At 38.3% G+C, this 72,089-nt stretch overlaps 2 protein-coding genes across 2 annotated transcripts; one reads left to right on the top strand and one right to left on the bottom strand.

Annotated features, from left to right (window-relative positions):
• Positions 1-41,593: 41,593 nt before the first annotated feature.
• On the top strand, positions 41,594-42,047 carry LOC149147281 (uncharacterized). Its single transcript, XM_089446118.1, has one exon. It carries the CDS (start codon positions 41,594-41,596, stop codon positions 41,990-41,992), a length of 399 nt encoding a protein of 132 aa, XP_089302244.1. The 3' UTR covers positions 41,993-42,047.
• An 11,874-nt stretch (positions 42,048-53,921) lies between these two features.
• On the bottom strand, positions 53,922-54,440 carry LOC149147280 (receptor-like protein 43). Its single transcript, XM_089441779.1, has one exon. It carries the CDS (start codon positions 54,438-54,440, stop codon positions 53,922-53,924), a length of 519 nt encoding a protein of 172 aa, XP_089297905.1.
• Positions 54,441-72,089: the final 17,649 nt, after the last annotated feature.

The following is a 72,089-nucleotide window of genomic DNA, read 5'->3' as shown; positions in this document are numbered from 1 at the left end:
TTGATATTGGTATTCTCGCTATTGATTTTCCCCTTCCCCTTCTCTACTCGATTGGATTATCATGTAGAACACCAAATAAATTTAATACCAAGTGAAGGAATCAAGATGCTAGAATAGATAAAAATATCATGCCTCCACTCAAGTTTTCCTCTTGAATGTATCGTATTTTCGGTCTGGACATTACTTGAGTTAAGTCATTTTCCCAAACAAGGAGGAAGAACTAATAGATATCCAAGCATTGTGGTTGTCACAATCCCTGTCATTTCACTACTTAGTCTTTTCAAGTCATGAATACACTCTCACAAAAGGTCTTATTTATGTACATTGAACCAAAAAAAGGGAAAAAAAACAAGACTTGATAGGAACAAGCAACACAAAATCAAGAAAGAAAATTGTACACATGAAAGAACGTAGCCCAGGGTTGCTACTGTAAGTAGTGTTTAGGATCTCAATTATTAATGGGAAGAGGGTTAGTCCTTTCATCTAAATATTTGAACTTGTAAGAATTATGGCCAATATTTTCAATGATGGTTTACGATCCAATCCATAGACCTTGAAATTTGGTGTTCTTTCCTTTCTCTTCATGGGATTTGTCTCACTTCAATACTAGGTCACCCACACTGAATGTTTTGTTCCCTGCAGACTTCTTATCAAACCAATGCTTGATTCAGTTTTGACGTATGGAAAATGTTTCTTTTTCTTTGATCCTTTCTTCCTCAAGCGTAATAAGAGTATTTATCCAACTCTGAACAAGGAGACATGGTTTGCCTTGAGATCCCTAAGAAGGCTACAAGGCCAGAAGGTCTAGTTTCAATGGAAGGACAACCTATTTTATGTATACAAATAAATAAGGGGAGGTTTCCAGAGAGGGTTTGGGAGTGACAAGGTCAACCCATAATGCACTCCCCAAAGAATTATGCTAGTTCTTTTGTTTAGAGAAGAAGTTTTTCTTGATAATACAAATTAAGTTCTTGTTGGTGGACCCAGCCAAATCATTTCCCCATGGCTAGTAGTTCGATGCATGCATTAAAACAATACCATTTTCTAATTCAAACCCATAAAGCTTTAACAAGGAAAAATAATTTGCATTATCAAAGACAAGTGATGTAGGAATGCTAAACCTGGTTATGATGTTATGTTTAAGAAATTGGATGACTTCCTGATCATTAAGTTGTCTTAGTGAAATTACTTCAGTCCAACAAGTGAAATAATATGTTGTAATTAACATGCATCAGTGTTGCTTCGATGAATGAGGAAATTAATTTGTGCATAGTGAGAGATGAACGGTTTGATAATCTGTGTGTAGTTAGAGATGAACTTGAGTAGGAAATTAATCCTTCCCAAGAAAGATTTCATTGCTTTCATTAGAGGAATTTTGATGTCTAAAATAGGCCAAAGAAAAGTGTACAACCAAAATAAAAAATTATAAGAAACAATAGGATTGAATATGATGAATTCAACCATGGGGATGATTCACCACTTTTGGAGTAAAAAAAGTAAAAATATTAAAAGATAAAAATAAAGAAACAACTTTTTCAACTCGTATTTTCAACTTATCTCCGTACAATTTTACTCAAATTTCAATTAGGAGCACTCATTGGATGCAAAATTTAATTCCTCATCCAAGGGTACCCATGTTACATACTTTCGATGGAACCTACTACACAAAAAAGTGGGAAATACATGAAAAAGATGTGATTGCAATCACTTTTTTTCATGTATTTCCCACTTTTTGTGTATTAGGGTCCATCGAAAGTATGCAACATGGGTACTCCTTGGATGAGTAATTAAATTATGCATCTAAAGAGTGCTCCCGCTTGAAATGTGAGTAAAAACATAGGGAGATAACTTGAAAATACGAGTTGAAAAAGTAGTTTTTTATTTCTTCACTCTAAAATTTGATGATGTAATGTAATCTTATTTTATGATTTCCACTATTGATTTATAATATTCCTAACTAGGACTATTTTATATCTCAAAAATTCTTGTTCACAGGAAAATAAATTTGAGCAATAGTTTAGACCCTTTTTGGATGGACCTTGATTCCACTCATAGCAATGATATGTCCTAAGAGATTACCTTCAGACACACTAAAGATGATCATTTTTAGATTCAATGATTTTCCATACTTGCAACATCGCTAAAAAATCTGCTTTAGATGATGAATATGATTATATATTTTCTTACAAAATATTGTTACATCATCAAAGTAGACAACTACACTCTATCCAATCAATCCACAAAATGTGATGTCCATGACCCATTTAAATGTAGCACCAACATCGATAAGTCCAAATTCCATGCGCTTAAAAGAAAAATTTCCATACTTTGTCTTGAAGGTGGTCTTTAGTCTATATGGTTCTGCTACTAGCATTTTATTATATCCAAAAAACCCATCTAGTAGCAAGAACATCTCCAACCCAGATACTATCTAGAGTATGTACTTTATTCATGGCGTGGGGGAATTGTCTTTCTCTGAAGCCCGGTTGAGGTTGTAAAAGTAAACCCATAGGCATATCTCACCAAATATTTTATAATAGGAAATAGGTTGGAAACCCATGTAGAATGTCAAACTTTGAAGATGATTCGAGCATCCAACAACTTCATTAATTCCTTCTGAATCAAAGGTTCACGCGTCGAATGCAATTTCCTTAATCTTTGTTGAAATAGTTTCACCCCTTGTTTAATAGGAATGCCATGTTGGATGATATGTGTATCATATGTCTTCAAATCATCATACATACATGCAAATGCATCTCGATACTATTTGAAATGGAGAATAAAATCCTGTCATTCTCGCGCAGAAAAACATGTATCGAGGCTCACATAATTTGGATCTTCTTTGGTCCCTAGATTGACTTGTTCATGTGATAATGTTGAGCTATGAGTGTTTGTGTTCACTGGTCTTCTATAATGGTTTTATAGGTCATATAATTTCTCAATAGACCCCACACCTTTTGGCATTGGATTCCATTTAGATGCTTGAGCTACTTCCTTCAAAGCCTTCTCATGTTCATCTTCTTAAATATTTGCATCTATGAACACATCTGCATTGGACATGAAGTGCAGTATATATGTTAGAAATTTATATATTACGGAGAAATGGAACACATAAAATATTGTAGAAATATAAACACAGAAAAAGCATAAAACAAGAGAGACACAGATATACGTGGTTCACCCAGTTTGGGCTACGTCCACCTCGAACAGCTAGTCCTTCCTTTCTATTATCCAGCAAAATGAAGAGACACAACCTACAGCAGATCCACTATAATATCCTTTGTTTTCTCTCACAGTCTCACCTCTCTGCTTCTCACTCAGAGAATACACATCTATTACACAGCCTCAAATAAAATGCCCTCATACAAAGAGAGGAGTTGCCTTCTAGGGAAAAAAACCCTAAACTAAACATAAGTTCTACTGTCAGATCATCCGCCTAATGAATGGCCCAGATTGACTAGAAATTACTATACTTTTACAAGGCAATTTTACATCTGTTTTTAGCTTCGGGGGCGCTGCCCCCGAAACCCCCCGCCAGGGAGGGGCTCCCCAAAGGTCGCAACCGTCCCCCTTGGACCCCCCCTGCACCGAATATTTTACGGGTGGCGTTGGCGCCCCCATTTCGAACTAGGGTCCAATGTGGCAATACCTTTGAATACAAAAGATAATCAGGCTCCACACCCAACAATCTCCCACTTGGAGACTGATTATAGAAACTCCACCACTGCTTCTTTTGCTGGACAATGACTCCTCTTTGGACCTGGCTTTTTCTCATCTTCATCGTCATCCTTGAAGACCAATTGAAACTGAGCATATTCTCATTTTCTCCCTAGTTACAACTTTTGTTAGCAGATCTGCAGGATTCTGGCTAGTGTGTATCTTTTCCAGCTTCAACTCTCCATCTTCCAACACTGATCGTATGAAATGGTACTTGAGCTATATGTGTTTATTCTTGGAATGAAATGCTAAGTTCTTTGCAAGATGAATGGCACTTTGGCTATCACTGTATAACGTGCCCATATCATGCTCCTTACCCAATGCACCCATAAACCTTTGTAACCAAATCATTTCTTTACTAGCCTCTGTAGCAGCAACATACTCTGCTTCTGTTGTTGAAAGTGCAACAACACTTTGGATTTTTGAAACCCAATTGACAGCTGTTCCACCAACAGTAAATACATATCATGTAGTTATCTTCCTATTATCTCTTTCACCTGCCATAACTGTATCAACATATCCCTGTAGAGAAATGTTTGAACCACCAAAGCATAATGCTTGATTTGTGGTACCTTTCAAATATCTGAGAATCCATTTCACTACCATCCAATGTTCCTTTCCTGGATTGTTCATGTACCTGCTTACAACTCCCACTGCATGTGCAATATCAGGCCTTGTGTAGACCATTGCATACATTAAGCTTCCAACTGTTGATGCATATGGAACTTTAGACATATAATCCATGTCTTCTTGGGTCTTTTGGCACATTTCCTTACTAAGTTTGAAATGGCTAGCAAAAGGTGTACTAACTGGTTTTGCATTGTGCATATTAAATCTTTTCAACACCTTTTGTATGTACTCATTCTGAGACAATGTTAATTTGCGATTTTTCCTGTCTCTAATGATTCTCATACCAAGGATTTGTTTTGCAGCTCCCAAATCCTTCATTGCAAATGAATTTGCCAGTTTTCTTTTGAGCACATTTATTTCCTGCATGTTAGACCCTGCAACAAGCATGTCATCTACATACAATAACAATATAATATAGCTGCTATCATTTTGCTTTTTCAGATAAACACAATGATCAGAGTGACATCTAGTATAACCTTGTTCAGACATAAACTTGTCAAATTTTAGATACCACTGCCTTGGAGCCTGTTTTAAGCCATACAAGCTCTTCTTCAACCTGCACACTAGTTTCTCCTTCCCTTTCACTTCATATCCTTGTGGTTGCTGCATATATATCTCTTCCTCCAAATCCCCATGGAGAAAGGCTGTCCTTACATCTAACTGCTCAAGATGCAAATCTTCAACTGCTAGTAGACTTAAAATAGTTCTGATTGAAGTCATTTTAACAATAGGAGAGAATATTTTATCAAAATCAATACCTTTCATATGTGCAAACCCCTTCACCACAAGTCTAGCTTTGTACCTCTGTTTTCATCCATCTTCTTCCTTCAGCCTGTAAACCCATTTATTCTTCAATGTAGTTTTTCTTGCAGGCAACCTGACTAAGTCCCAAGTTTGGTTATGCATTAAGGAGTCCATCTCTTCTTCCATGGCTACCTCCCACTTCTTCCTGCTTTAAACCTGCATTGCTTCTTCATAACATTCAGGTTCACCAGAATCAGTCAACAATAAATAATATAATGAAGGAGAGTATCGTTCAGGGGGTCTACTTATCCTAGTAGATCTTCTATCACCACTTTCAGGTGTTTGGGGTGCCTGTTGCTGTTGTGGTGGTTGTTGTTGTTGAGGTTGTTGATTATTATTATTTTCAGACACCTTTACTTTTTCAGTGATTTCATCAAGAACTGCATATTCCTTGTTTTCTTTTTTTCTGTTCCTTTTCCTACAACTGATTCTTATACAAGACCTTTTCATTAAATATTACATCTCTGCTCCTAATGATTTTGTGATTTTCATAATCATATAAGCGATAACCAAAATCATTAACACCATATCCAATAAAGGTACATTTCTTTGACTTTGCCTCAAGCTTTGTTCTATTTTCTTTATCAATACGGACAAAGGCCTCACAACCAAAAGCTTTAAAAAGGAGTAGCTTGCCTTTTTACCTGTCCATGCTTCCTCTAAAACACCACCATCCAAGGAACTTGAAGGCCCTCTGTTTATTAGATAAATAGCAGTATCTACAACATCTGCCCAAAACTGTAAAGGCAATCCCGCATGCAATCTCATGCACCTTGCACACTCCATGATTTTTCTGTTCATCCTTTTTGACACACCATTTTCTTGTGGTGTTCTTGGAACTGTCTTCTCTCTGTGAATTCCATGCTCTGAAAAGTACCTATCAAACTCTTTGCTGCAATATTCACCTCCATTGTCTGATCTAAGACACTTCAATTTCTTTCCTACCTCAATCTCAACCAAAGCTTTCCATTTCTTGAAAGTATCAAATACATCAGATTTATTCTTAATACAATAAATCCAAGTTTTCCTAGTTGCATCATCAATAAAAGTAACATAATAACGAGAGCCACCGAGAGATGATACCTGAGCAGGTCCCCATACATCTGTATGCACAAGCTCTAATTTTTCTCTCTTCTTTTCTTTCCCAACTCCGAGAAATCTGACTCTCTTCTGTTTTCCATAAATGCAATTCTCAAAGAAGTCCAAATCAACATTCTTCAAACCCGGCAACAAATTCCTTGAGTGAAGAATCTTCATCCCCTTTTCACTCATGTGTCCGAGCCTATGATGCCATAATGCTGCATCTGCTCCTTTGGAAGTTAAAGCATTAACAGAGTTAGAAGTACCATTGCATAAATACAATGTACCAACCTTTTCGACTTTTGCTATTACTAGGGCTCCTTTGGTGACCTTCCAAGCTTTATCTGTGAAAGTTGTCACACAACCTTCACCGCCTAACTGCCCTATTGAAATCAAATTTTTCTTTAGATCTGGAACATGCCTTACCTCCTTTAGTAGCCATTGGTTTCCATTCTGCTATTTTACAAGACCCTTACGGATTCCAACAATTTTATAGGGTTTATCATCACCCAAATGAACTTGTCCAAAATCTCCTTGAAAATAGTCATGAAAGTATTTCTTATCAGGTGTGGCATGGAATGAGGCCCCTAAATCTACCACCCAGGAATCAGTAATATTTTCGAAAGAAAGAATCAAAGCATCTTGTAACACCTCACCACTCACATTTGCTTCATGATTGTTTTCTTGCTGTGCATCTCCTTCTTTTCCCTTCCGAGATCTACAGTCTTTCTTTAGGTGTCCTTTCTTTCCACATTTCCAGCACACTATCCCCGATCTGGACTTGGATCTGCCTTTCCCTGATTTACTGCGATATCCTGAGCTCTTTCCTCTTTCCATTTTCCTTCCCCTAGACTCTACAATCAAAGCATTACCTGATGTCTCACCAGAGCTTTTCCGTCACATTTCCTCACTAAGGATAACACCGACAACATCATCAAACTTTAAAGTACTAGATCCAGAAACAGAGTTACTAATGGCCATTACTAAACCATTCCAACTTTCTGGTAATGAGCACAAGAATAACAGAGCTCTAACTTCATCATCAAAGTTTACCCCTACAGAACATAACTAACTTGTAACAATATTAAAATCATTTAAATGGTCTGCAACAGATCCATCTTCTGACATCTTCATATTAAATAACCGTTTCATAAGAAATACCTTGTTTGAGGCCGAGGGTTTTTCATATAGTTTGTCCAACGCCTTAATCAAACCCTTTGTCGTTGTTTCCTTCGAAATGTTGAAGGAGACCGATGTTGTGAGGCATAACTGTACTGTTCCGAGTGCCTTTCTATCGAGAAGATTCCATTCTTCATCTGTCATACCCATCGGCATCTTTGATTTTCCAACCAATGGTAGGTATAGATCTTTCTGATACAAATAATCTTCCATCTGCATCTTCCATAGTGAGAAGTTTTGGCCGTTAAATTTCTCGACCCTAAACTTACCATCTTCCACCATTGCTCCCACTCGAATGAGGAACCCTTCTTTCCTGCGAGTTTATCAGCCAAATAGACCTTCGGCTCTGATACCAGTTATTAGAAATTTATATATTACGGAGCAATGGAACACATAAAATATTGCAGAAATATAAACACAGAAAATGCAAAAAACAAGAGAGACACAGATATACGTGGTTCACCCAGTTCCACCCTGAACAGCCAGTCCTTCCTTTCTATTATCCAGCAAAATGAAGAGACACAACCTACAGCAGATCCACTGTAATATCCTTTGTTTTCTCTCACAGTCTCACCTCTCTGCTTCTCGCTCAGAGAATACACATCTATTACACAACCTCAAATACAATGCCCTCATACAAAGAGAGGGGTTTCCTTCTAGGGAAAAAAACCTAAACTAAACATAAGTTCTACCATCAGATCATCCGCCTAATGAACGGCCCAGATTGACTAGAAATTACTATACTTTTAGAAGGCAATTTTACATCTGTTTTTAGCTTCGGGGGCGCTGCACCCAAAACCTCCCGCCAGGGGGGGGCTCCCCAAAGGTCGCAACCGCCCCCCTTGGACCCCCCCTGCACCGAATATTTTACGGGTGGCGTTGGCACCCCCATTTCGAACTAGGGTCCAATGTGGCGATACCTTTGAATACAAAAGATAACCAGGCTCCACACCCAACAATCTCCCACTTGGAGACTGATTATAGAAACTCCACCACTGCTTCTTTTGCTGGACAATGACTCCTCTTTGGACCTGGCTGTTTCTCATCTTCATCTTCATCCTTGAAGACCAATTGAAACTGAGCATATTCTCATTTTCTCCCTAGTTACAACTTTTGTTAGCATATCTGCAGGATTCTAGCTAGTGTGTATCTTTTCCAGCTTCAACTCTCCATCTTCCAACACTGATCGTATGAAATGGTACTTGAGCTATATGTGTTTATTCTTGGAATGAAATGCTAAGTTCTTTGCAAGATGAATGGCACTTTGGCTATCACTGTGTAACGTGCCCATATCATGCTCCTTACCCAATGCACCCATAAACCTTTGTAACCAAATCATTTCTTTACTAGCCTCTGTAGCAGCAACATACTCCGCTTCTGTTGTTGAAAGTGCAACAACACTTTGGATTTTTGAAACCAAACTGACAGTTGTTCCACCAACAGTAAATACATATCATGTAGTTCTCTTCCTATTATCTCTTTCACCTGCCATAATTGCATCAACATATCCCTGTAGAGAAATGTTTGAACCACCAAAGCATAATGCTTGATTTGTGGTACCTTTCAAATATCTGAGAATCCATTTCACTACCATCCAATGTTCCTTTCCTGGATTGTTCATGTACCTGCTTACAACTCCCACTGCATGTGCAATATCAGGCCTTGTGTAGACCATTGCATACATTAAGCTTCCAACTGTTGATGCATATGGAACTTTAGACATATAATCCATGTCTTCTTGGGTCTTTGGGCACATTTCCTTACTAAGTTTGAAATGGCTAGCAAAAGGTGTACTAACTGGTTTTGCATTGTGCATATTAAATCTTTTCAACACCTTTTGTATGTACTCATTCTGAGACAATGTTAATTTGAGATTTTTCCTGTCTCTAATGATTCTCATACCAAGGATTTGTTTTGCAGCTCCCAAATCCTTCATTGCAAATGAATTTGCCAGTTTCCTTTTGAGCACATTTATTTCCTGCATGTTAGACCCTGCAACAAGAATGTCATCTACATACAATAATAATATAATATAGCTGCCATCATTTTTCTTTTTCAGATAAACACAATGATCAGAGTGACATCTAGTATAACCTTGTTCAGACATAAACTTGTCAAATTTTAGATACCACTGCCTTGGAGCCTGTTTTAAGCCATACAAGCTCTTCTTCAACCTGCACACTAGTTTCTCCTTGCCTTTCACTTCATATACTTGTGGCTGCTGCATATATATCTCTTCCTCCAAATCCCCATGGAGAAAGGCTATCTTTACATCTTATTACTCAAGATGAAAATCTTCAACTACTACTAGACTTAAAATAGTTCTGATTGAAGTCATTTTAACAACAGGAGAGAATATTTCATCAAAATTAATACCTTTCTTCTATGCAAACCCCTTCACCACAAGTCTAGCTTTGTACCTCTGTTTTCCTCCATCTTCTTCCTTCAGCCTGTAAACCCATTTATTCTTCAATGTAGTTTTTCCTGTAGGCATCCTGACTAAGTCCCAAGTCTGGTTATGCATTAAGGAGTCCATCTCTTCTTCCATGGCTACCTCCCACTTCTTCCTGCTTTCAAACTGCATTGCTTCTTCATAACATTCGGGTTAACCAGAATCAGTCAACAATAAATAATATAATGAAGGAGAGTATCATTCAGGGGGTCTACTTGTCCTGGTAGATCTTCTAACACCACTTTCAGGTGTTTGGAGTGCCTGTTGCTGTTGTGGTGGTTGCTGTTGTTGTGGTTGTTGATTATTATTATTTTCAGGCACCTTTACTTTTTCAGTGATTTCATCAAGAACTGCGTATTCCTTGTTTTCTTTTTTTTGTTCCTTTTCCTGCAACTAATTCTTATATAAGACCTTTTCATTGAATATTATATCTCTGCTCCTAATGATTTTGTGATTTTCATAATCATATAAGCGATGACCAAAATCATTAACACCATATCCAATAAAGGTACATTTCTTTGACTTTGCCTCAAGCTTTGTTCTATTTTCTTTATCAATATGGACAAAGGCCTCACAACCAAAAGGCTTTAAAAATGAGTAGTTTACCTTTTTACCTGTCCATGCTTCCTCTGGAACACCACCATCCAAGGAACTTGAAGGCCCTCTGTTTATTAGATAAATAGCAGTGTCTACAGCATCTGCCCAAAACTGTAAAGGCAATCCTGCATGCAATCTCATGCACCTAGCGCGCTCCATGATTGTTCTACTCATCCTTTCTGACACACAATTTTCTTGTGGTGTTCTTGGAACTGTCTTCTCTCTACCAATTCCATGCTCTAAATAGTACCTATCAAACTCTTTGCTGCAATATTCACCTCCATTGTCTGATCTAAGACACTTCAATTTATTTCATGTCTCAATCTCAACCAAAGCTTTCCATTTCTTGAAAGTATCAAATACATTAGATTTATTCTTAATACAATAAATCCAAGTTTTTCTAGTTGCATCATCAATAAAAGTAACATAATAACGAGAGCCACCGAGAGATGATACCTGAGCAAGCCCCCATACATTTGTATGCACAAGCTCTATTTTTTCGCTCTCCTTTTCTTTCCCAACTTTGAGAAATCTGACTCTCTTCTGTTTTCCATAAATGCAATTCTCACAGAAGTCCAAACCAACTTTCTTCAAACCCGGCAACAAATTCCTTGAGTGCAGAATCTTCATCCCCTTTTCATTCATGTGTCCAAGCCTATGATGCCATAATGCTGCATCTGCTCCTTTGGAAGTTAAAGCATTAAAAGAGTTAGAAATACCATTGCATAAATACAATGTACCAACCTTTTCGCCTTTTGCTATTACCATGGCTCCTTTGTTGACCTTCCAAGCTTTATCTGTGAAAGTTGTCACACAACCTTCACCACCTAACTGCCCTATTGAAATCAGATTTTTCTTTAGATATGGAACATGCCTTACCTCCTTTAGTAGCCATTGGTTTCCATTCTGCTATTTTACAAGACCCTTACCCAGTCCAACAATTTTACAGGGTTTATCATCACCCAAACGAACTTGTCCGAAATCTCCTTGAACATAGTCATGAAAGTATTTCTTATCAAGTGTGGCATGGAATGAGGCCCCTGAATCTACCACCTAGGAATCAGTAATATTTTCGAAAGAAAGAATCAAAGCATCTTGTAACACCTCACCTGTCACATTTGCTTCATGATTGTTTTCTTGCTATGCATCTCCTTCTTTTCCCTTCCGAGATCTACAGTCTTTCTTTAGGTGTCCTTTCTTTCCACATTTCCAGCACACTATCCCCGATCTGGACTTGGATCTGCCTTTCCTTGATTTACTGCGATATCCTGAGCTCTTTCCTCTTTCCATTTTCCTTCCCCTAGACTCTGCACCCAAAGCATTAACCGATGTCTCACCGGAGCGTTTCCGTCGCATTTCCTCGCTAAGGATAGCATTGACAACATCATCAAACTTTAAAGTACTAGATCCAGAAACAGAGTTACTAATGGCCATTACTAAACCATTCCAACTTTTTGGTAATGAGCACAAGAATAACAAAGCTCTAACTTCATCATCAAAGTTTACCCCTACAGAACATAACTAACTTGTAATAGTATTAAAATCATTTAAATGGTCTGCAACAGATCCACCTTCCGACATCTTCATATTAAATAACCGTTTCATAAGAAATACCTTGTTTGAGGCCAAGGGTTTTTCATATAGTTTCTCCAACACCTTAATCAAACCCTCTGTCGTTGTTTCCTTCGAAATGTTGAAGGCGACCGACGCTGCGAGGCACAACCGTACTGTTCTGAGTGCCTTTCTATCGAGAAGGTTCCATTCTTCATCTGTCATACCCATCGGCATCTTTGATTTTCTGCCTAATGGTAGGTATAGATCTTTCTGATACAGATAATCTTCCATCTGCATATTCCACAACGAGAAGTTTTGGCCGTTAAATTTCTCGATCCTAAACTTACCATCTTTCGCCATTGCTCCCACTTGAACGAGGAACCCTTCTTTCCTGCGAGTTTATCAGCCAAATAGACCTTCGACTTTGATACCAGTTGTTAGAAATTTATATATTACGGAGAAATGGAACACATAAAATATTGCAGAAATATAAACACAGAAAATGCATAGAACAAGAGAGACACAGATATATGTGGTTCACCCAGTTTGGGCTACATCCACCCCGAACAACTAGTCCTTCCTTTCTATTATCCAGCAAAATGAAGAGACACAACCTACAGCTGATCCGTTGTAATATCCTCTATTTTCTCTCACAGTCTCACCTCTTTGCTTCTTGCTCAAAGAATACACATCTATTACACACCCTCAAATACAATGCCCTCATACAAAGAGAGGGGTTGCCTTCTAGGGAAAAAAACCCTGACTAAACATAAGTTCTACCGTCAGATCATCCGCCTAATGAATGACCTAGATTGACTATAAATTACTATACTTTTACAAGGCAATTTTACATCTATTTTTAGCTTCGGGGGCGCTGCCCCCGAAACCCCCGCCACGGGGGGGACTCCCCAAAGGTCGCAGTCGCCCCCCTTAGACCCCCCCTGCAGCGAATATTTTACGGGTGGCGTTGCCGCCTCCATTTCGAACTGGGTCCAATGTGGCGATACCTTTGAATACAGAAGATAATTAGGCTCCACACCCAACAATATGTTGGTCATGATTAAATACACAAAATTTAGTGACATTGTTGGGCACATATGGCTTATAAATAATTTCAATAGAAAAATCATCATTTAATGGTGACATTCGAGTAGCTACATTGGCTAATGTGTCTGTGGCAACAATACGAAATATAGGAACAAAACTAATATTAAATGCTTTAAAATATGAAATAAGTCGTCATACCTCTTGTTGGTAGTTTTTCAATTTAGGTTAAACATAGTGACTGGTATTCCATATTTGAGAGTTAACACTATTTGAATCACCAATTACCTTAAGTTCTTCTACCTTGAGTTCTATGGCCTTCCTTAACCCCAAAATTAGTGCTTCATACTCAACAATGTTATATATGCACTCAAACTCCAAGTGGTGTTAAAAGATATACCTTTTATTCCAAGGGTTAATAAGAATAAAACCAGCTCTAGACTCGTCCTTGGTCCTAGAACCATCAAAGTATATAAGGTCCAAATATCAGTAGCTATTGATATAGTTCCTATACTAGTAGTATGTACATCTATATTACAAAGTTCATTTGCACCAGTTGGACTTTAAGGAAGGAACTCCAACTGTGTATTAGATGGTGTTATCACTCAGGTTGTCCTTCTGGTTAGCTCAAAAGGATACGGCCGAGGTAACCACAGACCAATCTTTGGACTGCAGGTTCTAGCCCACCTGCAATTAGAGAGGGATCTCTCTTTCTGATTTAGCTTTGTTGATAAGTTTTTTAGGCTAGTTATTGAGTTCGAGGGGTTTTGTTTTGATTTTTGGTGGGAAGGAAGATGCTTTCAAGTAAAGAGGCAGGGATAGCATGAAAGTTTTAGAACCATTGGGCGTGGAGTCAAGGAGCAGGACTGCTGGTGCGTTTTCTTGGTCACAAGAGGGAATTATGGAGCAAGACAGCTGCATATGAAACAATCATTCAAGGTAAAAGAAATGGATTAAAGGCTAAGGAATGAGGGGCAATTAAGAATCTCTCATTCAGGTTAGCAGAAGGAAGATAAATGAGCCCTATCTAGGAGCAGCTAAGAATTCCTAGATAACAGTCATTCATATGTGAAATAGATCAAACATGAGCCATAACAGAATTCATATTTATGCCTAAATCAAGAGGAAAACATTAAGAAGCCACAAAAACTGAGCATAGAGTGAAGCTAAGCAAATTCTAAACCAATCCTTTGTTCTATGACTTGAGCCTATGTGAAATTGAAATAACAGAGGTAAGGAACACTTATTGATTCATATTGTAGCACAAGAATTCCACATTCAATTCTTCAAACCATTAGACACAGAGCAAACAGTCATTCCTCCAAAGCTTTTCAGCAATCTTTGATTAAGTAAAACATCTCAGATATCCAGTGCGAGTCTCTAATGAAGATTATCAACCAACCAACCCTTTTTACAATGCAGAGGGTCGTATAAATAGGGAAAATTATCCAAAATTAATCTATTACAGCCGACCTAAACAGGTCTGAAAGAAAATGATTACTTTAACCTAATCTTATCCAGAAATAAATGCATGAAAATATCTTTGAGCTGCGCTGAGGGCAGCTGTATCAAACTGAGTTAATGTCTGTCCTGGGTGGCTCGGTGCAGTCCTTCTGTAATAACTGTGATTTGTCTTTTATCTCCACCTCTAACTTGGTTCTGCTGCTGTTCGGTGCCATTAATGTGCACTAATCCCGACCAGATAAGCTTTTAAATGGCCTTAACTGCTTTGCTGACTTTGATGGAGGTCTTTAATTTTCACCTGCTTTGATGTTGCTGAACTGATACTCTTTGCCGCTTCCTGATACTCTTTGACATGAAACTGGGCTTTATCTCTCCTCTGATATTTTTTGAACTGTCCCATCGACCTTTCATGGCAGCCGTTCGACCCTCTGTTTCTTCAAAAATTGTGTTTTCCCCTTTCTAAATGATGCGCGAAGAAATTCATGTCATTTTGCTCCTTTCAGGCCTGCTGGAAGCTGAGCGGTGAGGGGCTTTCCATTTCAGCCTATTTCCCATAGCCATGCGCGATTAGGCGCTAATCGCGCATGAAAAACTGCCTCAGATTCTGATTCCGGGCTTCCTAGGCTGCGATTTGCGCCTTTCGCGCTTTTTTTGACGATGACGTCAACATGACATCAGCGGGGGGTCCCCGTACGGCGGTGACGTGGCAGGATGACGTCAGCAGTACGGCGGGTGACGTGGTAGTGACACGGTGGCAGAGACGTGGCAGGATGATTTGGCAGTACAGTGGCACGAGGCCGATGCAGTTTCATGACGTGGCAGGATGACGTCACTCGGCGGAGGCGGTATCCGGTTTCATGGCGCACCGCCTTTCTGCATAGGTGGTATTGGAGGAGGGGGCTCCACCACAGCCGAGAGGGTGATGCATGGTGGGAGTACGGCGGGAAAACCACCGATCTCCCGGGCGCTAACCTTTGACAGCTTTGAAGGGGAAAGGACCCGCCCACCGTTGATCTGCGGCGCGGGTGATCGGACGGTCAGCGGCACAGATGAGGCGACGGAGGGATAATGGACGGGGCCTGTGACGCATTTGAATAATTTATTAAATGGCGTGGGGGTTTAAACATTAGAAAAGTGGGTTTATGGGGTTATAAGCGAGCGGGGTAGAAATTTACATGTAAAACTTTAGGATAAGGGCGGAATATGGGTGCCTTAGGGTTAGGGTTAAGGGGGAATGGTTGTTAGCATGACCAGGTGTTAGACTAACTCCAGTTAGGACACGGATGGGTTAGCAGGAGCCCCCAGATGGACTACTGCCTCCTGGACTTAGAAGAATATGGCTATAGTGCCAAGGGGATGATTATTTAATATTTTTTGGATTTTATATATTTTTGCATAGTAGGGGATAGGGAAATGATTTTTTAGGGAGCTAAATAATAGAGTTAGTAGTTAATACAGAAATGACAAGAAAGCACTAAGTATGTGGATCTTAGGCTATCAAGGGGGGGAAAAGTGACTCATAGAGGAAGAATGGAAATCCTTGAGTGAAGCAGATCTTCACCAAGGCAAATGATATGGAAAATAATGAAACTAAAAGGAATCAAGCAGATATTGACCTCTTTAGGGAAATTAGTGAGTGATTTGGGAAATAGAAGAAGGGGGAGTTAGACATGCCTCGCTTGACTTGCTCCAAATGAAAACTGCCTTGTACCGGTGATCTGAAGTACAATATCACTTTGAAACACAAAATTGAACACAAATCGACATTCTGCAACCTCAAAACTACCTACCCAGCCTACTTACCTAGCATTTTTTCTTCTTTTTGGTTTGGGTGCACTCAGACTTGCAGACCCTGCTTTACAATTTTTCTTTTGACTGCCCTCCTATCTAAAACTATCTTTATTTCTGCCAAGGGCTCAGATTAAGCAGTTGGGCTCCTTTGATTCTCTACCTATCTACAAATCTGCCAAGATTAAGCTGTTTGGATAGATATCAATTCTCTACATTCTAAAACAAGAAATTGAAACCTAGGGAAGCCAAGATTTAGCTCTTTGGACTTCCCTTAATAGAACATTCTTCAAAATGGTTAAGTCATCAAAATTGGAATACAGCAGTGGCATTTAGATTGACACACTTTCATGGTCTCTTCTTTGACCTCTTTCTCGAAATATGGAGCATTGCAGCATGCAAAGTATGACATATTTGGCATGTAAAATTGTCAATCATGAAAGATGAACACCTATTGCAACAGGAGGCTAACAGTGGCTCCACTTGGGGATGGCTTGTCCTTGTGAAAAGCCAAGAACAGCAGGTCAGACTGCCTTGATCTTCTATTGTTGTTGTAGATTAAAAAACTTCTTTATGTTGGCTGCTAAGAGTGTGAAACTTTGAAATATGAACAGCCCTCTACTCAACTGAATTGTTATGAAAAATGAAGCACTGCCTGCTTTCTTCTGCGTGCTTGATATTATATATAATGTTGCTTGAGCATTGCCATGAATTGCTATGATATGACAGTGTTACTCTTGCTGTTTCGCTGAGATTAATGCAGAGATAGAGCCTTAAAAATGGAATACTTGCATTAGCTGTGTCTTAGCAAGCTTTACTGCTGCTCCTCTAATACTCAGACTGCTTATACAAAAAATAAAAACAAAGTGCTGATATATACAAATATCAATGTACAAAGAGATATGTACAGAGCTGCATTGTATCCCTTTAAAAGGGATCATGGTAATGTTTTAACATTCGGCCATTAACAGGGCCTTCTTCAGCAGTGCTGCCCTCTACAGATTTGAGAAAATATGTGTTATTTCCCTGAACAGCAGAAATAACAAATGGCCCTTTCCATAAAAAATCAAATTTTGCATGTTTTCCCTTGTCTTCTCTTCGTGAGTCCCACCTTAGAACTTTGTTGCCAACACAGAAATCTTCCGCCTTAGCTCTCTTATCAAACATCTTTTTGAGCTTTTCTTGCAAAATTTGAGCTCTGTCATAGACCTGCTCTCTGGTTTGCTGAAGATGAATGGTCTGATTGATTCTTCGTTGAATGTCATTTGGTTCAGCCTGGATCTCCTGTAACAGTTTCATAGTAGGGATGCCCAAAGATGAAAGAAACCTGGCCTCCACGCCATATACTAGCTCATAAGGGCTCATCCCAATGGATTTCTTTGTTGAAAGTCTGTCTGCCCATAAGGCGTTTGTGAGCTTTTTATGCCAGTTCTTCTTGTTTTCTTCTAAGATCTTCTTGATAATATTAATGAGACTTTTATTTGAGGATTCGGCCAAGCCATTACCTTGAGGGTAATAGGCTGTAGAGTGGCCCAAGGTAATGTGAAATTTATGGCAAAAGTTGATCATCCTTTTGGATTTGAAAGCAGCGGCGTTGTCGGTAATGATCTTCTCAGGGCAGCCAAATCTAGAAAGGATATTGCACTCAAGGAATTGAATAATGATGGTGTCATTGGCTTGTCTGCATGGGATGGCCTCAATCCACTTAGTGAAATAGTCGGTGGCTGTTAGAATCCACTTGTGCTGGCCTGAGGAGGAGGGATGGATTTCTCCAATGAAGTCAAGACCCCATTGTTGAAAAGGCTTTTCAGTTGAGATGGGTTTAAGTGGCATGGGAAACAGCTTTCTTTTGCCCTCAAAGATTTGGCATTTGTGACATGAAATGGAAAATTTCTTTACATCTGCAAAAAGAGAGGGCCAATAGAAACCAGCCCTTAGAATTTTATCAGCAGTGGACTTCCAATATAGATGTCCTCCACAGTCACCTGCATGGAATTCTTTCATGACACTATTAGTTTCACTCATAGTTAAACAATTAAGCAATATACCTTCATGATTTTTCCAAAATAAAGCACCATCTATGACACAAAACTTTGAAGCCTTCATTCTTAAAAATCTTTTCTTAGTTCTGGACAATCCTAGGGGAGCAAATAGGTTTAATAACACAAAGCATATATCAGCATACCATGGGGATTGCAAAAAGGTTTCACTGATCTGTGGAGTTGCCAGCTCCTGTTCATTGTCGAATTGGTTAATGTCTAAGGCTTGAAAGTTTGTTTCGGACATCAGTTTGGCTAAACCTTGTCCCTTTATGAGCTTGGTTGGTTTTATTTCTATGTCATACTCAAGGATGTTTGGAATCCATTTGCCTCTTTTTCCCTCTAATCCCTCTTGGGTTAATATGTCTTTTACAACAGCATTTGGGACATAGGCAATCACATGTGAATATAAAATGTACACTATGAAATCTTTGATTGCTTTAACAAGGGCATAGGCCTGCTTTTCCATGATTTGGTAGTTCAAAGGGGCATCTCTTAAGGCTCGGCTGAAAAATGCAATTGGCTTTTCATTTCCCTGATCATCCTTTTGCAAAAGGACAACAACTATGGTGTGATCAGATGCAAAAGAAAATATGATAAAGTCCCTATCAAATTGTGGACTTGTGAGGACAGGAGCTTGGGTTAAGGCAGATTTTATATTCTCAAAGGCTTGTTTGGTTTCAAGAGACCATCTTACCTTGGCATCCTTTTTTGACATGTTGCTTAACAGTCTTATCAGCTCAGCTAGATTTGGAATAAATCTCCTTAGGAAGTTGATCTTCCCAAGGAATGCTTGCAACTCTTTTATGTTTCTTGGATATGGAATTTGGAGGATGGCTTGGATTCTTTCAGGATCAATTCTAATCCCATCTTTTGATATGATATGGCCAAGAAGTTTGCCTTCTTCAAGGCCGAAGAGGGATTTCTTGGGGTTCAAGGAAATGCCATATTTCCTACATGTCATGAATATTTGCCTCAAATGTTTTCGGTGCTCTTGATCAGATTTGGAGAAAGGGGTTAAGTCATCGAGGTAGACAACTAGGAAATCATGTATTTCTTTGGAAAATGCAATGTCCATCGCTCTTTGAAAGGTAGCACCAGCGTTTTTAAGTCCGAAAGGCATCTTCACATGCTTAAATGTTCCCCACGGTGTGGTAAAGGCTGTCTTGTCTTGGTCATCTGGGTGAACCAGTATTTGATTGAAACCTGAAAATCCATCTAGCAAAGAAATTCTAGATTACCCCACTACTCTCTGTAGAATATGATCCATTTTGGGCAAGGGGTAGTGGTCTTTTAGGGAGACTTGATTTAAATTTCTTAGGTCTACACACAGCCTAATCTCACCTGTCTTTTTTCTTGTGGGAACAAAGTTGGATACCCATTCAGAGAATCTGATGGGTGCTATGATACCTGCTTCAAACATTCTTTTCACTTCCTTTCCAATCAAAGGGAGAAGCATAGGATTGATTCTCCTCAGTTTCTGTTTGAAGGGCTTTTAGTTTGGTTTTAAAGGAATGGTGTGTTGGATCACTGAGGTGTCATAGGACTTCAAGTCCTCATAACTCCAAGAAAATACATCTTCGAATTCTTTGAACAAATCAACATATTTGGGCTTCTGATCGGGTGGTAAATTTTTGGATAAATTGATCATTTTGGGCTTCTTTGTTGTCCCGATGTTATGTTCTTCTATAGCAGTGTTTAGGGGTTGCATTTTTGGTTTCTTGGGAACATCATTAGCATCAAACATGTCTTCCAATGGAGTGAGGCCAGCAGGGAGAAAGTTATCTTTCAGATCAACGATCTCGGCCTCTGTTTCTGCTATTTCCTCCAAATACATCTGTTTCAACTCTTTTATGTTTGTATTGTAAAAAACAGTTGGGTTCAACATTCGTTTGGCTGTTATAGGTGTTACAGCCTGTTGATTTTTATTTGTTTGCTGTTGTTCATCTGTCATAGCATCTATGCCAATGTTAATATTTGAAAACTCATGCTCAAGAGTGAGGAAGTTGTTAATCTGAGCATCATTTTCGAACACTTTCCAATCTTTAACGTTATTTGGGATGGCAGGCCTATGTTTTATCTCAGAAGTAAAATGATGATTTGGCTCAAAGGGAAGCTTGCATGTACTAGAAAAAGTAGCTAGGCTGTGTGCATGAATGTTATGATTTCTTGAAATCTTGGCCAGCTTGGATTCAGTGAATGTATTGAGTATACTAGTGGCAGCAGTCCTATAGGCCCTCATTCTATTGTCATTGGTAACAAAGTTACCTTTCATCTGTTGTATGATTAAGTCAGAGTCACTTAAAATGGATACTTTTGCAGCTCCTAGAGCTTTGAGCAGTTTAAGGCCTAACAGGAGAGCCTCATACTCTGCCATGTTATTGGTGCATTTGAAATTTAGTCTGTAGGCATGGCCTTCTGCATGATTGTTATGTGTATTGTGAATCCAGACACCTGCCCCTGCTCCTAGCTTGTTAACGGAGCCATCAAACTCTAAATACCATGTGATTTCTTGCTTGTGGTTAATATCAAGAGTTTCAGTCATTCTTGCAGTGGACAGATTTGAATTTTCTGTTTGGGGAGGTTCTTCTTGTAAGCTGGTTGCCTTGATTGTTTTGACAGTTTTATCAGTATGGGCAACCGATTCTTCATTGATGTGCATGTTTAGTTCTAAAGCCAATGGCTTGTCATCAATGGGAGGACTTGTTTCATCATTAAATAAAATAAAAGAATCCATATCAGAATGGATTGAGTGAATAGGAAAATTTTGGGGCTTGTCCTCACTAGTTACCACATACTTCATCAGTGTTTCTCTATATAGTCTCTTTGGTTGCCCAAAGACAGATATAGTGGCATAAGAGAGGTCTAATTGGAGGGACCCTTGGAGTTTTGCTCCCCAAGATCTTGACAATAGCATGTCGTACTTTGGTGGAATGTCAGCAACCACCACATCCATGAGGATTGTCTTGTTAAGATATTGGACTAAGGAGACACACAAGTCTTTGATGAGGCCTAAACACTTGACTTGACTTGAGTCAAAGGAGAATAGATCTTTGTAGGGTCTTGTAACATCAAGGTTCAACTTTTCCATTACAGCTTTGGGCATAAGGTTGTGTGAGGCACTTGAGTCAAACATGGCATTGTGCAAGACTTTGTCAAGTATGTGCAAACTGACATAAAAAGGTAGAACAGATCCATATGTTGATTTTCCATTAACTTCTTGACCGAACAGTAGTTCAGGTTGATCATCAAGAACATTGACATCATCCTTAACCTCTGGCGTTTGAAGTGATCTTTGAATTTGTTTCCTATACACATCATGTTTAGCAATTTCAGATAAGGGGATGGATATCTTCAATTTACCTATTTTTGCCTCTAAGTCAAATGATTTTTCAGATTGGGTTTTAGTATTGTGAAAGGCAGGTTTCCCTTTTTCCATTGGAGTATCAGCAATTTGGTCTTGTTTATCAGCGTTATGGGAAGGGATTGATTGCGGTTTTTCTATTTTAGGAGGGCTTTTTGGAATGTTATTCAAATTCTTTTCCGAGGAAGGAGGTGGCAGAGGCTGATCAATAGAAGGCTGTATTTCTGTTATGTCCTCTACAGTCACTTGATGCGGGTTTGGGACAGATATATCAGTTGGTTATGTTATGACAGCCTTGCCTTTAGTCTTGTTGGGCTGTTTGCCATCCTTTGGTTTGCTAGGTTCAGGAATGTCAATGGTCCTAGTTCTCAGCTTATATTGTTTGTGGACCTCATTCATAGCAATATCATAGCCTTGTTTAAAATCAAAAGACTCACCAGACTTAGTCTGAAATTGATTAAAGTCCTGCTCATCTTGGTCTTGTTGAGTTAGGAAAATTTGTTGCTCAGCCCTTGAATCCACCAAGTTCATGTGAGTGTCCTCTGGGGGTTCACTAGATGTAGAGGCTTCCGCATAATTTTCATGAAAAGGGGGCCTTACGTCATGGTCTGGGCTAGACCTGCCAGCATTTGTGTTCTGCGTTTTCCTAAAATTTGGGTTCCTCATGGTATTGGATTGTTGTCCTTCCCACGATGATTTCCTCTCAACACTTTCTACTCTGTCTCCCAGCCTTTGCATGCCACTGATAATAGCATCAAGTTTCTAATCTAAGGCTGAGGGTTCTTCTTTGAAGGTGGTTCTTCTCTCCATTCTAGCTCTGTTTCTTTTGGCAATTAGATTGGCCTCTACGCTAACAGCAACATTTTGCATGTCTGCAAGGGTTTGAGGAGCTCTTTCTTTTAACTGGTAGGTCATATCTGGGTCGAATCCATCAGGGAATTTGTACAAGGCAAGGTCAGGTGGAGGTCTTAGTTTCTGTGGTATTGCATTATAGACATTGTTGAATCTTGCACAGTAATCTAGGATAGACTCTTGAGGGCCTCTTTTTATTGTATCGTATTCAGCTAGTATGTGCAAGGGGTCTTTCTTTTTCTCCCATCTGTTGGTAAAGGATTGGTAAAGATCATCCGGATTGGTTATGGAATTTGCAGCAAGTTCTCTGAACCAAGTTCTTACATCACCTGTTAAATTTTGGACAAAAATTTTCATTCTCACACTATCATCATCTATTTCGTAGTTCTCAAAATAGTCTTGCATTTTCTTTGTATGTTGAAGGGTTGTGCAAGGACTAGTTCCATCAAAATATGTGATTTTAGTTTGATAATCCTAAGGCATAGCCCCAGGGTTTGCAGGTAATTGCAGGGGTGCATATCTATTAGCCATATTCACAGGGATAAGTGGAACAACAGGAACAACAGGGACAACTGGAACAGCTGTAACAACAGTAGTGGTAATGGGAGTATGTGCAGTGAATGGAGGTGTGGAAGGAGTGCTTTGGGAAGTAGATGATGAACAAGGGGAAGCAGGGGTTGAATGAAATAAAACTTTGACAGGGGTTGGAACACTGCTTGGGTGAACTGCTTCAGGACTATTATCAGCAAAATCTTCTCTTTGTTCTTGCTTCCTAAGGATCTTTGGGATTAAGTTCGGATTTTCAAAAGCAGCTGGGGGATTTGGGTCTGGATTTGACCTAGTATAACGAGAATTCTTTTTGGGAGCCAGATTCTGAATTTGTTTTGGTATTTTCTGTGAATGTTTTTAGAATTAGCAAGGAACTGATCAAATTTTTGGAACAGCTATCTGCAGTTTAAAACTAGCATGAAGATTGATTGAAGCAGCATTTATTTACTCCTGTAAATGCAAAGCAAGAACAGTTTCAAAGGCTTCCTGGCTGACATTCAGACTTCATCTATAGTTTTAAGGAATAGACAGCACTTGAATAACTGATTTTTGTTCCCATGGAGTTTTCCAACTTGATTTGTGAAATTAACTGAGGATGTTCCCCAGTGGAGTCGCCATTATGTTATCACTTAGGTTGTCCTTCTAGTAACCACAGACCAATCTTTGGACTGCAGGTTCTAGCCCACCTGCAATCAGAGAGGACTCTCTCTTTCTGATTTAGCTTTGTTGATAAGGTTTTTAGGCTAGTTATTGAGTTCGAGGGGTTTTGTTTTGATTTTTGGTGGGAAGGAAGATGCTTTCAAGTAAAGAGGCAGGGATAGCATGAAAGTTTTAGAACCATTGGGCGTGGAGTCAAGGAGTAGGACTGCTGGTGCATTTTCTTGGTCAAAAGAGGGAATTATGGAGCAAGACAGCTGCAAATGAAACAATCATTCAAGGTAAAAGAGATGGATTAAAGGCTAAGGAATGAGGGGCAATTAAGAATCTCTCATTCATGTTAGCAAAAGGAAGATAAATGAGCCCTATCTAGGAGCAGCTAAGAATTCCTAGATAACAGTCATTCATATGTGAAATAGATCAAACATGAGCCATAACAGAATTCATATTTATGCCTAAATCAAGAGGAAAACATTAAGAAGCCACAGAAACTGAGCATAGAGTGTAGCTAAGCAAATTCTAAACCAATCCTTTGTTCTATGACTTGAGCCTATGTGAAATTGAAATAACAGAGGTAAGGAACACTTATTGATTCATATTGCAGCACAAGAATTCCACATTCAATTCTTCAAACCATTAGACATAGAGCAGACAGTCATTCCTCCAAAGCTTTTCAGCAATCTTTGATTAAGTAAAACATCTCAGATATCCAGTGCGAGTCTCTAATGAAGATTATCAACCAACCAACCCTTTTTACAATGCAGAGGGTCATATAAATAGGGAAAATTATCCAAAATTAATCTATTACAGCCGACCTAAACAGGTCTGAAAGAAAATGATTACTTTAACCTAATCTTATCCAGAAATAAATGCATGAAAATATCTTTGAGCTGCGCTGAGGGCAGCTGTATCAAACTGAGTTAATGTCTGTCCTAGGTGGCTCGGTGCAGTCCTTCTGTAATAACTGTGATTTGTCTTTTATCTCCACCTCTAACTTGGTTCTGCTGCTGTTCGGTGCCATTAATGTGCACTAATCCCGACCAAATAAGCTTTTAAATGGCCTTAACTACTTTGCTGACTTTGATGGAGGTCTTTAATTTTTACCTGCTTTGATGTTGCTGAACTGATACTCTTTACCACTTCCTGATACTCTTTGACATGAAACTGGGCTTTATCTCTCCTCTGATATTTTTTGAACTGTCCCATCGACCTTTCATGGCAGCTATTTGACCCTCTGTTTCTTCAAAAATTGTGTTTGCCCCTTTCTAAATGATGCGCGAAGAAATTCATGTCATTTTGCTCCTTCCAGGCCTACTGGAAGCTGAGCGGTGAGGGGCTTTCCATTTCGGCCTATTTCCCGTAGCCATGCGCGATTAGGCGCTAATCACACATGAAAAACTGCCTCAGATTCTGATTCTGGGCTTCCTAGGCTGCAATTTGCGCCTTTCGCGCTTTTTTTGACGGTGACGTCAGCATGACGTTAGCGGGGGGTCCCAGTACGGCGGTGATGTGGCAGGATGACGCCAGCAGTACGGTGGGTGACATGGTAGTGACACGGTGGTAGAGACATGTCAGTATGATTTGGCAGTACGGTGGCAGGAGGCCAACACAGTTTGATGACGTGGCAGGATGACGTCACTCGGTGGAGGCAGTATCCGGTTTCATGGAGCACCGCCTTTCCGCATAGGTGGTATTGGAGGAGGGGGCTTCGCCACAGCCGAGAGGGTGACACGTGGCGGGAGTACGGTGGAAAACCGCCAATCTCCTAGGCGCTAACCTTCGACAGCTTCGGAGGGGAAAGGACCCACCCACCGTTGATCTACGGCGCGGGTGATCGGACGATCGGCGACACAGATGAGGCGGCGGAGGGATAATGGACGGGGCCCGCGGCGCATTTGAATAATTTATTAAATGGCGGGGGGGTTTAAACATTAGAAAAGTGGGTTTACGGGATTATAAGCGAGCGGGGTAGATATTTACATTTAAAACTTTAGGATAAGGGCGGAATATGGGTGTTGTAGGGTTAGGGTTAAGGGGAAATGGTTGTTAGCATGACCAGGTGTCAGACTAACACCAGTTAGGACACGGATGGGTTAGCAGGAGCCCCAGATGGACTACTGCCTCCTGGACTTAGAAGAATATGGCTATAGTGCCAAGGGGAGGATTATTTAATATTTTTGGGATTTTATATATTTTTGCATAGTAGGGGATAGGGAAATGATTTTTTAGGGAGCTAAATAATAGAGTTAGTAGTTAATACGGAAATGACAAGAAAGCACTAAGTATGTGGATCTTAGGCCATCAAGGGGGGGAAAAGTGACTCATAGAGGAAGAATGGAAATCCTTGAGTGAAGCAGATCTTCACCAAGGCAAATGATATGGAAAATAATGAAACTAAGAGGAATCAAGCAGATCTTGACCTCTTTAGGGAAATTAGTGAGTGATTTGGGAAATAGAAGAAGGGGGAGTTAGACATGCCTCGCTTGACTTGCTCCAAATGAAAACTGCCTTGTACCGGTGATTTGAAGTACAATATCACTTTGAAACACAAAATTGATCACAAATCAACATTCTGCAACCTCAAAGTTACCTACCCAGCCTACTTATCTAGCATTTTTTCTTCTTTTTGGTTTGGGTGCACTTAGACTTGCAGACCCTGCTTTACAATTTTTCTTTTGACTGCCCTCCTATCTAAAACTATCCTTATTTCTGCCAAGGGCCAGATTAAGCAGTTGGGTTCCTTTGATTCTCTACCTATCTACAAATCTACCAAGATTAAGTTGTTTGGACAAATATCAATTCTCTACATTCTAAAACAAGAAATTGAAACCTAGGGAAGCCAAGATTTAGCTGTTTGGACTTCCCTTAACAGAACATTCTTCAAAATGGTTAAGTCATCAAAACTGGAATACAGCAGTGGCATTTAGACTGGCACACTTTCATGGTCTCTTCTTTGACCTCTTTCTGGAAATATGGAGCATTGCAGCATGCAAAGTATGACATATTTGGCATGTAAAATTGTCAATCATGAAAGATGAACACCTGTTGCAACAGGAGGCTAACAGATGGTACAGGTGAAGGTTGCGCTTGATAGAACCTATGATCAACTTCTAGAAAACAATTTTCAAAGATAATACATGCAAAGATGATTGGCTCCTTATGTCCCTCAAGTGTCGTCATGGTGTATTTCATGTAAGGCTCATTTTCCACTTGAATATGATTGTTTCTACCCTTATAAGAAAGCCATAAATATGTCAAGTCTATTGATAAATACCCTTGTAATTTTTTGGGCCAATCCCTACTCAGTGTTGGGTGTGTTATATTATTTGCACTACTAGTTGGATGTGCGGGAGGGGGGGTGACAACCCCCACTGTTCGTTGCATCGGGCACAACAAGGGGGTCACATGGGGGGTGCAGCCCCCCTTGTCAAGGGGTTTCAGGGGGGCAGTAACCCCCCTATACGGGGTCCTAGGCAACGCCCCGGGAAATTTTTTTTGGACCCTATATTAGGTGGGTGGACCTACCTATGGTTTTGTGCATGGGTTTCGCACATGGTTTTGGCATGATGGCTTTCTTCCCATGGTATTTTGTAGATCCGTTCAAGGGAACTACAATTATGTTCTAATCCAAGGTTAACGGATTGGGGTTTATGAATGCTTCAGAATGTATATATATGTATTGTAAAATTGAAAGGAATATAATGAAAAACCAATCTGGTAATCCTGATTTCGGGATCCGGGGGAAATATCTATGTATTTGTTTTATATTCTCTCCATTGCTTATTTTCTGCTTTTAGAAATCGTATGGAAGTAATTTCTATACAGGGTTAAAACCTACATTTGGTATCAGAGCTATTTTGGCTTCAAGGGGATACCTTTGCTGCTGAGGGGTTTTTCTCAGGCCTGTGGTAGACCGTATTTAGTGGGATATTTGCGAGATCGATTCTTGTGGTGAAAGAAGATGGTGAGCTGTGGAAAGATAGAGATAAAAAAATTTAATGGTCAAAGGTTTGAGTTATGGAAGCTCAAGATGGAGGATCCGCTAGTGGCTAAAGATCAGTGGATCGTAGTAGATCCCGGTACTTAACTAATGACAATGTCAATTGAAAATTGGGTGAAGCTAGATCGTAAGGCAAAGAGCACAATATTGTTGTGTATCTCAGGTTCAGTATTGTTGAATGTATTAAGGGAAACTATGGTGAAGTATTTGTGGGTCAAGTTAGGGATTTTGTACCAATCTAAGTCTCTAGTGAACAAATTGTTCCTGCAAAAAACGTTGTATAACATAAGGATGAAGGATGGAGACTTGGTGACAGAGCATATGAATTCCTTTAATACTATGGTAAGACATTTGTTATCTGTTGATATAAAAATTTCAGATGAAGATAAGTGCATCAGTTTGTTGTGTTCTCTACTAGACTCACGGGATAGTCTAGTTGTTTCTATATATAGCAATACAACTACCTTGAAGTTTGATGAAATAGTCTCTTCCTTGTTGTCGAAGGAGATGAAATGGAAAAATATGGAGAACTAGAATGGAGATGCTTTGTTTGTACAAGGATAGTCCAAGAACAAAAACAAAAATAAATCCTCGAGTAGGAGATATAAAGCTAGAGGGAGATCTAAATCTCCTGGAAAACCTGTAAAGGTATGTTGGAAATGCAAAAAGGAAGGGAACTACAAAAAGCACTTGAGATATAAAGATATTGAGAAAGGAAAGGGATCTGATGATGCTCCTTCTCCAGAGGAAAAAACCACCTTAGATGAAAGTGGGGATGTGTACTTGGTTTCTTATTCATGTACACATGTAGATCACGAGGCATGGTTGCTTGACGCAAGTGCATACTTTCACTTCAATCTCATAGGGAGTGGTTATGTGAGTATGAGAAATATGATGCTTGTGTTGTATTATTAGGGGATGACAGGAAGTTTTGAATCGTCAGACGTGGAAAATTCAAGTTGAAGTTTCAAGGTGGAAGGATTAGAACATTTCCGGGTGTTCTTCATATTCCCGCATTGGCCAGAAACCTAATTTTTGTAAGCAAGATGAATGATGCAAGTGTAAAACTAGTTTTTGAGAAAGATACCTGCAAGATGGTTTAGGGAGCACTAGTATTAATGCTGGGAGTTCAGATTGGAAATCTGTACAAGCTTCTAGGTAGTACTTTTATTGATGGATGCAACAATTTTGTGGTTCCTGAAAGTGGACCTGAAACTAGTGGTCCCGTGAGAAAAGAGCATGCTATGGAATCAAAGGCTTGGACATATTGGAGAGAAGGGATTTGAATATTTATGGCATAAGGTATGTCTAATTTCTCTCTGGATTTTGATTTCTGTGAACATCGTGTATATGGGAAGCATAATTGGGTGCGTTTCCCCTCTAGTTCTAAGAGAGTCAAAGGGATATTAGAGCTTGTGCACAGTGATGTGTTTGGACCTGTGTCAGTTCCATCACTGGGTAAGTCTATGTACTATGTATCATTTATAGATGAATTCTCAAGGAATACATAGAGATATTTCCTCAAGACATAGATAGACATAGATGTATTATTTATTGATGTGCAGTATCACTTTGTGAGGAACATGGTTGAGGATAAAAAGGTTTTGCTGGTAAAGGTAGACACCTTCAAGAATGTTGTAGATGCATTGACAAAGTCTGTGATCACAAGAATTTTTCTTGGTGTAGAGAAAAAATGGGCATTGTAGGTCTGGACTAATGACTAAGGTCTCCTGTGACCCCCTGTGTGGAAAAGATAACAACAAGTGGGAGAATGTTGGGTGCATGTTATATTCTTTCCATGACTCGTTGCATGCACGGGGGGTCATAGGAGGGGTGAAATCCCCCCCTCTTTTGTTGCTATGGGCGCAACAAGGGGGTCACAGGGGGGGCGCAGCCCTCCCTGTCGGGGGGTTTCACACATGGTTTTGGGCATGATGGTTTCTACCCATGGTATTTTGTAGATCCAGTCAAGGGAACTATGGTTATGCTCTAATCTAGGGTTAATGTATTGCGATTTATGAATGCTTCAACATGTATATGTATGTATTGTAACATTGAAAGGAACATAATGAAAAATCAATTTGGTAGTCCCAGTTTTGCGATCCAGGGAAAATCTTTGTGCATTTCTTTTATATTCTCGCCATTGTTTGTTTCTATTTTTAGAATTCGTATGTAGGTAATTTATGTACAGGGTTAAAACCTACACTCAAAAGAAAACCATAGGCTTTAGGAATGTCCAAAATAACAATATTAACGAATTGGTGAACTCTATGGTCTCATGACAAATATATGATGACATTATTAAATTCACTGATTTCCTGGGCTAATGATCTGTGCATCGATATTTTCCAATTTAGCATTAATTTTCTTAGCAATAGATAGTGGCATGAAGTTTGTAAATGCACCAAAATCAATGAGACAATTATGAACATTATAGTTAAATATTTCGAACGCTAAGAGAAAATGGGGGAGAAGAGTGTTAGTATTCAAATTAACAACATTAACTACAGACTCGAGAATGCCACGAGACTTGTTGAACATAACTTGATAAGCAGAAACTACGTTACCTAATGGAGGTTGTAATGCAAGTGCTTGGATGATCAGTTCATGCTGCCTTGTTATCTTTGCGAGCTCAAAGATTGAAATATTGGCACGATCTCTTTTCATATCCTCAACAATATTATAATCAATCCTTTCATTTCTAACAGGTTGTGTTGAAGTATATGGTGGTGAAGTTGAATCTTTTGTTGTTTTTGGAAGTGTTCTTAGGAGGAGGAGCACTTCCATACTTATTTCGCAAACTTTGAGTAGATTTAGTAGGCAGCCGAATCCTTCACAATAATTTTTTTTTAAACTATTTCTTAGAAATTGTTCCTAATTTACTCAAATTATATTTCTTAATTATTTGCTGAGGAGGAGCTTCACTCACTGGTCATTCATCAACACTTTGTTTATTAGTGTTATATATGATACCAAATGTATTGACTAAATGCACAACACGTGAACTTTCATTGGTCATGGTAGATTCATTTTTTTCTTATGTCTGCTCAGACTGCTCGTCTACTAATAAAGTCTCTATAATTTTTGTCATCATAGCAGTCATGTTGTGGTTCCATTGGGACATGTTTTCTCCGAAATGCCTCTCCTAATAGAAAGTACAACTGTTTTCCATGCCCAATCTTTCAACATTAAAGACAAAATTGGAACATTGAGCATATTTATCTAGTTGAAAATTGTTATTATTCTTAAAGAAAGGAAGCTTTAAAGACTTACTATTGGTAGTGGCCTCACTCGACTTCATCTTTAGTTTAGATACTTCATTAGTGAGCAAATTCAAAGATTCATCCAAGCTTTCCATGTAAAAAGGAATTTCTCTTTGGCTTTAGTGGAAGGGGTTTGATATTTCTTACTGGTGTCTTTGGAGTCTTTAGAATATTCGTGATCATTAATAGCCAATAGAACGCAAGTCTTCTTCAATAACAATCGCTTATGCAAAGTTGAAAGCCAATGTATCCTTTGCAGCTCTTTTAACAAACACAAAAATATTAGTAGGCAAGGTAGTTGTGTAGTAATATTTCGTGATAGTATTATGTGGTTGAACATATGTGGGGAATTTATTCAACAAGTGTGTAAATCTTTGATTAAAATTCTTCACTTTTTCCCTTTCCCCCATCTTAACATTCCTGAGTTATTTGAGCAACATAGCAGTGGTTTTATCATCAACAAATTTATCCAAGAACAAATTCTTGAACTCCCTCCAATTATAGATTGAATTAAGCGGAAGATTTTGGAACCATAATGATACTCTACCTTCTATAGTATACATAAAAAATCTACAATAAACTTCATCAAAATGTACCTCAAGCATTCACAAATGCATGTAAAAGTCATTAATATGTTACTCAACTTTCGTCCTCTTATGAGGATCAAAATATGAAAGTAGTTTTTCTAGATGTTTAGGCATGCGATGAAACTTTCCTAGAAGAGAAAGAGGTCATTGAGCTATCCAATCCAAATGTTCATAAGCCATGTCTTCTTCTTCCTCCTCTTCTTCCTCTGAATCCAAAGATTCTTCTCCTTCACCATTCAAATCCTCATTACAATCGGGCTCTTCTTCTTGTCTCGATTGTTCTTCGTTAGAAAATTAAAAATCCTCCCCATCTCCTTCCAAATCCTCCTCAATAGGTGTAAGGTCCCCTTTTTGATGTGTTCTTTTAGTAGGATCAACTAATTCTTTAAGGGTTGCAATAACCAAATGTTCGATTGAAGAAACCAATACACAGTGACGAGTCATTTCTTTCTTTATAGGCTTATGTGGAAGAATAGAAGTGACAGGAAGTAAGTCGAGAGATCTTACAAACTAATGTGTAATAGGTTGGATTGTTTGGAGTTGATTGTAGGTGACTTCAAAATCCTATTTTGGACTTCGATGAGAGTAATCCCCTATCTTAGGAATGTGAATTTGAGTTAAACTCATATCGTTGTTATCTTGCATGTAAGTTTCATTGTTAGGATGTGGTGAATTGTCAGCCATATAAAGTATGCCCTCCTTCTAGCACGATAGTGTTGACAGTGTTGGATCTCTCCAACATATAGGGGGTCTCCATGATATAATTCCCAATGAGACCTCACACCATTTGATATAGGAGTGCCATATGGAAATGTGGCCTGGTTGCCATATGCTTAAATATTTTCCTTGGCTGCAGCTGTTAGCTTGAGAAAGAAACACACATGTACTTTTAAATGAGCAAGTATGCCTTGTGAAATGTTTAATTGTAATATGTATCCAGGTTCTTTCACCAAAAGAGAAGAGAAAGTGAGCCTTTAGAAGAAAAGTATTAGTACTATTCCAATAAAGACACACACATACATATGAAAGAATCATTAATTTTCTAATGAAGTAGTTCACATGGACATAATGATCATTAAAACAATTACAACACACATTCAACAAGATGAGCACAAAATTCAATGAAATAGTTCAATTTCCTTAGTGCTATTCCAATATACATGCATGCTCATACATATGAAAGAATTGTTAATTGTATAGCGAAGTAGTTCACATGGACATAATGATAGTTAAAACAATTACAACACACGTTCAACAAGATGAGCACCAAAGTCAATGAAATATTTCAATTTTCTTAGTACATATGAACAACACACATACCACAAACATAAAAATAATATTCTTATTACATTCATGATATATGCATGAAACTCTGTTGGCTCAATTATTGGGAATCACAATTTCCATTAGAGAAAAACCCGCAGGTGTTAGTTAACGATCACATCGCCAGAGATAAGGATCCACAAGAGCTGGTTAATCCATGTCATGAAACACATGGGGAGCATTGGTTTATCCATTTTTTAACAATCTCTCCCCCAATGCGAGCTGGGTGTGTATCGAACTCATGACATATGCTATGATACAACTTATTGGGAATCATGATTGTCGTTAGACCAAAACCCACAGGTGTTAGACAATGATCACATTGCCATAATTAAGGATCCATGAGAGGCGATTAGTCCATGTCATGAAACATGTGGGGATCGTTGGTTTATCCAATGTCCAACATCAATGAGCTTTGAATATTAAGGAGAAGTTCAAGGATAAATTGATGCAATGAGACACCACTAACTCCAATAGTGGAGCATCAGGCCAATACATTCTCTCTAAAAGAACAATCTTTCTCTCTAATGCCTAGGTGGATAAGCCAAGATGAAAAGTCCTTTTCTTGAGTAATGAGACTTATTTTATAACAAGAGGAATGACCTTTCATATTCCTCATTACTCTTGGACTTCCCTCACGACTCTTCGACTTCTAATGTGACGTTTTTTCTTTCATGAGACTTTTGGACTTTTCCTACAGACTCCTTTTTTCATATATGACTCTTGGACTTCCACATATTTACATTTACAATATTTTTCAAAATTACTTGATCGTGTGACTACAACATGACAAGTCATAGACATTGATGACCTAGACTCATAGCAACTTGTAACATGGAGTTCTTTGAGAAGTGATGACACTGCCACTATTTCTTCATTACTTGTAAAAAATATTGCATTGTAATTTCCTCCTACCATCCAAAGGGTATTTACAAAACATGGAGTCTTCATGATTCAATTTGATTATCCAAATCCATCATTCCTTCAGCTTTCGCAACAAGGTTCCTTTGTGCCTTTTGTCTTCGAGATGATTATATGGGCAACCTTTCTTGACAAATCTCCTCATAGATATTTTCCATGCCTCATTGAACAGCTACAGGTATAGATCACTCATGGAAAGTAAACATTAGCTCAAAAATCTCTTACTCTTTCATGATTCATGTAAATTCTCTAACTATGCCTTAGTAACACGCAAAGGAGAGAGAGAGAGAGATATTTCCTTTGGGCATAGAGCACACTTATAGGAGACAAAGGAGGGCTTCACTACTCAGTGAGATTGTGCTACACACAACTATGGAAGAGGAGGAGGCTTGATGGGTATAGGTCACAGTGGCAAGAGGCAAGGGAGTGAGATTTTCCACTAAAATTGTGCCATGCCCTCGGGAGGAGAGCCAAGACCATAATGAGGGAACAAGGCACACTTGTAAGGCATAAAGGAGGGCATCACTTCCCACTGGAATTGCATAGTGCACTCAATTGGGAGACAGTGGCTTGACTAGCGCTGGAAGAAGAGACAAATAGTAGAAAAGGAGGGTCTATTGACTAGAAGTGTGTTGTGTGCAAGAGGGAGAGAGAGGACTTAGGTTGGTGCAGGTCACAGTTCTAGTTGAAAAGGAGTGTCTCCATTATGCCATAGAAGTGTGCAGTACACTCTTCCTAGCCTAAGGGCACGCTTGCAAAGCCACAAAATTAGCTAAGTACATAATGGTGAAACATGGAAAAACAGAATGAGTTAGTGGAGAAATCAAGAATAACACATATCAACTCATAAGAAAAACTTATACAAGACCCACAACTAAGAAATATACATCAAAATTCCAATTTACAAACCATCTCCAAGTGCAACAAATAAAGTATGCGCAATTGCGACCAATAAGTGTTGTTTGTGACTAGGAAGTGTATTATGACTCCAAAGTGCACTATTGCTATTCTTGATGATCCAGTGACACCGAGGAAGAAACACAAATACTTGAAACATGTGTAAAAAAATAAAATGACACTTGATGACCAAAAGAGACACTTCACGTGACAATAGGTAGGCTCCAAAATTCGTATATAAAAAAATTTTGGAGGGTGTTGTAGCAACGACAACAAAGACTAAGAAATAACCCAAAAGGGATCAACCCAATTTGAGTGTCATGAACCATTCATAGTCCCTATTCAAGATGGTAGCAAAGGTTGACATCAATCCATATCAAGGTGAGATTGATTCTTTTAATTTAAATCATTTAATGCAATAGTTAGAGGTTCATTTTAGTTTTCACCACATAAAGGAAGAATAAAAAATTTCATTTGCATGTCTAAAATTAGAGGGCCAATCCCTAACTTGGTGGAAAAGCCACACAAAAATCTTGAGACTAGAGTGATATCCTTTGATAACTAAGTGGAAGGATTTAAAACCTATCATAAATTCATAGTTATACCCTATCAGGTATGTAGAGGAAAAGTTGATCCAATTTCATTACTTTAGGAAGAGACAAGGGTAGAGTGTGCAAGAGTACACCACCAAATTTAGGAATGTGGAAATAAGTTGGATATCTCCTCAAACCACCATATGTACTCCTCTAGGATTTAGGGGGTCTACATAACCATATGCAAAAGAAAATGGCGTTTTTCTGATCCAGGTGGATGTTGGTGGCCACCCACCTATCCCACTTGGACCTCCATGATTGTCTCTTTCATATTTTCAATTTCCGTAATTGTAGCACAATTTACTATTTTTAGCAGTTTTTCGGGTCCTCAACTTCCGGAGCCGTTTTGCGGCCCTAAATGACGTCTTTTGGGAAAACTAAGAGCAACATGGGTCTGTCGACTGATGTTGCTCTTCCCAAAGTTGTAGTTCTCGGATAGATCTTTCTAACAAGATACTGTGTGCGTCAAACGAAGATCGTATGCCAAAGTTATGACCCCAGGAAGTTGATGTACTAATTTACCCAAATGGGGCCCACAGTTTGGTGTTTCATATTATAAGGTTCAGTTTTTGGATGTTTAGGAATTTCCATTGTTTCTCAACAATAAATAGGCCTTCAAGCGTCATTGTGATACAGTTCAGATGCATGTAGCCACCACATCTCTTCTCAGAGATAAGCTACCATCGCCCTAGCTAGTTTATTTCCATTTATGTTTGTAAGCATATTGCAGTATTTTACATTAATGAAATGAAGTATTATTTCCGTTGCATCTATGTGTTCATGGTTATCTCTGTAATTTTTGGCGTTCCTGTTTAAATCTGGATAATTTTCAAACCTAAAATGATGGATGAGGCTTATGGATAGGCAAGATACTTGGAGAACATAAGCTAGAAGAAACGGACATTAAGTGGGTCAAAGAACAAGGAGCACGAGGAAGCTTCCAAGTATGGGGAGAAGAAGTAGAAAGTAGGAAAAGAAAAATAGATAGTAGCCATAACATGCCCTTGCAAAGATCTCAACAACCATTGCAATCACTATAATATTTATGGTCATACATAGGAGAAGTGTTGGAAGTTTCATCGAGGGATCAACATGAAGAATTGAAAGAAAGATGCTAGAAAGAAAAATTTCATGGCCACTGAATCGAGAAACCAAGTGAAAATCAACTCAGACATGGATGAGAAGATTATCTATACATTAGTTCGTAAAAAGATGAATTTGACCAGCCTTCAACAATAAGAAGAGAAGGAAATGACTAGACACTTCCATAAATGATACAAGTTAGGAAGATAAAAAATGATGCTCCTATTAAAGTTAAGATCACAAGAGAATCTCATATTAACAAATCTAGTCAAGAAACTAGGACTAGAGACTCATGACCATCCTAGCCCAAATCCATTGGGATGGGTTAACGAGGAAGCAAATATAAATGTAACTAAACACTATAGAATCAAATTTTCTATCAGTGTTGATTTTATTAATGAAGTAGAGTTGGATGTAGTTCCACTTGATGTATGTGGAGTTGTGTTTTGGAGTCCCTATATGTACATGCAAGATGAATATTCATGTGAAGAACCAATCAATACCACCTCATCAAGGACGAATAATTACATTATTGAACTCAAATTGGTTAATGGTCATCCAAAACTGCCACATTGTTCAAGTCAAAATGAATAGTGGTAAACCATAAACCATGAATATCAATGGAAGATGATTAGTGGATAACCAAGAAAACAACCAAATTAAGTAAAGATGGTTAGTGGTTAGCCAACAAAATCGCCACATAAAGAATCCAAAGCTCAAGCTTGGATCCTTCTAATACATAATCATTGAAAAACCTCTCAACTTGCATCTGACAGGGAGAAATATCAAATCTCATGCTTCAAGATTCAGATTCAATCAAAATTCATCAAACTTTGAGAATTCTAGCATAGAAACTAGTTTCCTCAACAATAATCATTCCAGTTATTCATTGGGAATGTTCAAACATGTTAGTTGTTCACTTTCATACATCCATATATTGGCATTTTTTAGGATGTCTTCATCGATACTTAGGAAATTTTAGATTGAAGATGACAAAATTTATTGGTGCAATTATTTTGACTAGTGATTCGGGGAGGGGAGGGGGTGTGTAATGCCCCACTTAAATCTTATCCTACAAATTTTGTTAATATTTACATTATCTGAAAATATTGAGAAATATTGGTCTAATATAAATTTATGATTTCCATTATTCAAATTCCCCACTTACCTTCTCAAATTGAATATTATGTAGGATATGGTCTCCTTCCATTATTTCAAAATATATGTATTCATGTCACATTCCCCAATGTACCCTCACATTTACTTGTGAGAAGACATAGTCCTCTCCATCTTATCATCAATATATATTTATTCATTTCACATTCCCCAATGTACCCTCACATTTACTTGTGAGAAGACATAGTCCTCTCCATCTTATCATCAATATATATTTATTCATTTCACATTCCCCAATGTACCCTCACATTTACTAAGGAGAAGACATGGTCCTCTCCATGTAATTACACTTCACATTCCCAAATGTACTTTTCAGATTTACTTCGGAGAATACATGATCCTTTCCCATTAAATTCTCAATTTTATATTCATGTCATAATTCCAAATGTACTCCTAGCTTACTTGGGAGAAGAGAAGTCAACTAAGGATGGATGAGAAGTTAATGACATTAATGAGAGGTGGTTGAGATGGAGAAAGGAAAGAGGGTATAAAAAGGGAAGGGGGAAGGAAGAAAAGGGGGGTTGGAGTCTTGCTTAGGATTGTGGGGGTTGGTTGTGATTGTTTGGCCTTGTTATGATTTTGGGAGACCTTGGAAACCTGTGGAGGTTTCTTGGGTTTGAGTGGAGGAAAGTATCATTATCTAGTTTTGCACATTCTTCTTGAGGACACACTATATCTGGTTGGACTTGGGCACGGAGGGCTAGGGAACCTGTGGAGGTTTCCTGGGCTAGGAATTTGTTTCCTAGTTGGCTGGGAGGCAAATCCGGTTGGGTCGGTCAGAAGGAGTGTTCAGCTGGAGCTATAAGACAAAGGTATCATCATCAACCACCGGAACAGGTATTTTTCCATGGACTACTCTTGTCAAGTTGCTATCAATGGAATTCTCACCTTAACTTATGTTCTTTATGATAAAATGATAAGATGTTAAATGTTTAAAGCTATGTGAGAATACCAACAAGTTCTTTTAATTTTAACTTTTAAACCAACGGGAAAATAGATCTGTTAGTGTATAATAGGTTGAGGCTCTCATAATAGGAAAGAGGGCCTTACACATGGTATCAGAGCTTTGGTTCAAAATCTGGACCCAAGGCCCTTTAAACCTACAATTTATACTTTCAACAAGTCTCCACTGCTCATTTTGGGCATGAATGCGCCGAGAATCAAACACGAGCTAGTAGTAGTGAATACCACTGCCTGTAGCTAGAGCAGCCCATATGAGAAAGCCCATTTTGTATGCATATAATTTAGTACTTAGCTTGTGGTGGAAATCCTACATGTTTTTGAAAACTAACTCCCTTCATTTCACTCACATTGAAAACAATAAGCATAATTTAATAACTCTTCACGCTAAGTATCTTAGCGGTCATAAGATATCCAAGCTTCCCTAAATATCCAACTGAAATTCCAATGGCATTACCATTTTTCCATAGCAGCCGAACGAACAATTTGTCCCATCATTTTCTCTTCTAGCCCTGTCTTATGCAGCTTGAGACATCTTTATCAAAATCAGGTATAAATATCTGTCTCTTGCTTTCGTCATATGGAAGTTCAAAAACTATTTAGCAAAAAGACTTAATCAAAAGAGTTGCATGGCTCAACCTTGCAGGGCCAAGGTCATTCTTTGTCCTCTCCTTTTATCTTTTCTGGGCTTTCTGCTATCGCGCCTCTGGCGGGTTTCCTTCTGCATACATTGCAGATTTGGCGTTCAATTCGCGTCAAAGTAGTCGACTATGTTTCCCCATCGCTTTCTGTTTAGTAGCCATGGTTATATGAAGCAAATTTGAACTGAATCCGAGCATCATGGTAGGAATATCTGTGGCAGACTTCACCTTTGTAGTTGCCTAATATAGCAGATACCTTGAATTTCGCCTATATGCAAGTTCAGATTGATACTCGCGGAAACTTCAGTAAGAAAATCTGGACAACTCTTCATTTATTTTAAGAATTTCTCAATTTCTTCAAAGCATCAAAATCAAGATTTAACAGTCGACCTCATGACCGGTGAGTTTGGAGGCAAAATGCTACGAGACAGCCACGGCTGAGCTGTTGTGGACGCGAAACCCTTTTGCTCTGCTCCAGGAAAAGGGCGCAGGGAACCAAAGCCTGTCTGCTGAGAGTATAAACCAAGGTGGGTGGAGACATTTTCCTCATTTACCGGTTTCGATCCTTTGACATCCTCTTTCCCGTTACCAAGGTAAACGTTTTCTCCACGGCCTACGGCAGCGTTGCCGATTCCTTTCTCGTTCAAATGTTTGCTAAAAAGGCTAAAAGCCTGCGAAAAATTCATTTTATTACCCTCAGCAGGGGCGGATGCAGCGGGACTCGTCATTTGCTCAATAGTGAGAGGTTCTTGTTTTGCCTGTGCAGTGACGGGATTTTCATCCGTTTGAGACTCGTTTTTCACAGAGCCCTTCTCGATCCCCAGGAAATCCATCGCTACGAAGAGGGCTATATATTGGTGGATCCCTGGTGGGAGAAGGGGGCGCTGAGCGAGAACCTGCTATGGTAGCGGCAGTTCTAGCTCCACCAAATTCATCATTATTCGAAGGAAGCAACTCTAGTAACCTTCTTTAATCCTATGATTTTACGAACACGCCGAGTCGAACAAATGTGTGCTGTGAATTAGTCAATGTTTATCCATAACCAAGCCCGCTAAATGTATTTTCACTATAACTGAAGTTTGATATATCATATATTTTGGATGTCTAAAAAGACAGGCGTTAATCACAATTTCCTTTAGTCAAAACCTCCATAGAACTATAAATAAAGCAACATATTATCTTTACAATCTGTTTAATAGAAGCAATTTGCCGAAATATTCAATCCACTGAAAACAATGACCCTATCTTTTCTCTTGTTTTTACAGCCATACCACGCATACTCATTGACAGGCCACAAAGCAGGATTCTTTCTTGAAAATTGACGGCCCTCTGGGGTACCAAGAGTTGTATTGAAACTTGCTGTCAGTTTATTTTCAATTCTTTTCGTTATTTGTCAATTTGAAAACCACTGAGCCCCACATTTCCTTGAGAAACTAAAAATGGCCCTCTCAGGTACTCCCGCGTTATGTCACGTCTTCTGAGCCAACATGACTGATTCTGGCAGCAGAACAAAAATTTCCGAACAATGCACTGTATCAGTTACAGACATCTGAGCTAACTATGGACAGAATAGAGATGTTTCACTTGTAGTTGGTTTCAAGACTTAAGCTTCTCTGAGCGTCTATTAGCCATCACGTCAGTTCCTTACAGATCCTAATTATTCCAAGCTATAGCACATTTGCACAATTATCTTTGGGGGCAAACCAGCTGAGAGGCAGGCTCCACCTCTATCATTGTGAGATTTATGCACAATAAAGAAAGATATAGGGGGTTTGAGAAGTATTTTTGGACAGATTTAGTCCAGCATCCCACACTCGTGTTTCTCATGACTCAGAAGTTAGAACTAGTACTGTACCCTATATATTTAGATTAATGAGGAGACTTAGTCTTACAGATATGACTTACAATGTTTCCGACATTTTGAGTCAAGACTTTTCTATGTTAAAAACCGATCTGGAAATTATGGCAAGTTGTCTCCAGTGCCCCCACACTTTGAACTTTGATAGAATTCAATGGGTTCTCGTAGCTCACTCTTAATAACTGGAAAAAAATTACTAACCAAGAATTTGTAACCTTGGGTTGACCAAAACCAAAGCGAACTCGAGTTTCCCATTGTCTGGCTGGAGAATGAATGGGGAAGTGGTAAATTTAACATCATGTTTGCCTCCAGGAAATTCTCATCCAGGTCTTGCTATACACTCGTATCCTTCTGATGGAACTGGAAGGTCTTACCCAGTCCCGACTTCAGCATCTGGACCTACATACAATTGCGATCCTTACAGAGGGTCAGTAATTACGTCAGCTCCTGCTATTTCATACCCAAATGCTACACAACCGACATTCCCATATGGAGGATTTTCTTTTGGTTCAAAGTTTTCAATGACTTCCACATCTTTCTCAGGAGGGCCAACATTGTATGGAGATTCCTTGGGAACACCATGTTTTTCTGCAGTTCCCTCTCAGCTTGTTACTGCAGGTGCAGTTTCGGCTCCAGGTGCGAGGCCCTATGTGATGGGTCTCACTGATGTTTCTGGCATGGAAGGCCCTCGCAAATGGCCAAGACCAATTCTTGATTTAAATGCAAGTCCTCGAACAGTTGGTTTAGAAGTTAGAGATTCTAAGCAATTTGCTATTTTTGACAGTCGTGTTTCAACAGAGAGTCATACAAGATCATTTACTCAGACAACAGCTTCAACAGTAATGCTGTTGAAGAGAAAAGAACCTGAAGGAGGCTGGGATTCACATTCTGTTGGATACATCCAGTCTCCATGGCAGTAACCTTTTTCTCATTTTTTAAGCCATCCTATGGAGGAGTTTGCCACAACTTCTGATTATCATTTGGTAATTTTCACATGGCTGTGGTTTGTAAGGGATCAACATTTTCCACATCATTATATCTCACTCAGAGGATATAGATGTGACCACTTGTTGTATGGAACTTGTATGGCGGTTGCTTCATGATCTAAATCATCCTGCTTCTGATCTCTAAAAAAAAAAAAAAAAAAGGAGAAAATAAATAAATAAATAAATAAAATTTGGAAACAAAATTAATGTAGTGTTCTATGGTACTTACATCTCTTGGATTGAATGATGTCTATTTTCCCATATACCAAGTATCACTGGCCATGATCGAAGTAATAGGGCTCAGCAATTACTCAGGAAGCTCACCAACTTCACTCATCTCGCTGGAATGCTGTGAAGCTTTTCCCAAACTTGGCATGACTTGGTGAAATTTAGTCAAACTCGCTAGACTTCTGATACTCGCCAGACATGGTCAAGCTTGCTCAAGAATCAGTCAAAACTGTAGTGATTTTTTTTCTATTTGTAATTTCGATTCTCTTATCTAGTTTGTGCTTGAGTTTATACTGCTTAAGAGCAATTTAAGAATATGGCTATAATTTCAAAAAAGAGAACAGATAAAATACAAAATGAATATTACCACAATTAAAAGATACACATAAAAGATAAAAAAATACCAGCGCTAAAAATATTTTGGTGGCATATGAAGGAGAAAATAGAAACACTGTTGAGCTGTGATACACAATGAAATGGAAATATTATTCTCATGCGATACGCCACAAATATGGAAACTTTGCTTCGGTGTGATACATCATGAAAATAGAAACTTTAATATAATACAAAACACTGAAGATAGTTTATTTCTTGACATTCAATACGCTACGAAGATAGAAAATTTTGTGGTCATGGCAAAAGTAAGTCCAAGTGCGATACTCACAAGAGGCAAGTTTCTTCGGAATACAAAAAACTAAGGAGGGGGCTGGAGTTTATGTTCTAGAATAGAATGCCCTTTAATGTGAATTTGGCCACCAGGAATCAAGACTAGCTGAAGAGGCAGAGCATTGAGATTGGCAGAGTGATGGCAAATTGGAAGATATAGAAGTGAGATTGATTGCATTATTAACCACATCAAAGTTATTCGAGACTAGCATAGATGCATTTTAACTACGAAACTATTAAGGACTGAAGGGGCATCAAAAGACTTGTGGCACAAACTTCAACAGTTTGTGCTCTCACTCAATGTGTAATGAATCCAGGGTAAAGATGAATCTATTCTAATTTATTTAAGGTGTTTAAACATATCATTGTAACCGAAAAGGGAGGGGAGGTCTCTTACACACAACACCTGAATGTTGGCAGAGAGTTCGGATTTAAGATAATCAAGAAAGCTAACTTCAAAAATCCCTTGAAAAGAGATCATATATGGGGTCCTCAGGCTGTTAATGGTAGTCATTATTTTTTTGTATCTAATGTGTATTGAACCAGGGTCAGTTAGTAGGGAGAATCCTATCTTTTGACAAGGTAGATGTGAGTATTATATATTATTTCTTGGGTTGATAGGCTGGTTCTGGACACAGTTCAAGTGTTAGCATGAATCTGGGTATCCAGGAATGTTGATTCCTATTATTCCTTGCAAAGTAATGATTATGGAATCCACAAAGTAGTTCATATTTTCCCATTACTTAGACTTATGGTGTATTGACCCAAGCGTATTAAAATCTACTCTATCCCTTGGGTGGATTGAGAACCATATATCATTTCTTCCTCGAGTGTAACCTGGCCCTTCTATTTAGGGGCGAATTAGTGAGCCTTATAATTTGCTCTCCTCCCCACCTCTAGAGAGTGCCATGGGTCATGAGATAGCTGTGAACACAAAATCATGAACTTGTAAACTGTTAGTAACATGGGAAGAACATGGCTCGTTCTGAGCCCTAAACTTTACTAACTCAAAATCAAAACAAAAATCGTGGCCTAACTCGTTTCCATAATTGGTGAAATGGTTTTTAGTATCTGCTGGTTTATTGGTAATTAAAATTTCATATCATAGTATTTATCATCAGTTGTGATCTCTGTTTTAGAAACAGGTTTCAATTTTGTGGCTTTGTTGGTAATAGGATGGAGATGTAGTCACAATTACTATGATGTTGTTTCCTAATGGCGGAAAAACTATTGTCTGACCAATATCCATTAGTCAGACATGCTCATGAAGATGTATAGTGTGGCAGTAGGTTCTGGTTTAATTGTTATGATCATCAATGAATACAGTGGTCATGGCAAATTTTTTTTGTAAGCCCAGAAACTTGCAGAAAGCATCACTTTAGACAAACTGAATTCAGAAGCTTATTCTTCAATGGACTTTATTTCCCTGCGTGGTCTGTGTCTGTTTATGACTACCTGCATAAATATCAGGCTACTGTATTTTAATCTTTGGTTGATGTCCATCCTCTGCCTCCGGAATGTCAATAATGTGTGTTCTACTTATGGTGTTGTAGGGTGTTGTTCTCTGCAGCCTGCTTGATCTGTATTGATGTATGGTTTTGGACCCTTTACCTGATCTTCGTCATATGCTTCAGAGCCTCTGATGATTTACCTTACACTGATGTCTGTGTAGATCCTTTCCTCTTTCATTTGCTTATCCTTGCAGGTTATTGATTTTGAGCCTTTAACTGAGATCCATCTTTTGCTTTGTAACTTTGTGGAATGTTGCCCTCTGCAATATGCTTATCCTTTGCTGAAGAACTGCCGAGATTTAGAGTGGGAGCACAGTTCTATCCTTTTTCCTTGGCCTGTTATCAAGCTCAAGGGGCCACATTTGTTCCTCTTTATAACCCCTTTTTTTCAACTTTCTGACATGAGGGATATCAGTGATCATTCATATAGATAGTTCATTACCCCCTTTTATGTTGAAGATTAAATCATATTGCAGTAGCGACTGTAGAGTGTGCCTTGTTAATGAAAGGGATTCATACACAAACAATTTTCTAGTTTTCTAGAGCAGGAAGAAACTTAATATGCAAAATAGCACTTGGAAACTTGCACGTGATAGACCATAAAAGCTAAATAAAGAACCTGAGTACAGCCAAAGCTACATACAAATTGGATGGATATGTAGAGATTCATTGCCAAGCATTTTACCCCAGGCAGCATTATTAGCTGATATAGTTAACGGATGGGACTTCATTCTGTTTCTGCTGTCAGGTCTCTGTTGCTAGTAATAGTCCATGACAAAATAAATTGTTTCTTTGGGTCCAATCGTGCTTTCCAGACTCTAGAGTCTCTCGGTTCTTCTTTCTGTAAGGAAACTGGAGCTAAAAGTAGTTCAATTTCTACTGGACTCTGTTAAGTGTTACTATCTATAGGAGCTAGCTCGCATTCTTGCAATTTCGAATATTATTGATTTTTATTGTTTTTGACAAATTCTAGTTCAAACCTCCATCACCATGGGAGCAGTTGTCTTCCAGTTAATTAATCTCATCATTAGACAGTTCTTGCACGGTGACAATATCCTTACAAGATTATATTTATCTTCAAGCTGTTCTCCAAACAACCATCTTCAAGTGATTAACTGTCTTCATGCCATGAAGATGATTTGGTCTTTTGTTGGCTAGACTAAGACGACTACAGTTAGGGGATATCACCTAGGCTTGGACACATCTTCGGATTCGAGGAGTCTGCTGTATATGGTATGTTATATTGACCCAATTGTCTAAGGCCGATCTTCAAAGAAGTTAGGGAGCCTTTCGTAGTTTTTTTTTTTTCTTTCCAGCTTCTTTACATTTAAAGGCTCCCATATATAGCATGACTTGTTGACCCAACGCGCTTAGGCTCATCTCCAAAGAAGCTAGGAGTCCTTTGTGATTATCCCAGCGTCATTGCATTTGAATAGTGTTTCCCTCGTACCTTCATGGCTTCAAAAGAGAGAAAGAGGCTTTATATTAAAACAGATCTTCAACATACTTCTACTACAAGTTGGTTCTATGTTGATGTTATGCCTGTGTCAAATACTTTTTTTACAAACAGAGTTAGATTCTCCCTTTGAATAATAATAATAATAATAAGTCATGGTCAAGTCAGACACGAAATTTGTTTATGAGACCCCTTGTTTCTGAGACAAGGGATCCGCCTCCTTGCAGTGATTTGACTACTAAAGTCGGTGGAGGTTTACCTTCTCTACTCCCCTCTAGATTTGAATCTATGACCTGTTACAAGGAAATACCTGTTCTTAACCATTAAGCCCACCAAGGCCATTATAAGCTTTATCTTTGTACAAATTTTAATCTTAACATTGCATGCATATGATGATATTTATCTACTTCTCCATGAGAAGTGCTAATTTATGGTTAAATTGTTCATTATCTACCCTTACAATATCTTCTTAGATTAAAACAGAGTTCCTTACTTGTCAACCTGATCTTTGTAAAACATATTGCAGTGGTCGTTGAAGTTTGAAAAATTCACACGATATTAGACGGTAGCAGAAAAAAGGGGTGTAATTTCTATGTGTTTTAATGCTCAATTAGAAAAGGTACAAGTCATGAGAATTTCTTGATTTGAAAGGCTTTGAGGGATTAGATTGAAGTTTAACTGGTCATTTGTAATGTACCACTTTAGCTAGATTGAAACTCACAGAACATTCTATGAAAATTTAAACTTCATTAGCTGTGCATTTTAAGAGAAACATAATGCGTAAGTGCTTATGATTTATACGAAACTTGATTAAATGGGAAATAGACTTATGTTGTGCTTCCTGATGCATCGTTACTGTGGAAGTGGTGATGTGATGGTGCAATGGTTTGCTCAATACAATTAAAATACCTGAAATAGTCACTTTTTATCACAAAGTAGCTTTATGAATCTGACAAAACAATATTGTTATTTTAGTTGCACCATCTAAAATCTAAAACCGCATTTTCATCATGATTTTGACTTATAATAGTAGCAAATTTTTACTAAAATACAGATGAGAACTATCAATTTATAGCTTACTCAGAAATGGGATTGTAACATCCTTTTATCAAGCAATGTGGTTGTTTCCACTGAGTCTACGATTTTATCTGGAAACTTTGATGATTGCATTATGTGTTTGCCTATGGAAGTTTCAAACCTTTGAACCAAGCTTTGCAGTTTTAAGGAAATATGATAAATAGTCAATCAGGTAAATCGATTTTCACTAGAATGCATCAATCTAGCATGGTGAGATTCAATGTAACGGTTGCTTCTAATCCATACATATTAAGCCTAGTCTTGTAACTAAGTATGCTTTGTCATGTTATTTGTTATTAAGACGAAGAAATCTAGAAAGTAATCAAGAAATTAGTTAATAATGAATAGGTACAGGTAACAAGGAAAAACAATAAAACCAGCAAGCAAACAATCCAAAGAAAAATGGTCTGACATGATGTAATCTAAGGTTGAGGAAAAGAGGATGCCAACAATTATTGCATGGTGCATAACAGATGGAGGCCTTACAAAGATGGTCTAGTGGGGTAGAATTTTCTAGTGAAAATATAGATTGAATACTATGGGCTTGTGTAAGGCTTACTTTGACAGTTGTTTTTAATGATCTTAAATTGAATGAGAAGATCAATTCGTAGAGAATTTGGGATTTTAGAATGGAAGCTTATTTAGTCAATAAAAGACTAGTGAAAATATTAGGATACACTTTTACCCTTATTCTAGTGTTGAATAAAAATATCGTGAAAAGTAATGTGTTGCTAGTTTTGGATAAAAAGACCCTCAACTTTCTTCGCAACTTTGTGGTCACTGGCCACTTATGAAAGGAGTAGGCATCTTTAGAAATGTGGTGCCATTTAGAGGAAATACTAATAGCAACAAGGAAAAGGAAATTATTCCGTTCATTTAATTATTTTTCAATTGTCTGGTCATATTGTGAGCTGCAATATATATCACAAGATTGTTTTAGTACTAGTAAACAATGATTAAATATATAATAAATTTGAACCTTTTGACATTTACAGGACATTCCTCTCAATTTACAAAAAAAAATAAAGTATGAAAATCATGTTGGAAACAGTTCTGAAGTTTGGAGTTTTTATTTTATTTTCAAGATTAATTAAATGGGTTTGGAAGATTGGGACTTATCTATTCACTAAGGTTTTAAAGAAATTATATGCATAAAACTTATACTAACACCTCCTAGTGGAATTGATAGTGCACTAATTTGTTTCTTGCTATTATCTTGGTTTTGGTACCACCTTATAGCATATACGGGTTCAAATTCTATTTTCCATGATGGACAGTTGAATCTGTTTCAACTCTAATTGTTATTGAGGGGTTCCACGAGGATGACACATGAGCGTTTATGATGCCCATTTTAACATAGATAGCCACATATGTTAAGGTTCTATTGTGCAGTTCCATGTTGTTATTTATGAACATTATATACATTTGATTGGACACTTGAAAATCAATTGATGGATTTGGTATTGATGATGGAAATGTTGGATGTATAACCAAATGTATGACTTACTTGGTTACAATTTATCTAGTGCATGACTTGTCAAAGTTATTATTGCATCATATAGGCTTATATAGATATGATTTATCTAATCGATGACTTAGTGAAATTATGATTTATCTGATGTAAGATTTAATTCCAGTATGAACAACAAAAATTGACAAGTGGACACTGGGCTTAATAAACATGATGTTTAAGATCATGTATCTATATCTATTTTGTGGTTATATATATGCATGGATGAGAACTAAACTACAGATTGGAAAGAACCATATGATAGCCAAGATCTACTATTCCATTGGGGAAGGTCGAGACAACCAATGAGGAAAGGTACGATGTACATTGTTCTATTGCATTTGGTATCTACTTGATATACACTCTTATGACACGAGTAAAATGCAAATGACAGGTGGCAAGACGACCTGACTGGATTATTCGATGACAAGTCCAACCAGCTCTGTAGTGTGGTCCGTGCTTTGAAGGAGGGGTGGAGGTGTTTCCCACCGTGTATCCTCCGAAACCTGGAATTGTGGGGAGGACAGCTGAACGCTCCCCCTAGACGTGCGATGACGATTGCCAGTTGCCTGCTGGGGAAGTTAGGTCGATGTATTCGACGCTCCCACCATGTCGGTTTTATCAGTGGTTAGTATGGTCGTTGCCACTAATAAAGCAGCAGAGGACGGATAGGGTGGGAACGGAAGTAGGCCAGGGTGGATAGGAAGATATAGATCAGTTGGAGACTCTTGATGGGAAGTAATGTCATTGTCTGACTTATCGAATTTTAATGCTATAACTCTCTCTGGTTTGCTATGCTTTCAAACTCCTTGTATCTTTTCATTCTAACTTCGGGACGAAGTTTTCTGAAGGAGGGGTGTATGTAATGCCCCACTTAAATCTTATCCTACAAATTTTGTTAATATTTACATTATCTGAAAATATTGAGAAATATTGGTCTAATATAAATTTATGATTTCCATTATTCAAATTCCCCACTTACCTTCTCAAATTGAATATTATGTAGGATATGGTCTCCTTCCATTATTTCAAAATATATGTATTCATGTCACATTCCCCAATGTACCCTCACATTTACTTGTGAGAAGACATAGTCCTCTCCATCTTATCATCAATATATATTTATTCATTTCACATTCCCCAATGTACCCTCACATTTACTTGTGAGAAGACATAGTCCTCTCCATCTTATCATCAATATATATTTATTCATTTCACATTCCCCAATGTACCCTCACATTTACTAAGGAGAAGACATGGTCCTCTCCATGTAATTACACTTCACATTCCCAAATGTACTTTTCAGATTTACTTGGGAGAATACATGATCCTTTCCCATTAAATTCTCAATTTTATATTCATGTCACAATTCCAAATGTACTCCTAGCTTACTTGGGAGAAGAGAAGTCAACTAAGGATGGATGAGAAGTTAATGACATTAATGAGAGGTGGTTGAGATGGAGAAAGGAAAGAGGGTATAAAAAGGGAAGGGGGAAGGAAGAAAAGGGGGGTTGGAGTCTTGCTTAGGATTGTGGGGGTTGGTTGTGATTGTTTGGCCTTGTTATGATTTTGGGAGACCTTGGAAACCTGTGGAGGTTTCTTGGGTTTGAGTGGAGGAAAGTATCATTATCTAGTTTTGCACATTCTTCTTGAGGACACACTATATCTGGTTGGACTTGGGCACGAAGGGCTAGGGAACCTGTGGAGGTTTCCTAGGCTAGGAATTTGTTTCCTAGTTGGCTGGGAGGAAAATCCGGTTGGGTCGGTGAAAAGGAGTGTTCAGCTGGAGCTATAAGACAAAGGTATCATCATCAACCGCCGGAACAGGTATTTTTCCATGGACTACTCTTGTCAAGTTGATATCAATGGAATGCTCACCTTAACTTATGTTGTTTATGATAAAATGATAAGATGTTAAATGTTTAAAGCTATGTGAGAATACCAACAAGTTCTTTTAATTTTAACTTTTAAACCAGCGGGAAAATAGATCTGTTAGTGTATAATAGGTTGAGGCTCTCATAATAGAAAAGAGGGCCTTACAGTGTGGATGATCAGGGAATGTTATATTGTAGTCCACGGAAAATCATAAATTCTAAGTTGTAAGCCTTATATTTAATGAGGTTCTTTCACAATACACTAATTAGTTGTCAATGAGATCTAGATGTAGAATGGTAAATTTAATGTGCTACAAATTTATATAGTGGTATCAATACAAGAAAAAAGAGAACGACATTAAGCCTTTTCTGCCAATATTGTCTTGTCTTATTTGTACTCCAATTCTTAACAATGATTTATAAGTTGGTTGTGGTTTGGGAAATAAAAGCACAATAGGCTACTACCCAATCTCCTAGTCATATGATTGAGTAAGAGGACATAAATAATTTAACTTCAATAGTGAACCACTTAAATATGTTTAAGAGGTGGCTCATTATTTTCAAAAGTAGTTACACTATCCTTAAACACATTCTTTGGGTCTAACTTATCACTTTAGGTAGTGACATGGCTAGGATGGGAGTACACAATCTTAAGGTTTAAAATGATGAATTGATGAGGATTGAGCGTCTCTGCTAGCCATACAATTTAAGCCCTCCTTATAGTCCCAAATTTTGTTGTCATTTGCAAATTGCCCTTCCCAACAATATGGGTTCTCCGTATATCGTGTCTTAGTTAGTGAATGCAAGGTTAACTATATATAATCTAGTTAATGCTTCTAGAAAAGAAAATTTATTCAAGACAAAGTAGAAACACACACACACAAATGAACATAAAATAAATGTCGAGAATTCTATTATGAAATCATTTTTCACAACCTTGCATTTGCCATTTCAAAACAAATCTTTCAAAAAAAAAATCAAGAATGTAAATTAATCATATATATCTACATATATGTATCTATATCTATCTATCTATATATATATATGAACTACTTCTAGTGCCTTGTTATTAGAGCCACTATCAATTTATATTTGTTTTGTGATAGACCTCTCTCTCTCTCTCTCTCTCTCTCTCTCTCGATAATATCTATATATATATATATATATATATATATATATATATATATATATCACAAAACGAAGACAAATTGATAGTGACACTAATAACAAGGCACTAGAAGTAGTTCTCAACACCCATCACCCCAATCAAAGCTGTTATTCAAAATTGGCCTTGACAGCTGGATTCTTTTCATTAAAATTCGTAAAATATTTTACAAAGTTCCAATAGCAAAAAGTTCCTCTTATTATCTAATTGATTCATTTTTATACTTTTTCTCATAATTTCCATGTAAACTCTTAGAATTCCTTGTATATAATTGTGACTATTTATCTTCTTTCTCAATAATTATGTTTCCATGTACAATTACATTCTTTTAGCTTCCCTTAAGCTCCCCAAAGGGATGTGAAGTGTCAAAATATTGAAAACTAATAATAAATTTATAATCTTCCTTTTGAAAGATAGTGAGCCCACATTACCTATCCATTACTATGAAAGTTTCATGTTCATTGTTTTCTTTTAATATGACATTTCATTATTTATATGGTCGATTTCCTTACTTGCACAAGTTATGTTTTTGTTGGGTGCATGCAAGACATTAATTAATTTTATTATCATTTCAACATTATAATAATAATGTTTGATAATAATGAATCAATTCATATTTATATCAATAATTGCAATAATTGTTACATGTTTTGATTCTAACATCCAATAAAACACTAGAAAATATTGAAGTTACTTCATAAAAAAAACAACATATCCACTAAACTTTAAAATTTGTTTTACTAAAAAAAATCTAAACATTATTATTCACTTACTTTATCAAACAATATTGGCTATAAAGACCAATATTACATATTAAATTATTTAAACAAAGTTAAATTCAAAATAATGATGAATAGATTTTTTCGCCCAAAAAATTAAGTACAATTGGAAATAGTAAAATTTCATTCAGTATAAGTGATATATCAATTACAATAAATAAGATTCAATAATTATTAAATGAGAATTTTACTCTTAAGAAATTTTAAATTTAACTTTTAACTCTTTAAAAATCAACATATATTCTAATAAAATACACCCCTAATCATTTGATATATATTAAATAAATTTATTTATTATTATTATTTTCAAATAATTTATCTCTCTTACCATCCAAGGAAGAATCTAGAAAAACTTTTGACTACAAATTGTTTTAATATCAAATTGCCAAAATTAAATATTACCACATAATTGATTCATAGACTAGATTTAATGTACAATGTTTATATTTGCATGAACCATATTGGTAGTAATGCGTGAATGAAATCATAAACAAAACTATATATATATATATATATATAGAGGTAATGCTTTATCCCGTGCACTGATTGAAAAAGAGCAGGCTGGGAAAATAATATGTGTTATATTTTCTTGATGTGAGTTGTGAACAAATTAGTGTTGATTATATTTTCATACCGGTGGTGGAAAGATAATACCTCATTGCATTAGTTATTCATATCATTCATTTATCTAAATTTTCACTCATGAATATATGCATTTTCCTCGACAACCAATTTTATTTTACAAATATTAAAAACTAAAAATCAATAACTTTATTTTGCAAATATTAAAGATATACATATTTTTATAAATATAAAATTAATTATTTATTCATTAAATAATATATTAATATAATTGATAATATAATTTTTGAAATTACATTCTTTCCTAAATAATATTTATTTATTTCATCTAATTTTATCTATATTTATATTATATTTTATATAAAACAATAATATATATGAGAATGTATAAATAACTATAAATATTATTTGAAAAAAATAACTTATTACTATAAGTAATATCAAAATCATATATAATTAAACACTAATAGCTATTATTTATGTTTACCATTATTATATAATGATATTGACATAATTTTTATCAATATTTTTTTGTTTCTTTATAAAGGAAAAAAATATTTGTTAATATAACAATTTGTTTTATTCACCATACATTTTATGGATACAATTTCTGATTTACAAAGTCCCATTATTTAGGGAATCGATACACTCCATAAAAGGGTTGTGGCCTTTTGGGAGACAAAAGCCAATGCCGGGCTTTCTCCTACACTACAAAAACAAAAACCACTCCTCCAAATCCAATTCCTAGACCTATTACCAAAGCCATCAATGACATCTTTTCATCCACTCTACTAAGCCATCTCATTACAGGGTTACCACTCATAGTACTACTATTTTCTTCTCTCCTTGGTCTTTTATTTTCATTGCATGTATCTAAAGGACACCCATACAAACACTTATTTCTTTGAAATGAAGTAACATTAAAAGTAGAAAATTGTGTCCCTATTGGGATTGGGCCACAGAGGTTGTTAGATGAAACATCAAAAACACCCAACTCATGCAATATAGAGAGCTCTTAAGGAATCTCTCCACTTAAATTATTCTTAGCCAAATCTAACTGCTCCAAAGCAGAGATGCAGGGATTAACCCTTCTAGTTGATTCCTTGATAGATTCAATAGTCGCAAGCTGCTTATACCTCATGCTTGTGGGCATTTCTCCATTGACATCATTGCTAGACAGATCAAATATATTGTCTATGGGCAACACATATGATAGTGTATATTCACCTCCTTTAATGTCAAATACCATTTTATGAGAAAATATTGTTTCATCTGAAATATTTGCATAGTACGCAAATCCGAATTGAGTTGAAATTACTCCATCCATGGGCGCAGATTCATTGATTGTAAATCCAGAGAGTTTCTGAAGTTGAGATGGTATTTTTCCATTGAATCTATTGTTGGATAAATCCAACACATGCAACTTCGTGAGATTTGTAATACATTGAGGAATAACACCACTAAGATTATTATAAGCAACACTTAAAATTTTCAAGTCATGAAAATATGCAAGGTAGAAAGGAAGTTCGCCCATCAATCTATTTTTCCTTAAATCCGGAAGTCTAGGTTGGGTACAACTGGCCAATGATGTGAGCAAAGTCCCAGAAATTTGATTGGAGTGAGCAGAGAAAACTTTCATAAAAGTGCAATTGCCAATACCTTTAGAGATTGGTCCTTCCAGATTATTTTGTGATAGATCCAAAACCTGAAATGAAAACAAACCATTTATACTATAAGGTATACTTCCAGTTAAATTATTGGATTCCAAATGTAAGTATTCCAAGGAATGAAGTTTTCCTACACTTTTTGGAATTATACCGGTTAAATAATTATTTGATAAATCAAGAAATTGCAATCTTTTTAAATTGGTAATGGATTTAGGGATACTTCCTATAAAATTATTCGAACTAAGATCCAGTGAAGTTAAGTGACTCAAATTAGCAATAGCTTTAGGTAACTTCCCTGTAAGGTTATTGAATCTAAGCTGTAGATAGGAAAGGGGAAGGCGGAATAAGATATCCGGTACAAAACCTTTTAATCTAAATTTAACAAATCTTAAAGTTTCCTAGCTCTGCTGGAATAGAACCCGCAATTTTACTAGAAAACCTGCCCCTGAACAGTTCTGTAAGGGAAGAGCAGTTTCCAAGAGACGGAGGAATAATAAGTCCAAGTACTCAAGGTTCTGTAGCAACCCCAATTCTCCTGGAACAGAACCTGATAAAAGATTATATGCCAAGCCAATTGTTTGGAGAGCTTTAAGTTGCCCAAACTCTGGCGGAATTCTCCCTCTCAATTTATTGAAAGGAAGTGTCAACGTGCGCAGTAAAGAGATATTACCCAGAGAAGGCAAAAGCGTCCCTTCTAGGCCTGAGAGAAAAAGGTCTATGGGAACAACTCTTCTGCAGCCGATACCATTCCACGAGCATATGTTGGCAGAGTTGTGGGCCGTCCAGTTGGACAACAATCCATGTGGGTCAGCCGTTATGGCGTTTCTGAAGGAGAGAAGAGCTTCCACATCCCTTTTCTCGTGGCAGGCCATGGAGCTTCCAGATTCCTGCAACATTGACATGCACATTCATTACATAATGAGAATGAGGTTGCAGTGAATTTAATGGACCAGCATACACATATTGATGACCGTCATCTACAACAACAGAGACCTCATATGATACATATGAATTATGTTCTGGAAATGTGGATAGATATATATATATATATATATATATAACTATTACTACTTCTATTATCGGACAAAGCCGTGTGTAGGATTCCAGCCAGCTAGAAAATTGAAAGACGGTAAGAAATTGGCGTATGAAGTGGGGCATAGAGACGAAGAAAGCGTTGGTAAAAGCAACCTCATAGCGAGTACAGGAGGTATTGAACCAGACAGAAGAAAAATCATGGAATTCACACTTATAATCTGAATTAAAGAAAAATGAGGATCGTCAAATATCACGATGGGTATAATATTTTTTAAAGTCTTCCTTTCACTTTCTATGTTTGGAAGTTTTTCTAAACTTTCACTCTCTTTACAACTTTATTTTTAATTGGTATTTCACACTGCAAAATAAAAAGTTATAGTTGGTGATAATATGGTTTCAAACTATCATAATTAGGATATATTTTATTAGATAAAATAGAAGTTATGGTTGGTGTCAATATGATCTTTCAAACTAAACAAAAATAGTGATTGTGAAATATCACAATGTTGTTATGACTCTACTATTTTTCGAAGTCTTCCTTCTATATTCTATCTTTTGAAGTTTCTGTAAACTATCACTCTCTTTACAACTCTACTTTTAGAAGGTATTTCACAAGACAAAATAAAAGTCACGGTTGGTGATAATATGATCTTTCAAACTATCACAATTAGGATGTATTTCACAAGACAAAATAAGTCATGGTTGGTGTCAATATGGTATTTCAAACTAAAGAAAAATGAGGATTGTGAAACCTCATGATGTTTTTATGATTCCACTATCTTTTAAAGTCTTTCCTCTATTTTTTGAAAATTTTGTAAACTTTCATTCTCTTTACAACTCTACTTTTAGAAGGTATTTCACAAGACAAAATAAAAGTCATGGTTGGTGACAATATGATCTCCTCTATTTTTTGAAATTTTTGTAAACTTTCACTCTCTTTACAACTCTACTTTTAGAAGGTATTTCACAAGACAAAATAAAAGTCATGGTTGGTGACAATATGATCTTTCAAACTTTCACTATCTTTACAACTCTACTTTTAGAAGGTATTTCACAAGACAAAATAAAAATCACGATGGGTGATAATGTGATCTTTCAAACTATCACAATTAGGATGTATTTCACAAGACAAAATAAAAGTCATGGTTGGTGTCAATACAATATTTCAAACTAAAGAAAAATGAGGATTCTGAAATCTCACGATGTTCTTATGATTCCACTATCTTCTAAAGTCTTTCCTCTATTTTTTGAATTTTTTGTAAACTTTCACTCTCTTTACAACTCCACCTTTAGAAGGTATTTCACAAGACAAAATAAAAGTCATGGTTGGTGACAATATGATCTTTCAAACTTTCACTCTCTTCACAACTCTACATTTAGAAGGTATTTCACAAGACAAAATAAAAGTCATGGTTGGTGAAAAATATGATCTTTCAAACTATCAAAATTAGGATGTATTTCACTAGACAAAATAAAAGTCATGGTTGGCATCAATATGATCTTTCAAACTAAAAAAAAAGGAGGATTGTGAAATATCACGAAGTTCTTATGGCTCCACTATCTTTTAAAGTCTTCCCTCCAATTTCTATCTCACTGTCTTTTAAATTCTTCCCTCCACTTTCTATCTTTTGAAGTTTTTGTAAACTTTCACTCTCTTTACAACTCTACTTTTAAAGCTTTCACAAGACAAAATAAAAGTCATGGTTGGTGACAATATGATCTTTCAAACTATCACAATTAGGATGCATTTCCCTAGACAAACTAAAAATCATGGTTGGTGTCAATATGATCTTTCAAAATAAAGAGAAACGAAGATCGTGAAATATCGTGATGTTCTTATGACTCCACTATCTTTTAAGGTCTTCCCTTCACTTTCTATCTTTTGAAGTTGTAACACCCTCCTCCAAATCTACCCAAGCAACTGGACAACCAGGGTGAACAGATGACAAGAGGCCACTATGATATGATTCGACCTCCTAAGTCACATTAAGGAAGTGGGACCAATGGAAACACACCATACATACATCCAACATCAGCATTAGGACCCTCAGGAACCAACCCAACCTTTCTGCCAACCAGCCCTTGGGTCCCGCCGAAATTTTGGACTACTTGACCTCTCGACGCTGCCATGCTATGGGCATGCCAGCGTCCAGGGACCTTTGGGTGCTCTCTCAAGCTTGCAAGTCAGCTTCCATGGACTATTTTTCTTAGTTCTGTGCTAGCGTCCCTGGGATTTAAGACACATTTTTAGGCCCAGAGCCCAGGTCACTTCCCATAATTAAACGACACCTTCAGAAAAGTAAGATAACAAGGAAATGACAGTATAATTGCAATCTATTGTATGAGACCTTGACTGGACCCCTACTAGCCGTGACAGACATTTTGTCAAACATATCACGAATACGTAATCTACAGGTATAAATAACATATCTGAGCATATGGGTCTCATAATTATTTGAGATTCACTATGAGGCATTGTTTCCTTATCTCTTTAGCTGCAGTTTCATCCATTAGGCCATAGATACATTGTTCATTCATATAAAAGTAAAAACATGATGGGATCCATACATAGCGACTGTCATAATACATATTCATAACCATCATAATAACAAAAAAAATACCAAGGATACAATAGCCATAGAATCCACATATAAACCAATATAATACTCATGAGATAACAAGGAGAAAGAACCTCATATTAATGATACAAAATCCAACCTGTATGGGACTACCACGTTCCAACCGACCGTGGAATGACTGAGCCAAATATCTCTTCAGCCATTCACCCCCATGCCATATTACAAGCATGAATGTGGGATCTCAGAGAACACATCAATCCAAAACCATCAAGGGCTTCCAGAGGCCATCCACCTCAACCCATACAACAGTGATTCCATCTCACGATCGAGCATCACAAAACCATCATCAAATAGGTCTCTACCCAAGCCTCCCAGGGCTCCAAAGTGTTTGTTCCAACCCGACTTCTAGGACTAGTAGCTCAACCAAGAGATTATTCTAGGCTTTCAGAGTGTTTGTCCAACCAGGGCTTCCAGGACTATTAACTTAACCGACCAAGGGATTCCAGAGCATTTGTCTAACTAAGTCTTCTAGGACTAGTAACTCAACCTAAGCTATTACAAGGCATTGTTGACGGTGTTGGACCCACCAACTTGTAAGGGGATCTCCCCAGTAAGAAGTCCCAATCATATGTCAGATCGTTTGGTGTAGGAGTCTCAGCAATGGGTTGTATGGTAATGCCTTGACCGCAATGTCGCATATAGGCAACTAAGATAACTTTGTCAGTAGCAAGGGTGTGACTGATGCAGTGAGTCAAGGAGGATGTATGAGAGGTTCTAGCACAAAAAGAGGAGATGAGGATGAAGGTGAGTTCCAGGTTGAAAGGGATCAGTCCCAACTCAGCTAGAAACACACAACACCAAAGACATGCACAGCTTCCGGCAGAGCAGTCCACTCAGATGTAGAATTCACATGATACAAGGTAAGATAACACGTACAACACTCACAGATTAGTCCGAGACAAGTGCAATGGTTGTTACAGCAAGGTTCATGTGAAAGATCTGTCTGGTGTCCGGCAGAGCAGTTGACATGAACGAGACATAATTAACAACATATACAACGCATTAACAAAAATATTCATATAATTCCATACAAATCAATTCATACACAAATACGTAAGTTAAACAACATATATCATTAAGGCAACCAGTACAGTACAGTCCAAGTACAATAACAACATATGCATGAAAATTTGTTGGCTCTTATTATATCAAGAAGTGTAAGTCACAATCATACAATACATCCATGTAAACCTGCCAGCCCCAACAATGGAACGTTATAGCCATATCTGCCTCCTCCTCTAAAGAGATGAACTAGCTCCATGCAGTGGAGAAGCCAAGGCACGTTACAATATTGTTTAAGCTCTTTCCAAGATAGTCTTATCTGAAGTTTCGCTGACCAAAAGCCTATACAATGAGTTATAAGGGACTATTTATAGCAAAGGGTGGGGTGACCCTTGATATTCCCCTTTTTGACGGTTCACCTACCCTCATGACTATTCACCTACTCTATGACTGTTACATCCAACCATTGACACTTGACTTACACTTGACATGACTTAACATTACAATGCACATGTACACATGTGAGACAACATGGCTTGAGAAAGCCTTGCAAGACATCATTGACACTCGGTCCACTGTGATGAGACCAACTCTTTGACATGCTTGTGATGGTGAAGGTGGTGAGCTAATGCCAACCTTGGTTGTCCGTGATGGTGTGCATGCACCTCATGGTGACATCTTGCTGAAGGGAACTCTTGCCTCTATTGCAACCGTGCATTGGTTTAGCCCCTTCATCCAAATCATCTCCTAACATGTGCATGGGCTTCTTGGGTACGGTTGAACTGGAAACACACTGATGCATAGTGTTTGTGCTGATATTCAAGTGTGTGCTACTGGTCATGCACATCAACTTGCCGAAGTACAAGTTCAGCCTGAGTTGGACTTGCTCCCTATCTTTGCCTTCGTGAGTCTGTTGAATGGGTTGGATTGCATGCGTGCGTTGAACGACATGCATGCTGTTGAATCCCTTGCATGTGATCAACAACACTGCTCACCATGTTTGCTCTATGTCAGCTACTAGGATGGATCCTTAACTTGTACGGACGCAGTTTCATCCATGAGTGCATGTTGTGCCCATTGTTGTTCTTGTTCCTGCTACAACTCATTCGTCTATCTGTGTAGCTTCATGTTCTTCTTGAGTTGCTATTTCAGCACATGAAAATCCTTCGTTGTTCCATCTTCTGCCTTCACGCAATCTTCATGTCGCGCCGTCACCTCATAGCCTGAGTCTCCAAAGTTGCTTTCATCATTGATGGATCTTCTTGAGCTTGCAACCTTCTTCCGCCTCCATGTTGTCAACAACTCTCCTCTTGCATTCGTTGCATTTGATATGTTGTCTTCAACTACTTTTCATGATGCTACTCGATGTGATGCTACTGTTTTCATATCTTGATGTCCTTTTCTATGAACAACTTGTGTAGAAATTTCTACAAATCAGATAGCTCTGATACCATGTAGAAATTCTGATTGTAGATTAACCTGATAATGCAATATAACTAAAGAAGAATACTTTAATATACTTCTACAAGCAATTAGCGGAAAATTAAAAGATTTCAGCAAGATTAAGCGGAACACATATAATCAGAGAAGAAACAATGCACATGAAACACAGAAGAATACTCAGGGGAAAGCCTCAACTAAAAACCCCACTATCTGCATTATCATTACAAGTTGGAAATATCTCAGAAATACACAAAATACCTTCTCCTCTGCCCTCCTGATCTCCTATTTCCTAGTGCGTTTTCTCCTAGTTGATCCTCCTATTACCAAGTTTAACACTGATCACTCACACTGATCTCACACCCTGTAAAACTGCGTAATCCTCTTGTGCATTAATCCTTCTGCATACATGAGTTTCCTTTAGGAGAAAACATGCAACCGATAGTACATTGTCCTTGACATTTAGCTCAACTGGGTATTTCTCAAAATAGACATGCATGAGCTTCTGATGAGGGAATCTTTAGTTATCTGGAGTACACTGGTTGAGTGCATGCATGCATCAACTGACAGATAATTCACAATTAGTTCCTCAAACAATTTGGAACTAATTTAACTGGACTTAACTCAATAAACTGAGCTAACTAATTACAACTCAAATATAACTCAATCTTATCTCCTTAATTAAGGGATAATCTCCTTAATTTAAGGGATAATTGTTGCATGACTTCAGAAAGACTTCCAACTTGAATTTATCCAACTAATTAACTCAAGACGAATTAATTAATTATTTTTCAAGCAACTGGTGAGACTAAATTCGAATTTTAATTCACAATTTTAATTCAAAGACAAATTAAAATTGGAATATTCTAGATTCTATTTTTATCATTTCTTTTTGCTATTTTCAACAACTTGATGTCTTCGTGGGTAGGCAAGTCCATGGACACTTGGTCGACTGCATCCCCAGGCATTCTCTGAACAGTTTCTTCATCTCTGCTCTCCTGGAAACCATTGTACCTATACTGATGAGAGGTAGATGAACACCTGCAATACCTGGAGACATGGAAACACTCATGGAAGGCAATCTGTCAGTTGAAAACCAGAATGAACATGAGAAATGACTTGTAACATACCTGGGTGATTGATCATGAACGTTGCGCAATTTCGGCTGGGAGGTCGGGAGACCGACTGCCAAGATTGCACAAGGCACAGTCTCGGCTACTGGGAGATTGATTGACTGTTGGAACTGCACAATGCATAGTTCATTCTAGTTGCTAACTGTTGGGACTATGCAATGCGCAATTCCAGCTAGGAAGGACTATTGGCCCAGGGACAAATTTGCACAATTTCTTAGGCCAAGCAGCCACTGTCCTCAAAAAATGTGCAAAAAAATCCTAGAGGCCAGTGTTGGGTAGGAATGTAAAAATATGGAGAGGAAGGTGAGCCTTCCTTTCCCAGATTGCGTAATGCAGCCTTGGTGAAGGTAGAGCTCGAGCCAAGGATGGTCGTCTCGCCAACGGGAAACTGAAAGCAAGTAAGTAAATGAATGCATGGTGACACTGAATGATAGCAGAAGTGATTAACAGTGCATGCAAAACATGAATGAAAGATTCAGCAAATAGATGAACATGCATGTTGGTGAGGCAGTTCGCCAGTTGGGCAGACGTTCATGCAAAACAGTTTCATGCCTGCGACAACAGTGAGATAGCAACGAAAACTGAAACAGAGCTCGAACGAGCTAGTATACATGTAAATGGCAGCAAGCGTTCAAAGAAATCAAGCAAACAGTAATCATACAAGCAAAAACCCAAAAGCAACAGAAATGCAACATAATGCATGGGAAGTTGGCTTACCCCAAAACAGTTGAGCTGAATGTGCCGACCACTCCTAGATGTGATGTGGGATGTCAGAGATGCAAGGTCGATGTGATGAATGAGCTCTGTGGTGTCCGGTTGATGAGTTTTGATAACATCGAGGTTGTGACGCGCATGCCACAAATCAAGGGGAAGCGACACTTGGTGGGAGGTTTCTGAATTGCTCCTTGCATGTAACCTCCAACTGCTAATCATAGATCCCTGAGAAAAGGGATTCCTTTGCATGTTGTCTTAGGAGAAGTAGCCTATGCAAGCAAGTATGTTTTTCTTGGTTCTGGAGCGAACTGGTCAACTCAGCTACACATGCAAGAGGTTTTTCGATTACTTGAAGGAAATGCACATTTCTTGCTCGGAGCTAGGCTGACTGCCCAGGAGATTTGCGCAATTTCTGGGTAGAGCAGCTGACTATTGCCTAAATTTGTGCAAATTCTGGGCTGAGCAGCTCTGTTGGGGAAGTTTGTGCAAATCCTGTTGGGAGTGTTTACTAGCAAGATTGTGCAATCATGGAGCCCAACAGGCTGCCATACAGGATTGCGCAATTTCTAGAGGGAAGGTTGGTTGCCCTCCAGAAATGCACAATTTTCAAGGGGAAGTTGCTCAGCCTGCAACTGGACCAAGTCCAGGTGAGTAGCCTGTCAAGGGAAAGGATCAAACTGTGATCGACAGGTTTCCTTTGTGCAAGAAAGACACTGAAGCTTGAGGACTTGACGAAGCAAGGAAAGGTGTTGTGTAAGGTTGGTAGGGAGGCTCCAAAACAGGCTAAGGAAAAATTTTGGAGGGTGGTTGTAGCCGCTACAACACTTGGCGACACACTGGTAGAACTCCAGCTCTCTGAATGGACCTTGTTCGTGAAAAGCAAGTCTAACACCTCCGGAAGTATTGTTCAGCTCTCATCTCGTCTTGGCTTCACACTAGCTTGATTGTAAGATGTAGCATCTGCCAAACTCTTGGTCGATTGACACACATTCCAAGCCAAGGCAACACAGTTGTTTCGATTGGGTTGAGGGGTATATAGGTGCACAAGCAGTATAGTCGTCAGAGTCTAAGTTTCATCTCTGGTGTTGCTCCATTTCCAACAGGCCTGGACAGTACCCCGGTGGAGTCACATAGGAACACAAGCATGGCTTTGCTGCCAGCGTGCCTGGTCAGTACCCCAGCGGAGTTACTTGCACCACCTCCCTGTTCAGGAAGCCTTTCTCTTCTTTTTCCTTATTCATTTTTCATTTGAATTTTTTGAATTTTCATTTTTTTCATTTTCCACTGTGCATAGCACTTATTCATTTCAGAGGCAGAAGAGGGATCCCGACTTATTGAGAGAAGAAGAGGTTGTTCCAACAGAGAAGTAATTTATTGTATATCTGACATGCCTATTAAGGTTTTCCCCCTCACCTAACTCTACTTGATTGAGCTGACAAGGGTTAACCCAAAAAAAACTAACTAGAGAGGGTGACACTAGTTAGCGCGCAAGCGTTATGTTTTCGCCAAGGTACACTTTGAACAGTACATATTTTCCTTTGACGTATCACAGACTAAGAGTAACAAGTTCATCATATAGAGGCAGGATGACAGATAACCAAGTAGTGGTAGTTGTACAAGCCCTCTTGTACTTTACCTAGCTCGCTTCAAGAGTCATACATGGTTTCATACAAAACTAACCTATGAGAAAAACAAGCAAACGAACTAACAATCAACAAAGCAAAGCAAGAGAAAAAGAAAAAATGAAAGCAAAGCAAGTAATCAAACAAGCAAGTGGGAAAACAAACAAATAAGCAAGTAAGCAAACAAGCATGCAAGCAAACAAATCAAAAGCAAACACTACTCCTACTCCTAAGCTAACAGTGCATGGGTCATCTCACGTAAAGTGATAATTCCAATGCAGCCATCAGCACATTGGTTGACCCATGTTGGTGAAGGCATGATTCGTGAACAAGACATCTATGCGAACCAGCAAACAAGAAAGATGTAACAGTGAATACAAACACACTCCAAGCTTACAAGTGACCACAAAACACAGATGAGTGAAAGTGCATGACATGCATTCTGTGGTGCTACCATGGTGTTGTGCTACACCACGTGCAAATGTTGAGTGTATGCATTCTCTTGACTGTGACATGCAAGCAAGCATGAGAAAGGTAGACCACTTGTGTTGTGCATGTGTGCTTGCCGTGTAAGATTCCTCCAACGCATGAGCGATGGGATCGTGTAGTTCGAGTGGAGGAAGTGAAATCTGGGTGTTTGGTTGATCTTCTATGCAAAGTAGAGAGTGATGAGGAGCCTTGAGTGTTTTAACAATTTCCTGACCGGAAGAGAAACCAACCTCAGGACAGTGAGGGCTTGACATAACCATCAGCTCGCACTGAAGTGCCTCGATAGTCTGGGGGGTTTCGAACTCATTGGCAAATAGATCATCGTAGATTAGTGCCTTGGATAGATTAACAACGATTGAATCAACATCGTGATCGGATGAGGAATAATAAATCACGACAACAAAGATCAGCAAAATTCGAGATGTTCGTTGAAATCCTCATGATTGGATGAATCGAGTGGAGGGGTAGATGAGAAGCAAAGATGTTCACCCTCCGTGTTTTCAAGAAAGATAGATAACAGATTGGACAGACATTCTGATGAAGATGTGTCCTCTCCACACTGTAATGATAGACTGACATCCGAGGTGTCCTGTGAATGATCAAAAGTAGAAGCATTCGGAAATGAGTTTTCACAAGAGAAATCAGCAGTGGCAGAATCACAAGGGATGTCAGGATGAAGCGAATGAGGCGTGGCTGGAAGGGAGTCATCCTTCACCGCGGGCTCTTCTTTAGATTAGCACACACACTCATCATGAATGATTGCGCAGGTTGGCTACATAACACCAACTCCGTCAACAACTTGATCCTTGTTCGCAACAGGTGAGGAGTCTGGAATGGGAGAACACTAGACAGTACAATCCGAAGGATCAACGGAACACAAGGACGAAGGTTGAGGGAAAGAGTCCATGTGACAACCAACAGGCTTGCTAGCCAAATCTACGTAAATCTCAAGAGCTGGTGGGGTGGGAGGATGTGACAGTTTAACCGAGGTGTGTGCAGGATTTCCCACATCACTTCGCATGGTGGAGTTGTTCGATGAGGTGAATGTGGACAGTCAATTGTGACAGAAACTATGCCTGCATGTGATTGTGAAGCTCCATCACTGAAGTGTGCTAAGCGGGGTTCGAATATGTGAAGAAGATACTCAAATCTTCCATCAAGAAATTCCCAATCAATATCATCTTCTAGGAATTGGTATGCAAGATTACAGAATCGTGTGTGAAACTGTTCAACGGATTCATCGGGTGCTTTTCATAATTTCAAAAAAAAATTGTTGAGTGCTTTACGGTCATAGTGATTGAAAGCATGGTCTATCTCTACGACTAGATGAGCAAGAGAATGAATTGATTTTTTGGGCAGCATAGCACACCGGTGCATTGGGTGCCCTCAAAGCGTGTAGATGAACAACGCGCAGCTCATGTATTCTTCAAAGAATCCATGTCTTTCACATGAGCCTACAACACTGATCGTGTGCCTTACCAAGGCAACATAGCCTCCACCATCAAAAGTTTTATGAGACAAGTTATCTGAGAGTTGTTTCGAGATGATGAAATCATTTCCATTAGACATACGTCTCGGAAGAGCAGCTCGGTAGTGAACCATGATATATGTGTAGAGATTCAAAATAGATGTGAGGACTCAACTTGTCATCTGGCCTTCCTTCTAGCACCAAAACGTTGATGGTGTTGGACTCGCCAACATGTAAGGGGATCTCCCCGGTAAGAAGTCCCAATTAGACCTCAGACCATTTGGTGTAGGAGTCCTAGTAGTGGGTCGTATGGTAATGCCTTGACTGCGATGTCGCGCAAAGGCAAGTAAGATAACTCTGTCAGTAGAAAGAGTGTGACTAATGCAGTGTGTCAAGGAGGATGTATGAGAGGTTCTAACACAAAAAGGGGAGTTGAGGGTGACGGTGAGTTCCAGGTTAAAAGGGATAAATCCCAACTCGGCTAGAAATGCACAACACCAAAAGGACATGCACAACTTCTGGCGGAGCAGTCCACTCGGATGTAGCAGTCAAATCATACAAGGTAAGATAACACATACAACACTCACGAATCAGTCCAAGATGCGTGCAATAGTTGTTACAACAAGGTTCATGTGAAAGATATGTCTGGTGTCCGACAGAGCAGTCGACATGCACAGGACAACATTAACAACATATACAATGCATTAACAAAAAGATTCATATAATTGCATACAAATCAGTTCATACAAAAATATGTAAGTTAAACAACATATATCATTAAGGCAACCGGAACAGTCCAACTACAATAACAACATATGCATGAAATTGTGTTGGCTCTTATTATATAAAGAAGTGTAAGTCACAATCATACAATACATCCATGTAAACCTGCTAGCCCCAACAGTGGAAGATTACAGCTACATCCGCCTGCTTCTCCAAAGAGATGAACTAGCTCTATGCAGTGGAGAAGCCAAGGTGCATTACAATATTGTCCAAGCTCTTTCCAAGATAGTCTTATCAGAAGCTTGGCTAACCAAAAGCGTATATAATGAGTTATGAGGGACTATTTATAGCAAAGGGTGGGGTGACCCTTAACATTCCCATTTGTGACGGTTCACCTACCCTCATGACTCTTCACCTACTCTATGATTGTTACATCCAACCATTGACACTTGACATGACTCAACATTACAATGCACATGTACTCATGTGAGACAACATGGCTTGAGCAAGCCTTGCAAGACATCACTGACAGTCATTCCACTATGATGAGACCAACTCTTTGACATGCTTGTGATGGTGAAGGTGGTGAGCTAATGCCAAGCTTAGTCATTTGTGATGGTGTGCATGCACCTCATGGTGACACCTTGCTGAAGCGAACTCTTACCTCTGTTGCAACCGGTGCATTGGTTCAGCCCCTTCATCCAACTTGTCTTCAAACACGCGCATGGGCTTCTTGGGTACAGTTGAACTGGCAACACACTGATGCATAGTGCTCGTGCTGATATTCAAGTGTGTTCTAGTGGTCATGTGCATCAACTTGCCAAAGTACAGGTTTAGCCATAGTTGGACTTGCTTCCTGTCTTCACCTTGGTATGTGTGTTGAATGGGTTGGATTGCATGCGTGTGCTCAACGACATGCATGTTGTTGAATCCCTTGCATGCAATCAACAACACTACTCACCATGTCTGATCTGTATGAGCTGTTGGGATGGATCCTTAACTTGTACGGGCGCAATTTCATCTGTGAGTTCGTTTTGCGCCCACTGTTGTTCTTGTTCCCGCTGCAACTCATTCGTATGTCTGTGCAGCTTCATGTTCTTCCTGAGTTGTTGTTTCAACACATGCAACTCCTTCTTTGTTCCATGTTCTGCCTTCGCACGATATTTGTGTCGCGCCGTCACCTCATAGCTGAGTCTCCAAAGTTGCTTTCATCATTAATGGAACTGCTTGAGCTTGCAACATTGTTCCGACTCCGTGTTGTCAACAACTCTCCTCTTGCATTCATTTCATTTGGCATGTTGTATTCAGCTGTTATTCATGATGCTGCTCGCTGTGATGTTGCTGCTGTCATATCTTGATGTCCTTGTCTACGAAGAACTTGATGTCTTCGTGGGTAGGTAAGTCCATGGACACTTGATCGACTGCATCCCTAAGCGTGCTCTGAATGGTGTCTTCATCTCTTCTCTCCTGGAAACCATTGTACATGTACTGATGAGAGGCAGATGAACACTTGCAATACCTGGAGACATGGCAACACTCATGGAAAGCAATCTATCAGTTGAAAACTAGAATGAACATGAGAACTGACTTGTAACATACCTGGGTGAATGATCATGAAGGTTGCACAATTTCGGCCAGGAGGTCGGGAGACCGACTGCCAAGACTGTACAAGGCACAGTCCAGGTTGCTGGAAGACTGACTGACTACTAGAAATTCACAATGCACGGTCTAGTCTAGTTGTTGACTGTTGGGACTGCACAATGCACAATTCCAGTTGGGAAGGACTACTGGCTTAGGGATAGATTTGCGTAATTTCTTGGGCCAAGCAGCCACTATCCTCCAGAAATGCACAAAGCAATCTTGGAGGCCAGTGCTAGGTAGGAATGCACAAATCTGGAGAGGAAGGTGAGCCTTCCTTTCCCAGATTGCGTAATGCAGCCTTGGTGAAGGTAGAGCCCGGGCCAAGGTTGGCCCGACTCGCTGACGGCCAAATGAAAGCAAGTAAGTCAATGAATGCATGGCGACACTAAGTGATAGCATAAGTGATTAACAATGCATGCAAAACATGAATGAAAGATTCAACAAACATATCAACATGCATGTGGGTGAGGTAGTTCACCGATTGGGCGAATGTCCGTGCAAAATAGTTTCATGCATGCAACAACAGTGAGATAGCAACAAAAACTAAAACAAAGCTGGAACAATCTAGTATACATGTAAACGACAAAGAATTCAAAGAAATCAAACAAATAGTACTCATACAAGTGACAACCCAAAAAGTGACAGATATGCAACACAAGGCATGGGAAGTGGGCTTATCCCAAAATAGTTGAGTTGAATGTGCTGGCTACTCCTAGATGTGATGTGGGATGTCAGAGCTACAAGGTTGATGTGAGGAATGAGCTCTGCAACATCCGGTTGATGAGTTTTGATAACATCGAGGATGTGACACGCATGCCACAAATCTAGGGGAGGCGGCACTTGGTGGGAAGTTTCTGAATTTATCCTTGCATGTAACCTCCAACTGCTAATCATATATCCCTGAGACAAGGGATGCCTTTGCATGCTACCTTAGGAGAAGCAGCCTATGCATGCAAGTCTGTTTTGCTCGGTCCTGGAGGGAACCAGTCAACTCAGTTGCACATGCAAGAGGTTGTTCGACTGCTTGAAGGAAATGCGCATTTCTGGCTGGGACCTGGGCTGACTGCCCAGGAGATTTGCACAATTTCTAGGCAGAGCAGCTGACAGATTTGAGAAAATTCTGGGTTGAGTAGCCCTGCTAAGGAAATTTTCGCAAATCCTGCTGGGAGTGTTGACTGACAGGATTGCGCAATCTTGGAGCCCAGCAGGCTTCCAGACAGGATTGTGCAATTTCTGGAGGGAAGGCTAGTTTCCCTCCAGAAATCCACAATTTTCAAGGGGAAGATGCTCACCCTGTAGTTGGACAAAGCCAGGGTGAGCAGCCTGTGAAGGGAAAGGGTCAAAATCTGATCAATAGGTTGCCTTTGTGCAAGAAAGACATTGAAGCTTGAGGTTTACAAAGTAAGGTAAGGTGTTGTGTAAGGTTGTTAGGGAGGCTCCAAAACAGGTTAAGGAAAAAATTTGGAGGGTGGTTGTCAATGCCACAACATGCGTCCAGAGCGTTTGTCCAACCAAGGGTCCAGGAACTAATAACTCAATCCAAGCTAAAGGAAACATAGGAACCAACCAGAAGAACAAAGAAATGAGCCCACAACACCATAGTTATCTAGGAAATGGTAAGGCTAGGCAAATCCACTATCAATCTCAGCCATCATCCATGCCAATGACAGATCATGACCAATGAACCACATGCATGTGCCATGCATGCCAAAAATAGCGGGGAAAACATACATGCAACTCGGTACCTACAAGAAAACCCCGATACAGTTGTTGATCTCATTGTCCTCCTGAGCTTCCCTACTCTTCCTTTGCCTTCTTGCTCCAAAACTCCAAGTATGCCACACTCCTCCAAGAGTGCTTCAAGAAACTCTAAGTATCCAAGAGTATGAGAGAGAGAGAATAGAAGGGAGCTCCACCAAAACTTGTCAAAATCTTACCTACTGATCCTCAAAAGCCTTTTTATTAAAAAGGTGTCTATTTTCTTTATTTTCCATTATTTTCCTTCATTTTCCTCGTCACATGCAACCTGTGACCTTTCACCTTCCTTTTTCTCCTAATTTCCATTATTTTCATAAATAAAATGCCAATAAATGCCTCATGCCTTTCCAAAGTCTCTAAAGTTCATTGAGAGATTTTATTTTATTTAAAAATGTATTTCAATAATTAAAAAAAAAATAAAAAAAATTGATCATGTTCTAGGTCCCTTCATAGATATTCAAAAAAACATTTAATTCTTTGGGATAAATTTCTCAATTGTAGAGAAAGTTCATAGGATTCCTCTATGATTTCAAGTTTCTTATTAATATTCATAGTGACATATATCCTAATTCTTGTTAACAATTTTGCTACTTTCCTGATCCTTTGGGGTGTGTCAGTTGTTGTTGTCTCTTTTGGTGCCTGAATAGATAATGGAGTCATAAATTGGGGTGTTGTATTAAGAGCTTCTTCAACCTCATGTATTTATTTCTTCAATCTTAAATTTTTATCATCTTGCTTTTCTATAGAATAGGCATATCTCATAATTTCCAAATGACTAGAAAATACACCATAATGGTCAAATCCTTGGATGGATTTGACATAAATATAATTAGAAGGTTTTAATAATTTAACAAATTATCTAAAATGGGCATAATTTCTTGTGGTAGTTTCTCCCATAGTAAAAGGGAGTGTAATGAATTTCCCTTTATTTTTCCTCTCAAATAAGATCAACCATAGGTGTTATTATTTGCATACTTCAGCAACAAAGTAATTATCAAGGTCAAACTTAGGGAGAAATAAGTGCTTTCTTAGAAACACATATATTATGATGAGAGTATTGTCCTCTTAAACTCATATCTCCATTTTCCTATTAGAAACTCTGCTACTTCATCCAAAATCTTGTTTGGCTCTTGCCTTATCAACATAAGTTAAATTCTCAAACAAAATGATCTTGGACTTGATAATGGAATGAGGCTTTGTGCTTCCACAAGATAATATACCAAAATTGAGTTGGTTTCGTATGAGGGTTCATATTTTTTTTACGAGGTAGATGGTGGAAGATATTGCATGAAGCCATTACCAAGTAGGACATCATGTACAATTTGTGGGTCTTTGGGAAATCGACCATACTTGTTTGTAGGATTTGACGCTCCTTATATGGTATCAAACAAGGTCCTACAACAATGTATGAAATGGATAGTTTTTTGCTTCCTTCAGGATTGAATCAATGTCATTCTAATCCTACAATTTACACTTAGAGACGAGGCATTAATCTACTTATTCTATTTTTGTACATGGATGATTTCATCCTCATATGGGGTTCTTCATCTATGATTTAGAGTGTTACTAAGCCTTAATGGAACAATTTGCAATGATTGGCCATGGTTTGCTACATTAATTTCTTGGATTATAGGTTCAAGAGTCTTTAGAAGGGATTGTTCTCTTCCAACAAAATAAGCTATTTAGCACTTTGGAATGAAGAGTTCTAAGCCTGTGATTACTTTTATGTCATGTGTTACTCTTACACCAGTTACACCTCACCATAAGTGGGTCCTACATTGTGCTGACAATTGGTTGGAAATCTACTCTATTTCATTCACACTTGAATTGACATTACTTATGTAATAGGGTT

This window comes from Pinus tabuliformis, chromosome 9 (assembly GCF_031772625.1).
Source record: "Pinus tabuliformis cultivar Carrire ecotype Pingquan chromosome 9, CPIR1, whole genome shotgun sequence".
Taxonomy (NCBI): domain Eukaryota; kingdom Viridiplantae; phylum Streptophyta; class Pinopsida; order Pinales; family Pinaceae; genus Pinus; species Pinus tabuliformis.
This window is presented reverse-complemented; position numbering and strand designations above follow the sequence as displayed.

What these genes read in the sequence shown, in the direction of transcription:
- LOC149147281 (XM_089446118.1), top strand. Translation starts at nt 41,594, where the DNA reads ATGACTTCCACATCTTTCTCAGGAGGGCCAACATTGTATGGAGATTCC.
- LOC149147280 (XM_089441779.1), bottom strand. Translation starts at nt 54,440, where the DNA reads ATGGGCGAACTTCCTTTCTACCTTGCATATTTTCATGACTTGAAAATT.